The sequence below is a fragment of the Diceros bicornis genome, unplaced genomic scaffold (assembly GCF_020826845.1).
Source record: "Diceros bicornis minor isolate mBicDic1 unplaced genomic scaffold, mDicBic1.mat.cur scaffold_267_ctg1, whole genome shotgun sequence".
NCBI lineage: Eukaryota > Metazoa > Chordata > Mammalia > Perissodactyla > Rhinocerotidae > Diceros > Diceros bicornis.
Genome location: NW_026691143.1, coordinates 40287 through 112375, shown reverse-complemented (window position 1 = coordinate 112375; position 72089 = coordinate 40287). Strand labels below are relative to the sequence as shown.

The following is a 72089-nucleotide window of genomic DNA, read 5'->3' as shown; positions in this document are numbered from 1 at the left end:
CACAGAAGCCAGGTGGGCCACACGGTGCACAGTTGGGTAGGTTGGACATCTGGGGACGTGAGGGTCACTGAATATACACCAACCTCACTGTCCTGGTCCACAGACTCCATCCCAGGGTCCAGCTCCATGCATGGCTGGTCCTGCGGACACGAAGACAGTGGTGGACACAGACCCTGGGCAGGGAGAAGGCCAGGCTGCCCTTTTCCCTCCTCCTCTACACCCCCTCCCTACCACATGAGGTCCAGCCAGTCCCTGCCTGCAGCCCTGGCGGGTGTAGGAGGAGCTGAAGGGAGCCCAGCTGGGCAACTATTGGAGGGAGTTACTGTTATTAGGGAGCCCACTGGGTGCTGAGTGATTGCACCCCATTTTACAGATGACCAGTGGTCCCAGCATTCAAGGTCACTCTGCTCTAAGTGACCAAGTCCAGACGTGAACAGGGGACTAGAAATCCTTGATTTTCACCAGCATTGAGCCCAGCATTGACCATCGAGGCCTTGCCCTGCGTTGGGGCTCCCCCAGCCAGGCGACCTCCTGAGTCCAAGCACTTTGGGCAGCTTCGTCTCCCTGCTTGAATCCCAACACACCCTCCTGAGGTCAGAGTCACTGACCGCATTTTTCATGGAGGAAACTGAGGCTCCGAGAAGACACCACATGACCTTGCCTGTCACAGGGCTGTGAGGTGACCCAGCTGTGGGTTTGACCCCAGGTCAATCTGACCCTAAAGGCTCTGCTAGCACAGGAGCCTGAGGAGGTGGCCTGTGAGCCCAGCACAGAGGTGAGTCCATCCTGGATGGGGGCTCCGGGGAGGGGCACTGCAGACTAGGAGCTCTGAAGGGGGCAGGGGCTTGGCAGGGTCCTTGGGGAGGAAGGCTTTAGGGAGGGTGGGGTGCGCTGAGGGGTGCACTCTGGGGACGGTGTCTGGACCAGATCACACAGGGCCGTGACTCAGGCAAGGAGTCGGGCTTCACTACAGGTTGGTTGGACTTGAACGAGCAGTCTCATCAGAGCCTCAGGCGGTTAGATCCTAGATTTGGAGGGAGCTCGGTGGGCACCTTATCCACCTCCACTCAAGCCCAGATCCCCAAGAACCAACAGGATGAGAAGGCTGCCTCCATTTCCTCCCGTGTACAGTGGGCACTGTGGCGGTCGCCTACCTCCTGCCTGGGCTGGGCCTGCTGCCTGGAGGGCCCAGAGAGGGCTTCTTGTCAAAGTAGCCATTGAGGACAGGTCTGTGCTCAGAGAGCTCTGAGTGACGGGACCAAGGGCACGTCCCACCAGTGGGCTAAACAAGACGCTCCTGTCCACGTTGCTGTTGTTTACTCCAGGTGGACAGGGATGATGCAGCATCGCCCACCGTGTGGATGGAGAGGGCCAGCGAGGAGCTATGGTTGAAGAGCCTGAGACACGACGCTTGTGTGTGACCAAAGCTGCCGTGGGTGTGGTGGAGGCTGAGGAGGAGGAAGTGCTGCTGGAGGCCAAGATGAAACCAGAGACCATCGGGGACCAGGGGGCGGTTGATTTCCATAACTGTGGGGGGGTGGCATGATCAGCAGAGTCTCTGGACCCGGCAGGACACCCCAGGCCGGCATCCAGCTCCTGGGCTTCTTGGCCCCTTTGTAGGTGTCGCTGGGGAACACTGGTCCCGGGCAAGAAGGGACTGGGAGTGGGCTGTCAGGGAGAATGGGGAGGGCAGCCACCTTCTTTTCCTTGCCGTCAGGGGACTCTGGGTCAAAACTCATGTTGCTCTCCTCTACCTTGGAGCTGGAGGAACCAGCCAAGTGCTCGCTGAGCATTGGACAATGTCCCTGCCACTGAGGTCCTGGCCCCACCTGAGGTGTCCCAGCACTGGGAGTGGGAGCTGTGCCTGGTCCTGAAGCCTGTGTTGGGGCCTGTTGGCTTGGAGGCTGGACGGAAGGGCTGCATTTGCAGAGGTCACGCCCCCTGGGTGAGTGGGGACTCTGGGACACCTGAAGTCACAGATGCAAGTGACCCGCACCTGGGAAGGTGTGAGGGAGGTGCACAGAGGGCAGTGCCTCAGTGGCAGGCAGGGCTTCATGCCCATGGGCAGCACTCCTTGGCAAAGGTCAGCTAGTCCTTTGGACCCTAGAGGGCAGAAGGCACCTAAGGGTCCCAGTGGTCCACGGGAGGCCAGGACAGCCTGCTGACTGGCAGGCATCAGGCCTGCAGCACGAGAGGTTCAGGGTGAAACTGCTCCTGGGTAGCCTGGGCCAGCTGGTTGGACAGAAAAGATGGCCACCTGGTTTTTGTCACTCTAGTCTGTACGTGCTCATCTCCCCAGCTAGCCAGACCCTGGGGAGGGTGGCCCTGTGGCTAAACAGCACTAGGGACTGAGGAGAAGGTGCCCTTGGCAATATCGAGTCCCTCTTCTTCATGTGAAGCAGGGTTGAGCTGGCTCCATGCCTGACCTCACCCCCTTGGTGACGGTGGGCTTCCTCAGGTCAAAGTCATACTAGGCATCGGGTTCATGGCACTGAACACATTGGCATCCTCAGGGGTCTTCAGCATGGGGGGGAGGGGCCAAAGGAGGGTTGGCTGTGCTCAGGACAGCCACACCAGGGCCAGGGAAATGCACAGAGACAGGAAGCAGATCAGTGCTTGTCAGGGGGTGGGGGAGTGGATATGGGGGCATGGCTGCTTCATGGGTACAGGGGTTCTGGTGGGGTGAAGCAATGATCTGGAACTAGATAACGGTGACGGTACACAGCATAGAGGATGTAGTTAATGGCCGGCCCTGAATTGTACAACTTGAAGTGATGAAAACATTAAACTTTATTGAATCTAAATTGGAACACATAAAACATAAGAAATCATAAAACATAGAAAAGGGAAAGACATCTCTGGGTGGGGGCTGGAGCCGGCCGGGCCTTAGTTGCTGGCAATGTGGGTGGTGCTGCAGCTGCCCTAGTGCTGGAGCCACTGCTGTGGCTGATGCTGGAGATCCCACCAGCTCTGGCTGTGCAACTGGCTCAGGAGCTGGACCTGAGCTGGGGCTAGAGCTGGGTCTGTCTCAGGCGATGGTGCCTGACCTGCTTCTAGAATTGGCTCCGGTCCTGAGACTGACTCTAGCTCTGCCTTATTGACAGATTTGGTGCGGGAGCTAGTGATGGGAATGGCTGCGGCTCTGGAGCTGGTCAAGTGTGGGAGCTGGAGGAGCTCTCGTTCTGGAGCTGGCTGCAACTGAGCTCTGGAGCTGCTGCCAGAGCTCTCACTAGTCCACAGCTGGAGCAGGATCTGCTTCTATGTGGCTCTAACTTTGTAGGTTGAGGTAACTCTGGCTCTGCTGCTGGTGACCGAGCCTTCTCTAGCTCCACAGCTGGTAAACAACGTGTCCTGACCTTTAGATGGTGTCAGTGACATCACCAACCCGTCATGAGCTGTCCATCAGATGATGGGAGCACTCCAGCAAATAGCATCTATTACATTAGTGTTATTTCATCTCAGTTCCAGTTACATATTTATTTTAAATATACTTAGAAGGAGAATAGGATAACAGAAACCATTTACTCTTTGCTGAGATTTAACAGAGCACACCTTATTGATGTCGTTTTTTAAGAAATATTACACAGTGGAAGACACCCTTCTCCTTCCTCTCTCTTTCCTCCCCAAAGGTAACTACTGTCTTGAAGTTAATATATGTATTCTATACACATTTTCTCTTGCAAAAAACAGTTGTCCCCAATTTGCTGAGATTTTTTTATGTGTCTATCAAAGATAGGCTTCTGAGCAGATGCTGTTAAAAACTCTGTCCTTTCAAAGTAAAGATGACAAGTCAACCATTAGTTGAGAAACTACCTGCTTTTTAGACATCATTTTTAAAAGAGAGGTTTGAAAATATCTCCATCATGTTACCATTGATCCTCCCTATTTGGAAGAGATACATTCTATTAATTTTTAGCAAACACTGCATGAGGCAGACTGAACCAGGGCTCCTAGGGGAAGGACAAGGTTAGGTTTCTGCAGTCTTTGGTCGTGACATGTTTGGGAACCTATCAACGCATAGCCTTGTTTTATGTTTGTCTCTTTTGAAAAGACCTTATTTAGTATAGACTGTAGACACATTATTTGAACTCCCAGCCAATATCACTATCCATAACCCATGCCTGGAGGAAGCTCATCTAACGCAAGTGTTTTCTACATATGGCCCAGCACAGGCTTCCTGTGCTTAGGAACACTACACAACACTTCAGCACTATGTTTGAGGATCATTACAAAGAGGAAAAACAGCAGCAAGAAGCAAAAAAGGTGAAAAACGTACCATTTCATAGACCAGGAAAAGGACACTTGTTGCCCTGAGAGCTGAAACAAGAGTGTCACCTTGTTCTACCTCAGCTGAGAACGTGCGCCTCAGGCAACTCCCACTTTCTGCCACTCTGCACCCGTCCAGGAATTACCAGGGAAAACACAGTGTGTGTTGGGTTTGGATTCACCTGTAAATGTTAGTGACTAGGTGAATTCACGAATATCAAATTACTGAATAAGGAGGATTGACTCTGTTCTGTTGCCAAAAACAATGAGTGTGTGAAACTCATACTTCAGAACTTCAACATGGAAGGCTTTCTCATCTGCTTTAAAATCTACATGAAGAGTTTCATGGTTTTGAGCCATTTGTTAAAAATGTCAAAAACATCTTCTGATTGGTTTAAAAGAACAACTGATTGACCTCAGGAATGGCTGTGTGTACTCACCATCTCTGATTTCTCTCATTCTCTCTTGAACCCATTCCAATGAACCCCCAACACCCCACTACAACTCTTTTTTCCACGGTCACAAGTGACCACCACATTGCTAAATCCTACAGTCATTTGTCAGTCTGTGATTTACTTGATCTACCAGCACTTGACATAACTATTCACTATGTATGTTAATAAAGTCTGGTAATAGCCAATAAATTATTTTGGGACAATCAGATATTCATTTGACAAAATATTAATAAATATTCTATTTGGTCTCACATCACTCCTTAAAAATCAACTCCAAATCTAAATATAATAAACAATAAAAGTTGAATGAATATTAAAAGTATTAGATTGTTTTAAAAAGATTATAGAACATCTTTATATCTTGGATAATAGACAGTCTTGCTAAACGAGACTCAGAAAGCAGAACTCTAGTCGACAAGATTCATAAAACTAACTACAGCAAAATACAACTTTGTAAGACCAAAGGCACCGTAAATTAAGTAAAAAAACAGAAGAAAACACTCCAACATGTAATCAAGGGTTTCTCTGCAGACTATATGAAGAACTCCTGTAAACTAATGAGAGACAAACCATTCAGTGGAAGTGTGGCAAAGGACACGAACAGCCAAACAATTCTCAGTGGAGGAAATATGAAATGCCAGTAACCAAGAAGTGTTCAACCTTCCCAGAGATGACAGAAATACAAAATAAATCAACAAAGAGACATGCCTTAGATATCAGATTGACAAACATTTACAAAGTTTGTTTCAGGTGTTGGTTACATGGAAAAATGAATCCACTCATACAGTACTGAAGCACAACTTTTGGAGAACAAATTGAAAATACCTGTTGAATTTCTCAAATGAGCATTTTCTATGACTCAGCAGTTCTGTTTATTAGTATCTGCCCAGGAGATACCTTCACACAGATGCAAAAAGAAACATGTATAAGAATATTCTTCATAATATTGTAATAGCAAAAAATGGGGACAACCCAAACGTGCACCAAAAGAAGAATGGTTCAACAAGACGTAGTTTATTCATAGTAACATGTCAGAGTGACAAAGAATGGAGTAGATCCAAGCAAATTGTTACAGAAGTATCTCCCATATAGTTTTGGGTGAAAAGAGGAGGCTGCAGAATGAGGTGCGTATTATACCATTTTCTTTAAACACACAAAACAAAAAGAAAAGAATATTTTTTCTACAGCGACAGATATATGTGGGGCTGTGGTTAAAGGAGCCTTTAGCTTGATCCATATATAACTTTTAATTAATTAATGTTTTACAAAGGTACTGCTTCATATATTATTTGTATAATGAAAAATTAAAATACATAAGACTAATTAAGTTCATTCTTTCCTACTAGAGAATTTCAGCTACCCCAAAGTAACTAAGAAATCAGAACGTCCACAGGAAAATGTCAGCATAGGTGGGGGACAATTGAGCTTGGCTAACATGAGCAGACATTTTTCATACATTAGGGGAGCTGATATTTTGCTGTAGGACCATCTTTGCCATGCAAACCTTGGGACAAAATTGCAAGTATTTGCCAGGATACAGCCAAGATATAAAACCAACCAGGTCTTGAAAATAAAACGGAAAAGCCCAGTTGTCACTCTAAATCTACCTCTTCATTGGCCAAAACCAGCTTTGAAGCTGTTTTAGCCTGGTTCTCCACGAACAAGAGCCACAAAATTGACGGGCCAGCATCACCACCTCATGGCTCTGCTTCTCATCACAGGGTCCATCACCATACCCTTCGGCCCCCAAATCTCAAACCAAGAGTTCTGTCTTTTGGATATCCCTTCAAAGTTAAATGTTTTAGAAATACAAGAGACCCAAGTAGGGTTATGGATTTTTTAATTTTGACAAGTCAAGATTTTTTAAGAGACTACTATCTATCATCATTGCCAGTTTGTAAAAGAACAGCTATTTAAAACCAAGAAATCAGAAAGGCCATAAACTCATATCAGAAGACAGTCCTGCTTATCAAAGAACAGTTGAAAGTGGTATACACATTTCATAAATACGTAAATATCCCATAACTATATTAATAATTGTGATCATTAGTTAGGCTGTTAAATAGGTCAACTTGACCAGGTCATGAGGTGCCCAGATCGCTGGCTAAACGTTATTTCTGAGGGTGTCTGTAAAAGTGTTTCTGGAAGAGATGAGCAGTTGAACTAGTGGGCTGAGTAAAGCAGATTGCCCTCCCTGTTGTGTGTGGGCCTCATCCAACCCACTGAGGGCCTGAATAGAACAAAAATGCCGAGGAAAGTTGAATTCTCTGTCTCTCTCTCTCTCTCTCTCTGCCTGAAGGTTTGAGCTGGGACATCAGTCTTCTCCCGCCCTTGAACTGGAACTTATACCATTGTTGTTCCTGATTCTCAGGCCTGTGGACTCAGACTGGAACTACACCGCCAGCCTTCCTGAGTCTCCAGCTTGCAGACGGAAGATCATGGCACTCCTATGTCTCCTAGTGGTTCTGTTTCTCTGGAGAACGCTGATTAACACAATCATATTTACATACTTCTCCTTTATCAATCTGTGTCTCAGCTTTACCAATAAAGGCAGAGCTGGAGACAAGGTCTTGTACATAGATACTTAATTTGGGAGGTACCAGGAGTGAGAGAGCAGGGAGAGGTCATGAGTAATACTGTCCTTCTCATGGAGAGGTAGCCTTCCTTTGATCCTCATTGATCAGACTGGCCAGACGGCTCTGTCAGGTTCCAGGCACCCCCAGGAAACCACTGCTTGTCTGTCCTCACTCCTCCTTGTACATGGCCTGAAAATTGGCTCAGAGAACTTATGCAATTCACCAGAGATAGACTCAAGTTGGCCTGGCAGAAGAGGCATTGAAAAACAGGCTGACACATGTTCTGGTTCCTTTCACATCAGATTTTATTCTTCCCTTTACTCACTTATTCTTTCAATAAAAAATGTATCAATATCTACCATGCCTTAATAATGATAGCAACATTTATTGAGCGCTTACTATATGCCTGGTACTGTTACTGCTTTATAGGTATTATTTCATTTAATCCTCACAACAGTGTTATGAGGTAAGTGCTTTTAGTATCCCCCATTTTACAGATGAAGAACAAAACACAGAGAAGTTAAATAATGTGCTTGAGGCCACACAGTCAAGAAATGGTGGCGCTCAAATATGACTCGGGAGTTTGGGCTCCTTCCTAACTGCCAGATGTCAACTGTGTTTCAGCTGCTCTGCTTCCAGGTTTCAGGCTCGTGATGGGGCATAGAGAGAAAGAGAATGCACAGCGGGAGACAGGTGGGTGCCATCCCAACCCAACACAGTAAGTCGGATGGAAGTGGGCACCCAGGTGCCATCGGAGCATGGAGGGGTACTCTCACCCCAGAAGTTGGGGCCACTGAGCTGACTCTTGAATGACAGAAAGTGGAGATGGGGCGATGTAAGTTGGGGAGGAGTCCAGGCAGCAGAAATAACAGAAGAATACCACTGGGAACACCACAGAAGTGTAATGGTTTCAAATTTCAGTGCACACGCTCAGGTGGCAAACCATGCCATTGCCTTTTTTCTTTGGGACCTTAAAGTCCATTAGGATCCCCCATTCTCTAGGTGTCAGAAATAATCTCCTTCAATTCAGAGGCTGAGTCCACCCTGGCCCTGGGACCGTGTCCTCAACTGGGGGCTTCTGTGGAGCCATGGTATGTATCTGCATGGAGGACAAAGGTGGAGAAACCATCGTTACTCATCATCAGTCCACATGTTTCTGCTGACACTGCCCACAAGGGGTCCTTGACACAGAATACCGACTTGCTTAGTAAGCCTGTCTTATCTCCTGCTTCCTTGACCTTCTGGCCTCCTTCAGTGATGTCTCTCTCTCTGCTCTCCTTCACTGACAAGCTTCTCCAAAGACTCTCATCACCATGTCTACACTTCTTCCCCTCCCAGTCTTCATTCACTATTCAACACACAGTGATGTGTATTCTGTTCCTACAACACACCCAAAATCTTCTGCTAAGATCGCCACTGGGCTCCACGTTGCTAAATCCAATAGATGCTGTTCTCTTCATCTTAGCTGATTTCCTGGCTATATTCAACTTTCATGACCCGACACTTTCCTACTTTTCTTTCTACAACGTTGACCACCTCCAAAAGTCATCCCTGATTTTTCTCTCATCTCCTTGATTTTACCTCTCCCCAAACATTTAATCTATCAACAAGTTCTATCAATTGTATTGTCAAAAATTACACATCAAGTCTATCCACTTCTCTGCAGTTCCGCTGCTAACACAGTGGCATATGCTACAATTCTCTCTCCCCTGGATGAGTGAAACAGCCTCTTCACTCATCTCTCTGCTTCCACACTTGCCTCCAACAATCCAGTCTCTGCACAGTAGACGTGGCATCCTCAGTTCTGTGCAACATCTCATCATGTCTGGCGCCAGGAAAATTCAGTTCTGTTTTTCTTATGAAAATCTTTGGTTTTGTAAGATATCCTTGATGTTTTCTGGCATATAGTTTTATTTATCTTCATTTTTACTGTCAAAAGACACATATAATCACACACACACACAGAAACTCTCATTAAGGGCCTATTACTTGTAAATCATTAGCTTGATATAGTGAGACATAAAAAGTAACCTCATTCTTTTAAAAAGTAACTTGATAACAGGGACTCTGGCTTAAGGAGCTCATGAATTGGTTGGAGAAAAAAATAAAACAATGAAAATGTAAGCAAAGAGAAAAAGGTGTAAACAACAGTCCACCATAAAATATCATCACAAGATGGCACAAGATTAGTTGCCAAATTAAATATGAACAAATTATTTGCTACAGAAATTCACAGGAAGGAAAATACTGGAAGCTGGACTGGAAAGAAAAAACTTCAGGGAAGACAGAAAATAAATTTGAATTGGCCCCTGAAGAATGAGTAGGATTTATAAAAGCACAAAGAATTAAAAAGTCATAAAAGCTCAAGTAAACTAGTTTTGCTAAAGAAGAAAGTATGGTTTACTGAGTCGTCAGAAAGAAGGCTCACAACAGAATGAGGTCAGCTCAGCGAGGACCACGAATGCCAGGGTGAGAAGTCTGACTGATTTTATAGGCAATGAGAGCCACTTAAGCATTCGATGTAGGGCTTCCCATGATCAATGTGGTACTTTAGGAAGATTATTCTGGCATGGTGTGAGACTGAAGGATGAGAGGAAGCTGTCACTAATCCACTCAGCCTCCTATAGGGAGCTCTCATTTTTTTTTACATAAGCTTTGTGAACAGTTATCCTCCAACAACAGTTTCTGGATGAGCATCTCCAGGATGGTCATGGCTGCACATATCTTGTTTAATTGGAAGAGACCACAGATAACTAAATCACAGGCTGACACATTTATGATGAGACTGAAGAAGACAAGTCTTTACTCAGCCTGTGTCCACTGGGAAAGCAGGAGGTGCCCTCCACTCTGCTCCCTCCTCCCTTACATCCAGACAAAACACCAGCATCTCCAGGCCACCTCCCTTTGTTCCAGTCAGGTTCATCTGATGCTGTTCCTTACCTTCTCCTTATATCTGACGTCACTGCTCATGCTATTAGGTCCTAAGACTTTGGGACTTCAGCTCCTTTGGCCTTGCCTTTCTTTGGCTATGACAGCAATGGTCATCTCTTTACAGCTGAGACAAAGACCAATTATTTGCATCTTGGTCTTTCCTCTTTACCTTTTAGGGCTTCATCCTCTGGGGCAGATGCTACAGAAAGAAGAATGCCAAAATGCTTTTGCTATGTGATGACAATAAGTTATTTCTACTCTTCAAAGCCCTGTAGATCTATGGGCAGGTCTGTGCATTCCGTAGAACAATATCTTGAGAATGAAGCTCAAAATGCACTCACTCCCATTCTGTGCCAGGCATAAAATATACCCGCCAGCAGAAAACTAGGGGATTGCAACTCCAACACTTCAGTCTCAGACTTACCTTTAGTTTATTAAACACTTTAAAGGATAGAACAGTTAAAGATGTATCTTCCTGCTCAAATATTATCAATATCTCCTAATATTTCCAAATAAAATCCTTTGGGAGGAAAGAAACTAATACTTTGGGGGATGTCTTAAGTACCAGGCCCTCTTCTAAGCAGTTTTCATACATTATTTATTTCATCTTCTAAACAACACTTTTAGGTGGGTACTATCCCCGTTTTACTGAGGAGGAAACTAGGGTTGAAGAAGGTTAAGTAATTTGGCCAAGGTAACACAGAATGTAAGGAGTGGATTCAACCTAGCCCCATCTTCACTGTACCACCCGGCCCACTCTGCCTTCACATGGCATTCAGGCTCCGAAGAGTGTGGCCCCAAACTGCCTCTCCAATCTAGTACACATTTTCCCATCTTTTATTTTGTTATATATAAATCACAGTTGTTTGTCCAATCTAATTTCATGATTTCAAAAACATAACATCACAGAAAACCAACCAGCAGCAGTTGCTAAGCTGAAATACACATACTTTACAACCTAGCAATTCTACTCCTAGGTAAATACCGAGAGAAACATGCACATATGTTCATCAAAGACAGGTACAGTACTCAGAGCAGCACTACTCACACGAGTCAAAAACAAAAACAGGGGCATAACCCAAATATCTCTACAACAGAAGGGACAGATATTTCTACAAGGAAAATATAAATAGCAATGAGAACAAACCGTAGCCATACACACGTATGAATCTCACAAACATAATGCTGTGTGAAAGAAGCCGGGCACGAAAAAGTATATGCTCTATGATTCCATTTATAGGAAGTTCAGAAACAGGCAAAACTTATCTGTCCCACTGGAAGCTGGGACAGAGGTCATCTGCCCCCAGGTGGAGGGGAGCAGATATGACTGAAGAGAGATGACGCCTCAGCACAAATCAAGGTGGTTGCACCAAACTATATTAGAGTCATCGTAGTCTTCACAGGCATGATCTCACGCTGGAAGAAAAAAAAAAAAGAGCCAGTTTTACTAAAGAACATTCTTTTTTTTGTTGTGAGGAAGATCAGCCCTGGGCTAACATCCATGCCCATCTTCCTCTACTTTATATGGGATGCTGCCACAGCATGGCTCGACAAGCAGTGTGTCGGTGCGTGCCAGGATCCAAACTGGCGAACCCCGGGCCGCCGCAGCGGAGCGCGCTCACTTAACCGCTTGCGCCCGGGGCCGGCCCCTAAAGAACGTTCTTGATGGAGCAGTAATATTATTTTTTTTTTAATTTTATTTATTTTTCCCCCAAAGCCCCAGTAGATAGTTGTATGTCATAGTTGCACATCCTTCTAGTTGCTGTATGTGGGACGCGGCCTCAGCATGGCCGGAGAAGCGGTGCCTCAGTGCGCGCCCGGGATCTGAACCCGGGCCGCCAGCAGTGGAGCATGCGCACTTAACCGCTATGCTACGGGGCCGGCCCGTATGTTATTAACTTTATTAAATCTTGACCTTGAATATACCTCTTTTTAATATTTTGATATAATACGTAGTATGTGATGAAATGGGAAGTAGACGGGAAACACTTCTGTTACGCACTGAAGGACAATGGCTGTCTTGAGGAGAAGCACTTGTGTGACAATCTGAGCTGACCTAGCCACTCTTGATAGAACGTCATTTTTACTTAAAAGAACGACTGGCAAACTGAGGTTATTCAGTTTTGGGTATTTGGCACACATTTTCTCAAAAATTACCTCCAAGAGCCTATCACTTCGAGGAAAACAACTGACAGTATTTGTTGACAACGACAAAATTCAAGCTCTCAGCCAAAATTATGGAAAACTTACACTTGATACAAAGAGCTTGACAGCTTTCCACTATGTAAGACTTTTCTGATAGGTCGGGGGTAGTGTTAAGCACTGTATGGTATTTTGTTTTGTTTTGTTTTCGTATAATGAAATGTGTCAACACTTGGAAGATCTGCAGAACTCAATGAGCAGAGGTCTAGAATAGTAAATCCTTAGAGACGGAACAGTGGTTGCTTGGGGCTGGGTCAAGTGATGGAGCAGGAATGGGGAGAGATGCTAATGTGCTCGGGGTTTCATTTTGCGGTGTTGAAAATGTTCTAAAATTAGACTGTAGTGATGGTTATAAAACTGTAAATATACTAAAAACTACTGCACTGTGTACTTTAAGTGGGTGAATTGTATGGTATGTGACATATATCTCAAAAAAGTTATAAAATAAAAACTCTACCACCGTAATAACATTGTAACATCTGGAGTTTATTTTTAAAAAAACAGGTTGTCAATCCAAAGGCCATGGTTTGCTGACCCCTGTTTTATTGTACAATGTACCATCATCTTTGAGTTTATCATTCTAGAACATCTCTGGTGTCCAGTATTTCAAAGTCTATCTTTAATCTACTATTTTTTTATTCTCCCAACATGCCCTCCTTTTATCTGTGCATCAAAAAAATGTTCTTTAAAGTGAGAATTGCCTCTATTAGTAAAACAAGCTTACTTCTAACCAACACTCCACAATCAACACACACAACAACAACAATAAAAGATATCAGCTGAGGCTACAGTCATCTGAAGACTTGATTGAGGCTGAAGGATCTGCTTCTAAAATCACTCATGTGGCCTCGGTTCTTCACCTCAAGGATTTCTCCATCTGTTGCCTGAGTTTCCTCATGACATGTCAGCTGACTTCCTCCTGAGCAAGAAATCCAAGAGAGAGCAAGGAAGACACCTCAGTGCCTTTTCTGACCCAGTTTCTGAAACGTACAACATCACTTTCACTTTCTCCTATTTGTTAGGAGTGAGTAGTCAAGTTTTGCCCACACTCAAGGAGAGGGGAATTAGGCTCCACCTTTTGAAGGGAAGAATATCAAAGAATTTGTGGACATATCTTAAAACCACCATAGCCACCTTGGCAGTATACAAACAGGCTCTCATCTCCTCTGTGGGAAGGCAGAGAAACTGGGGACCAGGCCCAAGACTCAATGGTCAGAACAGCCAAACTCCAAAGAAGGATAAATTCCCAACAAAGGTAGGTCTGCTGTACCAAGGTCAGGGCCCGGTTGGGAAAAAGATGGATGGAGTTATCTAGATTGATGTCCCTGAAGATCCTGAATCCCCAGATTCCCCTGAACCCTCTGAGCCTCCAAAGGTAGCCCACTCCTTTCCATTATGCACTAACCTCCTGTCTCCCACTTGCTTGGAGATGATGCAGAGGCTGCTTCCCCACAAGACAATGTTCACCCACCCACCTCCATCTCAGTGGGGTGTGGATATTCAGGATCTGCCCTTCCTGGCCACCAGGACTTTAATCCCTACAACTGTGATTTAATCTCAAAATTAGGATTAAGTCACAACATGACCCAGCTGCTGACACATTGAGGCTGACAAGGGAGCAAAGGGACTATGCCCCAGGGAGCTACAAAACCTACCCAGCATGGACCAGCATAAGTCAGGAGAGCGTGTGTGAGACTGGAGTCTAGGGTGCTTGATCAAGAGGACTGGAACATAAGTTGAATAAGGGAGAGTTGATCCATTTGCAAGCTCTTTCCTAGGATCCAGGATTCAACACTTACTCATCAAGAAAATGAATAGGCAAGCTACAGATTGGGGAAAATATTCTCAACGCATGTATCTGACAAAAGACTCGTGTCAAGAATATATAAAGAACTTCTACAACTCAATAATAAACAGACAATCCAACTTTTTTAAAAGGACAAAAAACTTGAGTAGACAGTGAACAAAGAAGAAATGGCCAGTGAACACATGAAAAAGTTCTCAACATCATAAGTCATCAGTAAAATGCAAATTAACCCCATGAGATACTTCCACACACCCATTAGGATGGTTAAAATGAAAAAGACCGACAACACCAAGTGTTGGTGAAGATGAGAAACAACTGGAACTCTCATATTTTGGTGTGTAAAATGGTACAATCACTTTAAAAAACTGTTAGGCAGTTTTTTAACTGAAACCCAGCAATTCCACTCCTAGGTATACATCCAAGAGCAACAAAAATTCAGGTCCACAAAAAGCCTTGTACAAGAATGCTTGTAGGAGTTTCATTCACAATAGTGCCAAAATTGAAAACAGCTCAGGTGTCCATCAATAGAAGAGATAAACTGTGGCATGGTCATATAACAGAAAACTACTTTGCAATAAAATGGATTGAATAATTAATAATCATAATTTGCCTTTTTATTCATATGTCACATAGTGATTAAATCTCAACCTCTTTGAATCCATTCCCTCATCCATAAAATGCAGCACCTTCCTTGCTCACTCTACAAGACTGTCATGAGGACCAAATTGGTTAAAGTTGCTGAAAGCTTTTGAACTATGTGCTTCACCTTGGAAATATGGTACAGTGGTATAGTCCTAGTTCTAGAATGCTTTAGACTTGCAGTCAAGGAGTTGTTATTTGTGCACTTATCTTACAGTCACATGTCATCATGCCTTGAGGGCAGTAACTTTTACAATTGGCTTTCTTTCACTGGTATTTTGCCTTATTTAAAAAAATATCTTCCCAACAATTTATGACAAATGGTCAAGCAGATTGCACACTAAACACCCAAATACCCACCACCCACATTCTACAATTGCTAACATTTTGCTATATTGCTTTCATCACTTATTTATGCAGATATCCTTCCATCAATCACTGCATGATGGGTCAGTTTATTTTTTATGGTATTTCCTTCTCTTCTCCCTTCTTGACCACATCCTTGATTCTTACGTCTTTAAAGCGTTTCTTTGGCAACCCTGCCTGAAAGTAAGATTTCCAATCTCTGGGAAATATAGTCATTTTACACTGATTATGTCTGCCATGTATGGTTACTATTTCATGTACTTACATCTTATTTCTCCACATCAGTGTTTCTGAACCAGGGGTGATTTGTGGCCCCCCAGGGGACATTTGGTAATATCTGGTGATATTTTGGTTTGTCATGATGTCAGGGTGAGGTTCTGGCATCTGGATACCAGTTTGCTGCTAACCATTTTATAATAGACAAGGCAGTCCCCACAACAAAGAATGAAAAGCCCCAAATATCAATATTGCCAAAGTCAAGAAACCATGCACTAGATAAGTTATAAGTACTCCAGCTTAGCAGCTGAGGGTGCCCATTGAAATACAAACCTGGAAAATACCCAAAAAGAATGTTAAATATGTGGTTAGACTGAGAGTGACCAGTCGCAATCTTTCCACCCATGATTTCATTATTCTAGGACACAAGTTACTTTATTCAATAACACTCTGTGGAAACTTCATGACTCCTGGCCTGTGTAGGTTCTGAAAGGGTCTTATTTTCATTGTGGTCCATGAATTTTTTTTGCAGAGACAACCCATTTTGAAACACATTCATCCAAGCAGATGCCTTGTGAGGAAGAGTGACTGCTGTGGGCTTACCCATAAACTGTGTCTCTACCCTCCGTTTCCGCTCTGTGCTTTGTTTCTGAGCTGCACCGTATGCTGCTGATTGAACACTCTGAATACGCAGAGTTACCACCACAGCCGTTTCTTCTTTGTTTCCAGCAGTTCCATAGGCAGTAACGTTGGCGAGGAGATCAAAAGAATTAGCTATTCCCCGCCATAAAATATAGAAAATGTCACTAAGGAAAATGGAAAGAGGTGCCTGAAACTGAATATTCTGTGCCCAAGACCTTTCTCTAGAGGTTTTGGAACTAAAGAAACACCTTCCTTGGGGATGCTTGTCTTCCTACATATTGAGATGATAGGTGCATTGCAACAGAATGCTTGGGAAATCAACGCAATTGTTCAAACCTAGTAGGAAGTAACTGTTCTGTTATCTGGTCGCTTCTCGAAAAACTATGGATGAATACAGCTCTGCCTTCCTGTCGCACATTCTGTCCTTTCTGTCATTATTTTTCATGTATGTGTTGCTTTTCTTGTTCACGTTCTCCCTTTTCTGCTGTCTGCTATTCTCTTACCGTAAATATTCATTGTGAACCAATTGAGTAAAACAACAACTATATTAAAAAATAGTAAAATGAATGGAGTTAATCAATATGGTAAAAGAATCTGGTGAAATATCAGTGACTTCATGTATTGGGCCAGAAAAGAACATCTGTTTTCACCTGTTTACCTACTGAATTAAGCAAAATACATATAAGTCTGTGGGCTTCTAGATTGAGGAACTTTTAGGGGGTGGGTGGAAGGAGAGAGAAGCATAGTATCCTCAGTGCAGACTCACAGGCCCTCTTTTGTAAACAGTTTTAACTATTAAAAACTCTCCGAACCTCCCGTTCTCCTAGTGATTTGGATACTTATTCTGTATGTGCTCCCTTTGCCTTCGAAAATGAACTAGGATTCCAGTGATCTGGCCTGCCAGCCAGATGATTGAGAGGAAACCCTGGGAGCCATTTGTGATGGTTCTCAACCACCCTTGTATATTAGAATCATTTGACAAGTTAAACTATATAGACAATAGGGCTCTAACCTCAGAGATTCTGATTCATCAGAGACCCAGGTATAAGTACATTTTGTACAGCCTTCCAAGTGTTTCTAATGTATGGTCAAGTTTGAGAATCACCAAGCATGAAAAGATATTAAAATATTAGAAAGGATTTCAAACCTTTAAAGAGAGTGTTGCATTCCCATTTCCACACCCATTTGAGAGTCTCACTAAGTCAAAGCAAATCCATTTACTGTTATTCTGATAATTTGTGAAAGTCAGCTAGTAAAACACACACCAGAATGGCGATTTGGACATTTTCTTTATACCACAGAGATCTGGGCTTCATAGAAATATGTGTATTTAACTTGGGCAGCCAAGACTTTGAGTGGCTGATAGTTCATGTGACCATGATGTTGACTTAAAGCTAATTATGCATTTATAGATGGTTAGTACAATTTGCCAGTAGTTTTCTCAGGACAAGTCAATATGTAAAAATCAAAATCGGTTATAAGAGATTTAGTATCTGAATTGACCACTTGAGGGATATTTTCTGGCATTCAACACATTTAGTATTAAAGAAAGGCATGCTCAACTGAGATTCAGAAAAAAAGGAAAATTTTTAATGCCATGACCTATGAGTTATTAAAAGATATAAAGCTGCATTAATTAAAAATGTTGTTCCTGTTAGGGAAATAAGAAAATAGGTGAAAGGAAGAGAGCAGAGAGTGTAAGAACTAAATTCATGTGTGTGGGATGCCCAGCTCCAGGGCTGCAGTAGGGCTAATGGTCACTTCCCCACCCAATTCACAAAAAAATTGCAAAATAGTACACAGAATTTCTATACACACCTCACCATGTTTTAGTTATCACATTGCATTTTGAAAAGGAGCGTTTTAAATTAGCGGGTATCTAACGAATAAATAGAGCTGGTACATTTAGGTTCGTATTTGGAAAAATATCTACCACACAACATATTGAAAAATGTTGCGAGAGTCTTAAGTATATTCTATGTCTGCCCCTTCTCATGCCCAGTCCACAAGATGATGACGGTATGAAACTCACCTGGACTTCACAGTCTCTGGAAAATTTATTTTTGCCAAGTTGAGAAGAATTAGGGTTGATTTCTAAGAATGAAAAAAAGAAGAGAAGCTGGAGAGAGTTACTTCCTCAAGGTCAGGAACTATTTGACCTTACAAGATGAAAACACGTCTCCCCATTTTTCTTCTCAGATTCCTGTAGCATCAAGTATCTAAACGTGAGACAGGATCAAGTTTTCTTAAAAAAAAAAAAAAAAAATGTTTTGGAGACCGAGGGAGACAGAGTAGCATTAATGAAGCATGTTTACCTTCGAAAGTTCCTGAATATTTCTCTCAAACTCCTTATACCATCTCTATAGACTATTCCCTATACTAGCCACGGTCCCTGTTTTATTATATAAAACAGTGTAACCTATCACCAGCATTGGTGGACAATAATTCTTGACATGATTTTTATGGTGTGTCCCCTGCCACCTTTTTTGACTATTGTTGTAGGTTGGGCTAAGGCAGTGGTTCTCAAACTCTGGTGTGCATCAGCACTGCCTGGAGGGCTTGTTCAAACACGCTGCTGGGTCCCATCCCCACAGATTTCAATTCAGTAGGTCTGGGATGGGGCCTGAAAATTTGCATTCCTGACAAATTCCCAAACATTCCACTCTCCTGGCTGACACGGATGCTTCTGCTTCTGAAGCAAAGACAACTCTTACCCAACTTCATTAGTCTCTTCTCCTACCTGAAAGTGAAAATATCCAGTTATCAACTTGCACTCATTTCCTGACAGGACCATTTACAGAAGAAACCCTTGCTTCCTTAGCTTTCCTCAAAGCCACGTGGCATAAGGCCAGACCCTTCAATAAGCCCCTTCTAGCATCTTCTTACTGAGACACTGAAGCTTCCCAATGGGAGGTGCACTTTGCTGCAGCACATTAATAAACCTAACACTTTGGACGTCATATGCATTCCTGGTGGTCCGCAGGCACTGGGCTTTACCAATACTTACCCGTGCGTTCTTCCTCTTCATGTGTGAAGTTTGACGTTCCCTTACTTGGAGCCAAACCAGGTTGAGGGGTACGAAGGTAGCTTCCAATTGGATAGGTCCAATAATTTTGGGGTGGTCAGTCAGTGGCATTCATCCTCATCTGTGGAATGGAGCAAACAGTTCATAATCAAACCAGCTGAATGTATACGCTCCACCTATCCATTGGCAGTGCTGCCCAAGACGTTTCTGTGGACTGACAGCATCAGAAATATTTAGAGATAATTGTTGAAAATATAAATCCCAAAGTAATCTCAGACCCAGTAAAACGAATTTCAGAGAAGTTGGGACTCAGAATCTGATGTTTTCAGAAAAACCCTGGGTGATTTCATTCAGCATGCAGGTTTGGGAGCCACTGATAAGGACAGCTGGACTGAAGAGATAAGAGATTTTCCTAAGATACTAAGAGCTTAAAAATTATCTGAGTGTATGTTCTTTGGGAGAATTCTTAGCAGTAACAGCCTGCTGTGCACAGAGGCAATAATTCTCCAGTATCATAGAGATAATCAAAATGGGAATAGAAGACTAACCTGTTCATACAATGTCCACATCTAGGACAGGGACTGGATAAATGGGAAAAGTCAACTGTTATGCTGTTACAATTCCCATTTGTTTCCTGGGTTTTAATTTGATAATGTGCACAGGCTTCTCTATCTGCTTAGTAACGTTTCCAACTATGGATGGCCTTGGGCTTTGATTGAAAACCCTGGTCTATTAGGCTGTTATTGCAGAATGAGTTAAGACTCTAAGGTGTGGACTACTTTCAACATTCACTGTTATTTTTTTAAAGCAACCAATAAAAGAGAAAAATCAATTGTAGACCTGGTGTCACATTTCGGTTCTATGACCTGTTCTCTTCCTGGCATCTTTGCTCACTTCGGTAGGTTTTCTCTAGAATTTCACGTCATGTTCTAAGGAACTGGTTCAATTTTGCTGCAACTAACTCTGTTCTGATTTTTGAAGGCTGTTACTCTATTTGGACTTACCGTTGCAATCTTCTGTGCCGTTTGTAAAATTCTCCCTTCCAGGACATGATATAAATCCTGTGTCAGTGGTAGATCCATAACCCTTTGTGATGTTATTGCACGTTGCATTTGGGGGACAAGGACTGGAGACATTTTCACAGTCACAACAACCTTTAGAGTGGAGGAGAGGATAGGAACTCTCTTTAGACCCTGGGCTGCATCAAGTCAACATGAGTCTTGGTTACTCGAATCCTTTTATGTGCTGAGTATGACACTCGGCAAGTGGTACTCACTTTGTAAACATTTGTTCAATGGATGATCAATGAACATGATTGGTGTTGCCAGCTTATGTTATTAGAAAAAAAAATTTTTCTTTCAGCAGGGACTCAAACTCTTTTGGAAAACATTGGAGCAATCCTCTTGAACTGTCCTACTCAAGGTGTGGTCTCTGGACCAGCAGCATCAGCATCACCCGGGAGCTTGTTACAAATGCAAATTTCCTGGCTCCACCCAAGCCCTACTGAATCTAAGTCTGGGTCCCGGGCTAGGAATCTGTTTGAACAAGCTCCCCAGGGGATGACGATGATGCTCAGGCTTGAGAACCTCTGCATCTCAGCTGCTTCTAGAATAAAAGAGTTCTCTCATGAAAACCCTAAGAATTTTTAATAAGACTTGATTTAGAATATCTTGACCTTTATTTCATTCTTTTACATCAACTCAGTGAGGTGTCATGAGTCACCCTGTCACTATTTAAAGCTATAGTTTTCCATCAGCCAAAATTCCCAGGTTCATATTGGACTTCTTAAACCTCAGATTGTTTTCAACACCAGTTCTGTTTCTAGTTCTTCCTTCTTTATCACCTCACCAAACCTATGACTCATTTTCTCTCTCCTCATGAAGCTTTCTCTCTAATCCCCTCCATCTCCTCTCCTTTTCCCAAGATCCAAGTCCCTTTTATATCTTCTTATCCATTGTCCTATCTCACACCCTTTCTCCATCATCTCTGGAAGCAGATGGCTATGATTCAGGGGGCAGATTTATTTGTATAAGATTTAATTTTTAAATTACTTTTAATTTCATTAGTTGTGATATTGAAACTTTTGTATTTAATCCAAATGAGATAAAATTATAAAGAAAGAGATTCATCCTCTAACATATGATAAAGTAAATAAAAATTTTTAAAAATGTGTGCCAAAACATGCATCTAAATTGTTCACCTGGGAGATTATGCACTCATTTAAATAAAATCACTCCATATAATATCTTTTAATTCTTTTCTCTTCCTTTTATTTTCCTTTTTATTTTTCTGGTCTTCTTCCTTTTTTCCTCCCTCTTCACACCTATACAATTTGTCCTTGGACTTTATTACTGAGAAAGACAAGAAAATTCACCTCATTTTCACTTTTTCTTCCAAATAGTATTTTTGAAAAGAAATAAAAGACATACCATCTTCAACTGAAGAAGAAACAACACTTTTAATACCATTTTGTATGATTTCTGACATTTCACTTTGACCAACCACCTGGGGAAAGGATGAAATGATCTGAATCCATTGAGCCCCTATGTAAGCCCTGAGTCCTGAACTCACTAATGCATTGCTTCTGCAGGCCTCTGAAGAAGTGTTCTTCATTGCTGGTGTGCAATAGAGAAGTCATCTTATTTCCAACATTATGATCAGTGTTTGAGTCGGAGGAAATAGAAACAACACTTATTGTGCACTTATTCTGGCGAGTACTGAAACAGGCAGTTTACTGGAGTTATCTTACTTAATCATTGAAGCAGGCCTCTTCATACAGTAACTCTTAAAGCCATTTTAGTGACCAGGAAAATGAGGTTCAAAGAAGTGAAGTCACTTGCCCCTGGTCTCCCAGCTGGTAGATTGCAGGACGGATAGAGTCTGGCATACTAGGGAAAAACCTTCATGGAGGCTATTACAGCACCATGTTTCAATGTGCACGCGCATGATTGTGGACACACAACAGCAGTTGTAATGGGGTCTCATTTTAGGTTTTCCCAGGAGAAACTACTGATGGATAATTCTGGTCTTTAGATTCCATGTAATTTTCAAATTATGTACAAATATTTTGCACCCTCTTATCTTCCTCAACAGCTATAAATCCATATCCTTTCTGAATCTAAATCAGCTTCCATTTTAGCGAGTAATGGAATACTCAAATGCAAATACCGTAGATTTACTTTCCAATGAAAACCTATACATGCTCATTTGATTAAGGTGTTATTTTTAGGGAAAAAAAGAAGTATATTCAAGTAGACAAAAGAGCCATATATATTCTGCAAAATATTGCAAAAATGTTACCTATTGTAGCTGCCCCTCTATGGCCGCAGGAAGTGAGGAAACAGTGAGATTCCTCTCTTCTGGTTATAAAGAGTGAGTATCAGAAGCATGTGAAGGGTCATGATTTTTACATAATGGAAACAATGGACAAAATGCCATTTTGCATTATTTTGTAATAAAGTTACTTATTAATAAAGGAGTGAAGCAATGTGCCTTCTCTCATTTTGCCATTAAGAATCTAGTTAAATGAAGCTTTGATTAAAATAACGCCTATCACTACTAAGCGTTTATCACACATAAGGCATCCCACAAAATGACATTCAGGTGTTCTATTTATTTTATTGCATTTCCTCAAAATAGCCATAGCATGTAAATATTATCATTCCCATATCAAGTTGAGGAAGAAGCAACCTAGAGAGGTTCTATATTCTCCCCAGGTCATCTCTTGGTATCTATGGGAGCAGAGGTTCAAACTCACGATTGTCTACCTGTAGATCAAATAGCGTTGGCCTCCATTCTCTGTGTGATATTCTCTTCATTACTTAAGAAGCTCACTTACCATCTCTATGCCACACTTTCTCCATCGGAAACAGGTTGAGGACAATGTTTGTCTTTCTTACCTCCAAATGGTTGTAGGATAATATAAAATCACACACAGGGACTGTGTTGAAAACCCAATGCTGTAGAACTGCAAGAGGTCCTAACCACTTCCTTCACCATCAACAAACCTTGGGTTGAACACTTTTGAATCTCAACGAAAGCAAGAAAGCAGTAGAGTCCTGAGAGAGAACAAAGATAATTTAGGTTAATAGCTGGCATCCACAAATGCATTCTGGGTCTTGGAGTCGGCCTGGGGCTGACCTTTTTTGCCATCCTGCACATTGCAGAGTTCAGTACTGTCTCTTAGTTTCCGCCAAACCAGGTGCAGAAGTTCAATTAGGGAAATACAGTGTGCCACTGGCATAACTCCAACATTTCCACTCTAGCCAACGGCCTTTCACATTTTTGATCGTGGAGAGACCATTATAAGAGTGGATAATTGGCCCTTGGGAATCAGATTCGATGTTTATTAAGGGACTGTTTCCTAGGAGTTTCATTCTTTAGAAAATAAAGTATTGCCAAAAAAAAGGCAAAACACGAAAGTTGGACAGAAACTCAAGAGTGAAACAGAGTCAACAATTAGAGGTGTATTCTTATTTAGTTGGGATTGTCACCAATGTCACATTTTAATGACACAGGATTTTAAGGTGCATGTCAGATTAAGTCTGGTGGCTAGTACTTGTGAAGTCTCAATTTTATGATGCCATCTTTGCCATTATTATTTCCTTGACCTTTTCCCTCCCCTCCCCTTTACCTCGACACAAACACATACACACACACACAACCACCACCACCATCAACAACAGGGGCGCATGGATGACACAGGATGGATAAGGCGATGCTGCAGCTTAGCAGACTAAAAGAAGACGAGATGATAACAGTGATCTGAAGACAACTGTCTTTTAGGTTCAGCAGTTTATCTGCAGGCTTGAACTGCACGTTAGATCATTTTCTGTTTGGAGTGGGAATAAGCTGCTTAAGCCCTTACCCCAGAAAAGCAGCACTCCTCTTGTAGCCAGAGGTTTGAGCGCTGTTTCCTGACAAAAGTCAGAGACACACCTGATCCCTTATTTCTCCGACCTGTTTCATAGAATCTTCAGCGATGATGGTCTAGTCATGTAAAACAATACACAATTTTCCTTATTACCAAAATTGCATGATCATTTTAGCAGAAAATCAGGTAAGCAAAGAGAAAAAAAATGAAAACTGAGTCAACTGTAAGTTCATCTTTCAAAGATATTCCCTATTAATATTTTGGTGCTTTGTCTTCCAGCCAATTTTCCTCTTATGTAGATAAACATAAAAATTTCATTTCACAACGTTGGTATCCTATAATAGCTAAACTTAGTTTTTGCTCAAAAAATAGACTCCGATTTGATTTTTAATGTCTAGAGTACTTAATTTGAATTTATTATAATAGCTTTAACCAGCATCCTATCAACAGACACTTAAGAGTTTGGAAAATTTTCAATATTATAAATCAGCTTACATGGAAGGTCTTCTTTGGTTCATCATGCATTGGACAAGGTCCCATTTTTCTCAGACATCAGTGGGGAAGGGCAAGTCGGACCTGATTCCAATAACCTTGTGACGGCCTTTTCCCCGGTTAAGGACTCTTGAATCACAAATATCTCCAAAATTTCCAGCATAATAGTTAGAGCTCCGCATACCACTATCTCTGTCTCCTCAAACAGCCCAACATCTTCACCAGCTCCTGTGGCCCCAGAAAAACCACAGTGACACCAGGGACCTCTGCTACAGCAACCAGTTTTTCTGGAAACCACTCCAACCTGGAAGGAAGAGAATAAATCCCCCTTTTTCTGCCTCTGTTTTATGTTTCCTGTGTGACACGACCTCTGCCATTTATACTTGTATGACTTTCCAGGGCTGCTGTAACAAAATAGCACAAAGCGGGTGACTTAAAACAAAAGAAATTCAATCTCTCCCAGTTCTGAGGCCTAGAAATCTGATATCAAAGTAGCAGCAGGCCCTTCCTTGACTCCCCCAGCTTGCGGTGGTGGCCGCTAATCATTGGTGTTCATTGGCTGCAGCTGCAACAGTCCAATCTCTGCCTCTGTCATGAAATGCTGTTTCCTCTCCAACCAGTCATATTGGATTAGAGTCCACACTAATGACCTCATCTTAACTTGATCACATCTGCAAAGACCCTCTTTCCAAATAAGGTCACATTCATAGCTTCCAGGGATTAGAACATCAACATATCTTTTGGGAGACACAATTCAACCCATAGCAATAGCCTTGCTCCAAGTCAGGAGAGGTGGGTTTGAGTGTGGGAGACCATAAGTTTATGAGGTGGTTGCAAAACCTAGAAGACTCTGCCTCAGCCAGAGTCTCGTGTGTGTGTGTAGTTGTGCATCTTGCAATTCCCAAGTCAGTAGCCATGTAAGCCTTTCATTTTTTTATCTTAATATATTTTATTTAACCCAACATCTCCCAAGAATTATCATCTCAACATGTAGTTAATATATAATTATCATTGAGGTATTATACATTCATATTTTTATATAAAAGCTTTGAAACCCATTGTGTATTTTACACTTACAGCACATCTCAATTTGGACTAGCCCCATTTTAAATGCTCAATGGTGACATGCAGCTAGAGTCTACCAGATAGGAAAATATGGTTTAAAAAAATAGATTTTATTTCTTATAACGTTTTACAGTTATAGGTTTATCGTTTTAGGTTTACAGAAAAATTAAGTGGAAATTGTAGAGAGTTCCTATATATACCCTAATCCCCCCAACATAGTTTCCCTATTATTAACATCTCATTAGTAATCTATATAATTTATATAACATTATTACTGTAACATTATTAACTACAAAGTATTAACTTTAGTGTGGTACATTTGTTATAATTCCTGAACCAGTCCAGATACCTTATAATTAATGAAAGTCCATAGTTGGAATTAGGGTCACTCTTTGTGTTGTACATTCTATGGGTTTTGACAAATGCATAGTAATATGTATCCGCCATTACAGAATCATATAGAACTATGGTTTCACTGCCCTAAAATCCCCTTTGCTCCAGGGCCATAGAGGTGTGTAAGTGTGACCTTTGTCTTAGTCATAGATGTTTGGGGTGATGGGGAATACAGGGGCTCCTTCCAGCTAGTATCCTCTGCTTTAGGGTGAGGCAAGGGAGGAATTTCTCACAACAGCATTAATAATGGAGGAAACCAATGTTGAGGGTGCAGAAGTGGATCATCACAACATATTGATCCCGGAATTAACATGGTTAAAAGAACTGAGGAAAAGGAAAGGAGGTCAATTTTTAGAAAATCAAAATGCAACTTTATTTCTGCATTGATCTTGAGTTACTGATTTGGAATCTTATAAATTCAGCATGACTATTGATTCCCCAGGCAGGGACTCATGGGTTTGTGGTGTTTCTGCACTCATGATTGGTGTGCAGCCATGCATGGGTCACACACAGAATGTTCTGTGGCTGCCCTGGGCCCTGGGTGTGTGAGTCTGTCCCTCCCTATCTTGCACTTTGGAGGCATTGATGCTGGATTGTTCTTGTCTGAGCCCTGAGTGGCATGGGCCCTGTCTGTCACCTTCACCTTACACCTGACATCGCCTCCTCTGATGCAGTTCATTTGCATCACTGCAGAGGTTGTTCATGCAAATGGCTTGTTGACTCAGGCTTGGGACCCAATCTAGCCAAGAGCAGATGGTCCCTGGAACCTTGTTATCAATGGACATGGATGAAATCATAGAGTTTAGGGATACCAAATAAAGGAAATGTGCATACCTCACTAAGACTCTATACACTCGTCCTTGGAGATTACATCCTGTGAGAGATGCATAAACACAGTCTCCTCCTTTCTTCCTTTTCAGGCACCTGAGAATGGCATCAAAGTAGACATGGTTTCATGTCTCCCCATCCCACACAGCCTTACCTGTGGAAATTTGTACAGTTCCAGCAGTGTTCCAATCTGGGCAGAAATTGCACATGTTGTTCCAGTAAGGGCTGCTAGAGACTTGCTCTCTCTCCTACAGGTGTAATTTGGGATGTCGTTGCCCAGCCCTGAGAGCCAAGTGAGTGAACTCTCCAGTGTCCTCTGTTCATAGTGCAGGACATTATAGAGATCAACTCCCAAAGATATGTTGGGTAAAAAATGGTGGTTTCTGTTGATTTCCTCAATGGCAAAAACCAAGGCCACAACATACTTATAGTTCTTGTACTGAAACCTGCTGAGACGGATGGGGCTCCTTAGGGAAAAGACTCAAACCACAATTATCTTCAAATCCAATGTAATCACTTAATTAAGGAAGAATGCCAAGCCAACTCATTCCATCTGTGGTAACAGCTCTCCTGAAGCCTTAGAATTTATAGCTAAATCAAGTAACATCACCTGGGCTCTGAAACATCCTTAGTGAATTCCACACACGTGGAGAAAAGTGATTAAGTTTATGAGAAAAGTTTAATGAATGGAAAAGCAGATCACATTCAGAGTGCGTTTTGTAAATGGTTCTTTGGTTCAGGATCCAAAATGCTTGTTCATTTGAACACATCATCAAATGCTTCAGAGAACAGCAATAATATCAACATGAGATTGGAGGTAGCCCTGGGGAGGAAGAGTAATAACTGAAGGCTCTGGGACAAGCAGAGAAGCACGGCATCTGTGGGTTGAGAATGGTGCAGCAGAAGGCTGGCAATCAAACTGCCTAACCTTCTGCCCCATGAAACTCGTGTATCTGCCACTGTCAACAACCAGGCAGCTAGGAAGAGCTTCAGAGCTCCCATGAAGAAGGAATCACCGTAAGGCAGGAACATCTGGGAGAAGTTTGAAGGAGTTAAAACTGAAAACACTTAGGAGTCTAAGAGACACAGCCTTGTACAGTTTAAAAATTGAAAATGTGATTACCAAAACTGACTCAAATAGAAAATAAAGAGAGAATATTATACAAATGTGGCCATGTGGTTTCAAGAGAACATTTGAGAAAAAAATTCCAAATATCCACCAGGCCTGGAAGAATTTACATGGGGCATTGCCTGCACACCAACTTGGCCAGGAACAAGGTCTCCTGAGCTGGTGTGAATGGAGAGCAGAGGGCGAAAAGAAAAGCATTGAGCCTCTCATCCTGCAATGTGGAACAAGCTCTCCCTCCAGCATCCAGGTGCCTGAAGCTGCGGGGACACATGAGTTGAGCTTGACTTCTGCCCCCAGGAGACTCACACCAGACCTTCCCTGACAACACACCTGTCATTATAAATAACATGTCAATACATTTGAACATTTAGATGAAATTCACAAATTGCCAGGAAAATGAAAGTTACCAAAACTGTCTCAAGAAGAAATGAGAAATCTGAATAGTCCCATATCTAAAGAAGAAACTGAATCTATAGTTTAAAACATTCCCACATTTCATCGTGGCCAACACCGCTGCTGGCAAATTCCACCAAACATTCAGGAGAGAAATAATACACATTGACTCTAGCTTTTCCACAGAACAGGAAAAATGGGAAAACCTTTTTGATTCATTTTATGAGAATAGCTTAACTTTGCTACAAAAATCTTACAAGGTCATTACAGGAAAGGAAATTTACAAGCCTCTTTTTTTCTGGAACTAAACTCATGTATTCGTAAAAAAAATTAACCTTCCAAATCCAGCTACATATTTGAAGCAGGCCACAACATGACCAAATTTGCTTTAAGCATTGCCATTCAGTGTGCTACTTCCTGAAAAAGGAGAAATCATAATCTGGGTAACTGCGGTTAATATCTATTATATATATCATGTATAATCTACTATAAACAGAACTGGTCATGTTCTGTTTGTTGGCCTGGGTGGTGTTAACACATGTGTACACTTTTTGATAACTTATCAATCTTTACACTTGGGTTTGTGCTCTATTCTGATTGTATGTCATATTTCAACAAATATGTTTATTAAAAAGAGAAAATGAAAGCACAACAACGAATGAAAAACACAACAGTTATCCAATTGAGAAGTGCCCAGAGGACTAACCAGAAAGTTTGGGGAAAACAAACCGAAACAGACCTAACAAGTTAAAATGCAGAGTTATTTAGCGTCAATACAAACCGTAAATTTACCTTATTGAAGGTGAAATTGTAGAGATATACACATATGCATGTGAGTATTCTATCATGTATACATACACGTATATGATATACATAGGTACATGCATTATATATATGTATGAGCGTTTGTGGAGACACACGCACATGTTTCTCTCTATATATAGAACTTATAGGGGTATATATATGTGTGTGTGTGTATCTATACATATACATACGGCTGCTCTGGAGAGGGAGGGAGGGACAGATGTTTACTGACCACCTACAAGGTTTCTCAAACTTAATTTTTCCAACATTTGAAATGTCATTTTTTTAAACTTAATATATGTTTCAATAATACATTTGTATTTTAATGTGTTATACCAGTATAATCCCAGCATTTTTAATTTGTTCACTAATGGCAGAATTCTCCAGCTTGTATGCATTCTCTTGATGCTGTGATGTAATAGGCTGGGCGCTGACAGCCTCCCTTTTGTATTCCACAAACCTCAAGTTTGTGGTCTCTCTCTGGCCTGCAGATTTGGACCAAGTTTCTGCACGTGCTCACTAGCTGTCCTCCAAAATTCACTCTAACCACCACTGTTGGGAGCATACACAGGGAAGAAGCCCTAGGGTGGAGGCGTGTGTATGTGAGGCACGCAGAGCACTGGGGGTGCCTAAGGGCCTGCTGGGGAGATCCATGCGTGAGGCATAGCCCACAAGTCGTGGGAGACTTCTTGATGGAGTGCTCAGTGCAGTTACAGGATCCACATCCTTTAAAGCCCTCTAAGAGTACCTATCTGCCAATGCCCCCAAACTCTTCAGCCCATCCACACTCATATTTTTGTGCTCCAACAGAGGGCTGGGACTTCTCTTCTTGAAACCTGGACTTCCACAAAGGCCCTCTCCTGTGTGTCATGATCTAAGACAGTGTTTTCAGGGGTTTCCATGCAGCAGCTGAAAGGAGCTTGAGCTGGTTCACAGGCCACTGTAGGGTCCGGAGCTGGGACCGAGGTCTGTCTGCCTATTACCAGATGCATGGGTGGGTGAGACTCCCTCTGGGTCCCTTGGCATATGGTGCTGGATCCCACTTCTCCCACAAAGGCACTTTTGTCTATGGATGGATGCCAAAGCATTGTTAGTGCAGGAGTAGAAAAACAGGAGGTGTCTTCTTCCACCATGATGCTGATATCACTCTCCTTCTTTGAATTACAGAGATTCCAATTTGACTCAGTTTTTCAGGAGCCTGTTATTTGCCTACAATTCTCTACAACGTCAGACCCTCCCAGGCCCACTCTATGAAGGACATAGAAAGAATGTTCTCAGATCTACTTACAAGGGCCAGGCAAATAAAAGCCAACAAATTGGTTCTGGTCATTCTGCTGGGAACAGAGGGCAGTGGTAGTCTCATACATTCTGGTTTGGAAGAAGGCTTCTTGTTCTCTGTGGATGAATAAACAACAAGAAAAGAGAGCCTGTGGTAGGTAAATACATGCTTGATTCATCTGAAAAGCTCATCTCCTCCCCTTCAACTTGAAGGTTAGTGTAGGGAGAGAGCACGGGTTGTTTCCAATGTTCACCTTCTCCCTTAATATTCAGAACAGAGAATCAGTTTTATTTTGGGTGGCAATTCAACAAACTAAAAGATAAAATTCCTAAGCCCTCTTGCATATAAGAGTGACCAGACCAAATTCAGGCCAATGATGTGTGACAAGAAGTATGGAGTGGGGGTTTGTGGAGGCTGCACAGATGGAACTGACATAGATGGAAGGGCCAGCATTAGACACATGTGACACCAATCCACAGGTGTTGTAGGTATTATCTCATATACACCTGACGATGTTCCTAGAAAGCTGTTTTTAGCACCACCCCCATTGTGCAGGTTGGGAGACTGGGGAGATCTTGAGAGGCACAGTGGCTTTTCCAGGACACAGAACTGGTAGGATAAAAGAGGTGTGACTTCAGCTCTGTCTCCTCAAAGCTGGCCACTGGTTCCCCTCCCAAGGAGCTGTGGGGAGGGTGGTCATGGATATCTGTGTACAGTGATGGAGATGACATGGGCAAGGAGGGAGAGCAGCCAACAGTCTACCGGGGGCTTTGAGTGGGTCTGATTGAAGGAAGGGGCCAAGTAATAGAACCTTGAAGAAGTGACCTCACTTCCTTGGTGACAGCCCCCAACAGAACTTAGAACTCTGGTTACCAGGCACCCACACTGTAACCACAGCCTCCTGTCCAGTTCATTTGAGTGGAGACACTCGACACAGCAGGATGTTCTCGTGTTGTCCCGTGACTTTCCGAGGTTCTGGCCCCCGGAAAGCCAAGAATGAGAGCATGTTAAGTCGCTTTAGACATTGGCTCAGCCCTCACCTCGAATGCCTGTGGCCTTTTAGCAGGAGGAACCATCAGGTAACAGCGTAGCCCAGGGCAGCCCACTCTAGGTCAGGACACAACTGTGATCCCAAATGGACAGCCCCACACCCTTTGACCCTCATTGTGTGTGTGTGTGTGTATGTGGGAGGTGGAGTTAGAGAAGGTAGTATGAGGAGGAACCACCCTGAGCAGGAGCAGGTAGCTAAATGGTGGAGATCTGGTGGTGTGTCATGTTCATACTGAAGATCTTGGCTTCAGGAGAGGAAGGTGAGTGCTGGGGACCAAGCTCTTCTACCAACATGTGAATCCCAGGCCGTCGAGGTTTCATCACATTCCTTCCTTGATGGAGACTATGCAGATGCCCCTCTGTGTCTGAACTGTGGTGGGGTTTCCCTCTGTGGCGAAGTCTAGGCAGGCCCCTGATGCCTCCTGGCCTGACTTCTGGGCACTGTCGCTGCAGAGCTGCACCCAAGTGATGGTTGAGGAGCTGGTAGATGGTTTCCAGTTCACCATCTCCCTGGAGAGGACACAGGCGCACCAGCCCATCAATGAAGAGGGCCGGTCTGAGGTGAGTGTGGGTGCAGAGGGGTCTTCATACCCAGGACTCTGAGATGACCAAGGCACTACTAGAATGCAGACTCAAATCTGAGTCTCCCCTGGAACCCCCCAGGGTTTTCTCATTAGAGTGCTCCACAGTCCCACTCCCAAAGGAATCTGGACCTCCACTCCTTCCCACCAGCTACACAGGAGGGTAGAAAGTCACCTCAATCCTCCCGCTGGTTCACCATGATGTCATTGAGTGTATGTACCTCCTCCTCTCCCTCAGTGTGAGGATGAGTCCACCGTGAATTTAAATGAGGCCTGCAGGATGCGGGCCCTCCAGACAGGCATGATGAAGAAGCTGACAGAGTCCATCACACCAGCTTTCCTGAGGAGGAACATCTCTAGCTTCACCACCTTCATGGTCAACTACTTGGCCTTAGACACATCCCACCAGGTCCTGGACCAGCTGTTTACTAGGTGAGTGGCCACTCCCTCCTCAGCACAGTGGTGACTCTGCCCCCTGCCAGCTGCGTGTCCTGGGAGTGTCAGCAAATCTCTCTGAGCCTCAGTTTGCTCCTCTGAAAAGTAGGGTGGGAGAGGATAAATTTCATGGGGATATTGTAGGAACTAATGGGATCAGCCATGGCGGGTGCTTACCTGGTGCCTGGCTCTGCAGAGAGGGCTGTGGACGTGCTGTGGTTGTTCATGGTGTTTATTTCTCTCTTCCCCGTGAAAAGTAGTCTGCCTCAGCCATCTCTGAGATGCGGCCTTTCTGAGTTTGGAAAAGCACATGGAAACCACCCTGTCAAGGAGTTGGAGATTCCATCCAGCTGGTCCTGGTCCTTTTCCTTGGGGTAGCCAGTCAAGGATCTCTGGGGCAGCAGAGAGGCCCTAGGCCCACTCAGGTGTCTGGGATGGTTCTGGGTGGACTACATTCAATAAACCATGTAGATTAAGCATCTACTGCATGCAGGACATTTGGAGACAGTAAACCCAGTGAATGAAGGAGACACAATGCGTGGCCTCAATTTCCGTCTGAGAGTCAGACATTGACATTAGACATCATTCGCAGGTCTTGTCATCCACCTTCCATCCCAAGGGATGCCCTCATAGCCTCCTTTACATCTGGAGGCATCTCCCCTTATTCCAGCCAGGAGGGCAGAGCGCAGGACCACCTAAAAAAGTGAGTGGTCTTTGGGTGCAGAAGGACGGCCTCCTGTCTCTAAAGAACAAGCTGTGGGGGGAGAGATGGAGGCTGTGGCTGAGGGGAGCCTGTCAGAAGCCGCATCTCACGCATCTTTTGATTCCCATGGGAAGGCAGAGGCCCGGTGGCTTCCACTCCAGGAGGACAGGAGTCAAAGAGCTATGGATGGGTGCCAGGACCCCTGGGAACCAGAGGGGTGGCTGGGCTGAGTTCTCCCCTAGAAACCCATTCCCACCACAGACCCATTTGAATCTGCCTCCCCTTCTCCACATCTACCTCTTCTGACCACCGCCTCCAGGCCCAGAACAGGAGGCGTGTGAGCAACCTGGTCACAAATCTGTCTCAGTGCTCAATCCAGTTGCACAAGTGCATGGAGTGCTGGGGTGGGCTGTGTCCCAGACCTTCAGGAGAAGAGTGTCAGTGGGAAGAGAGTCACAACAGACTCTGTGTCAACCTGCTGGATAAGCAGGCCTGCCACTGCCAGGACAGCCTCACAGGGGTCAGGGCTGCCCTGTGGCTCTCACCTGGATGGAGAGGGGCAGGCATAGGGCCCAGCCCCAAGCCAGGGTGCCTTGGGTGAGAAGTGTGGAGGGAAAGGCCAGGCCTCTGACTCTGTTGCCCAATTGCCTCCCCCAGTGCCATCTCTTCTCTGGTGGGAACCTGCCTGGACCCAGGGCAGGATTTCTGGGAGCCCCTGCACTATCCCTGCTTCAGCATGAAGCTGGCCTCTCTGCATCTCAGCTTGCCTGGCTCGGGGCTGCAGGGCCACGCCTACCTTCTCCAGGTCCAGCTGGAGCATCCACGGCCCATTGAGGCAGAGCTGGAAGGTGAGGCGACTGCAGTCTGGGATGACAATTTGCAGAGTGTTCAGAGGCTTGGTTCACTTCAAGGCAGTGGGGTCTTTCCTGGCTTTGACAGGCACAGGGGAAGTCAGCTACTTGAGTGAAACTGTTTCTTTCTCCTGCTGCAGTACCATCTCCAGAGTTGCCTCCAGTTCCAGAGCCAGAGCAAGGGCCAGCTCCACGGCTAGATCCAGCTCCAGCTCTAGTTCCACCACCTGTGCTAGAGCTGGAGCCAGTGTCACCTCCATCAGTCCCTCCAGGGCCAGAGACACCACCGACGTCAGCTCCAGCCCCAGTGCCAGCTCCTGAGCTGGAGCCAGCTGGACCATTGGCTCCAGGGAGAATCCTCCCTCCACCTGGAGAGATAACAGCAGAGCCAGATCCAGCCCTGGAGCCCACCTGCCCCTCGGACCTGAGCACCAAGAAGCTGCTGAGAGAGGAGAAGCCTGACTTCTTGGAGTTCCCTCCCCGGCTGGTGGCAGAGCAGTTGACACTGATGGATGTGGTGAGCAGCGGGGCTCTCAGGGCAGGTGGGGCCGGCCTTCCCCTGTGCCATCAGCTGCCCCAGACCTGCCATTTCCTGATCTAGAATCCCATGATCTCGGTCCAACCTCTTGCTTTCCCACTTACCCTCATGTGACCTGAGCAGCCTTCTTAACTCTTGAGCCTTTGCTGTCCTCATGTGGACAGGAGAGATGGACACTGAGAGCATCTGCCATGCAGAGTGGCTGTGCAGATGGATGAGGTGGAGCAGAGAGGAAGTTGGGCAGAGTCTGCTCTTTGCTGGGGGTGGGGAGCTCACTGAAGTGCTATCAGGTCCTCGGGTAGAATACTCATTTGCCCGAGAGGCCTCAAGAGCCTCAGCACTTATTAGGCACCTCATATGTCCATGACTACATGGCAGACAATCAAAGCCTGTGGTTGTTGCTGCCTTGGGGGAATGTGCATCTGAAAGAGGAGTCAGACCCCAGGATAATCAGAATGGTTGGAAGATTCCCCTTGAGATGGTCAAGCAGGAGCCGAGTTCTGGTGCTTGGAGGAAGTGAGACTGGGCTGGGAGCAAATGTCACTATCCTGCACCACAGTATCGGGTCCTGGGTCATCCTGTGCTGGGTGCTCTCAGGGGACACAGGCAACACCCAGGGACTCCCACAAGTCTCAGGCCACATTCTCAGCTTCCTGAGCTCCAGCTCTCACCACTGACCCGGCCTGGGACTGGGGGCTGTGGACACTGAGCTGGGATGTGGCAGGGTTGGGTAACACTCCCTGTCCTCCCCAGGAGCTGTTCATGAAATTGATGCCCCGCCACTTCCTGGACTCCATCTGGTCCCAGTGGGACAACAGGGCCAATGAGTTCCTGGCACCCACCATTCGTGCCACCATGACCCACTTTATCAGAGTGGTCAAATGTGTCATCACCACCTGCCTCGGGGACCCGACCATGACAGCCCAGGACAGGGCCAGGTTGGTGGAGCTCTGGATCCAGGTGGCCAAGGTAAGATGTGGGAGGCCCTCTGAGCCCCTCTCTGGAGTCGTGGGAACTGCCCCTTCTCCTTTTCCAGCTGTCAGGATTGAAGTTTGTGGTCTGAGCCTTTGCACAGTCCTTAGGCCCCTCCTGCCAGTGTCTCAATGACCTGACTCCTGGTCCCAGTGGTGGGATGCTCACCCCTTCCTGGGCTCCTTCCTTGGCTTGAGCTAAAATCCTCCTCCCTGGGAGTGTTCCTCATCAGGGTCTAGCTGTGCTCTTCTCAGGTTTCCAGAGCCTCTGTCTCATCCAGGACAGGGGACGTCCATGAGGTGACCAAAGCCAGAGGAAGCAGGGCTCCAGCTCCCCTCACAGCTCATTCCCTTCCCTTCCCCAGGAGTGCAAAGGCCTGAGGAACCTTTCATCACTCCATGCCATCCTCTGGGCCCTGCAGAGCCCCTCCATTCAGCGTTTAAAAAAGACGTGGGGACGGGTGTCCAGGTGCGTAGGCCTCTCTCCATGCGTCACCACCTGGGTGAACCAGACACCCCCCACAGGGCTGCCACTGCCCTTCAGTAAGCTGGGACATCCTGGGAGACAGTGAACCCTGGGGACAGGGTCTGACCTGGTTGGGAGGCTTGGAGTCTTTCTGGAAACTTAGGCCAGTGGTTCTGCTTTAGGAATCAGTTTCCCTAAGTGCCAGACCCTGGCTCGAACTAAATTGAACATTTTCAAGGGTTTGCTTTGCAGCAACAGAACTCTCTGTCCACCTGAAATCAAGACTGTTTAAAACAGATTTGTTCAGTAGATAAGAGAACGAAGGCCCCAGGTGACAACAGGAGAGCTCCCTCCCCAGTCCCAGAGACCTCAGGGCTCAGAGCACACATTGAAAACGCTCATCCAGGCTGTCTGGATAATTCTGGGTTTTCAAACAAAAGGGATTTACCCTTAAACCACCCCACAGTGTTTCTTTCCTTTTTTCCCTCCTCAGGAGGAACTGCCAAAAATTTAAAACCTTGTGCAAAACGGACCAGCGGGAGAGCAGGAAGCTGCTCATGGAGGTGCGTGGAGGCTGGAGATCTGGAAGGAGGGGAGGGGAGGGGGGAGGAGGGACCAGGCAGAGTGTGCTTTGGCTAGTTTTTCACTGAAAGTTTCTCTGAGACATAACGGTCTGTTTTGTCCAGATTGACAGGAAGCAGGTGGTGTGAGCTGCAAGGGCAGGTGGGGACTGTTTGGGGCAGGAGGCCTTGGTCATGGGATAGAGTGGTGTTTTTTGGACTGTTCCAGGAGGTGAGGAGCTGGCAGAATGAGCAGGTCTCTAGCTTCCATGCGGGCCCATCAGCTGGCCCTCATCTTCCTCCAGGCTGGCGGGTGGATGGAGTGGGTGGGGGTTCCTTTCCTCCTAAAGCAGCCCGGTCTGTCCTCAGGAAGCCAGGTCCCTGCTGCTCCTTCTATCTGCACTGCACCTCTCAGGGAAGGGCACTCTGCCTGCCCCAGGGACGGGCACTGTGTGGTCACACAGGCCAGGTGGACACAGGGGCTGCCCAGCCTTGGAACGAATGGTGGATCTGGCACAGAACTGTGTGCTCTCTGGGACTCTGCACTCTATCCCGATAGTGGTTACTGCTGAAAACTCAGTGAGAGTCTCCCCAGGTGACTTGTTGATAAGGATACACCCCAGATGGCAATGAGAATTATCGGGGAACCTACAGATTCTTAATGGACCTTCCTGGCAGGACATTAGAAGGTTCCAAGTAAAAAAGGATGCAAATGTCACCATCACCCAACGCCCTGGTCACCCCCTACACTGTCACTCAGATGTGGCACAAGGGGGTCCCCTTCCTGAGTGAATGAAGGAGGAGTTCTGTGCAGGGACCATCCTGAGGGGATCCTAGGGAGCTGAGGCCTTTGGCATGGCCTCAGGTCCAGCTGGAGTCAGAAAACCCCAGGGGTTGGGACAGGCAGAAGCCAGTTGGATATGCCCCCTGAGACACCTTGTGCCTCCCGATCCATGGCTCAGGCTGACTGAGGGCCTCAACACACCCCGAGAGTCCAGAGGACAGGGCCTTGGTCAGAGGTGTGTCTGGAGGAGGAGTGAAGGCCGGGGGCCAGGGCCTCTGGCTGGGAGGGGGAGTGGTCTCTCCTCTATGGCCCCTGAGCAAGTCACCACCCCTCTGTGGGCCTCGGTCTCCTCATCTGGGAAATGGAGGGAGATGATCTGTGGTGCAGGCCTCACAGGGGTGATGAGGTACAAGGGGGAGAGGAATGTGCAGCGGCTTTGTGCTCCTCCTCCTCGAGGGGGGAGGGGAGAGCACTGGTGACAGTCAGATGACACAGTCCTCAGGGGACCCTGGGAGGCATGGGAGTCCTCCTCACACTTTCTTGAGGAGGAGAGAGGCTTAGGGGCCTAGGCAGGCCTGAGGGCACAGAGGAGGGAGTGTTGGAGCTGGGAGTGATCTAGAATCAGATCACTCTGGAATGGGAGCCGCCATAGACATCAGATGTCCAGGGTCCAGGATCAGGGGCCTGGGAGACACGGGGAAGGTAGCATGGCCTCCCTGAGCCTGTCCTTGACCCTGCAGGAGGTGAACTCTGTGTGGGCCACCCAAGAGATGGACCCCCAGGGAGCCCAGGAGAGGCAGCAGCAGCAGGTGAGGGGGCCTGAGGGGGAGGGTCCAGGTGTCAGAGGAGGGGGTCTCACCCCTCACGGCTGGAGGCCTCCCCAAGAGAGGGGTCCCTCCTCCTCCAGCCCAGCTCCTGGAGCCCCAGAGCCTGAAATGCCTGCCCTGGAAGTGACCAGGAGGAGGCCTGGAATGGCTGGGCGCAAGATGGATTTGCGGGGGGAGTGGCAGGGACCGCACACCCTGGGATTTGCCAAAAGCCGCCCCTGGTAGCTGACGGGGGACGTTGGGTGGTCCTGGAGGGTGCAACAGGGGGGAGGCTGCTGAGGGTCCTAGGCTGCTCTCTGTGGGAGTCTGCGGTGGGCAGGAGGCTGGGGTGAAGGGATTTGGGGGAGGGTCCATGGGGGCACCTGAGAGCTGGGACTCATCCCCACTCCCACCCTGATTTCACAGGGTGTCGTCCCCTTCCTGGGCACGTTCCTCAATCACCTGAAACTGCTGGACATTGGGATGGAGGATGATCTACAAGTGAGTGAGCCTGGAGGTGGGGCCAGGGAGCAGGATCCTGTGGTTTGGGAGGCGAGAGCCTTGCACTGGGCCCTGAGCTCTCTGTACCTGGCAAACCTCCTCTCATGAGAGCATCATGGCCACCCCTGGGAGCTAGGGAGTCAGAGTCAGGCCCGTCTTAGTGATGCGTGAATGGAGGCTCCGCGTAAGCCCCCTACCAGGCTCTCAGGACTAGTGAAGCTCATAGCTGCCTGCCTGCAAAGCTGCAGGAGGCTGTGTCTGAGCTGGATTCAGCCTCCCCCTTGGGCCCTGCCCCTGGGGGAGTGCCATCAGCCCCTGCAAGTGAGGAAGCACATCTGTGGTCCAGCTGTCCCTTTTTGCCTGAGGCCTCAGTCTTCCCGTCTGTCATCAGAAATGGGTGGGCTGCAAGGTCTCTGGCTTCAGCTCCCCTGTCCCTCCTGCTCTGGAGCCCAGAGCCTGGCCCAGTGTCAAGTTCTCTTTGTGGAAGGTCTGCCCTCTGCTGGGCCCTGACATTCCTGCAGCCTGAGAAGGGGTGGGATGGGGGCTGGTTATGGGCTTAGGGGGCCGTTACTGATGGACATTGGCTGTCTCCCTTCCAGGGAAATCTGGTCAACTTCCAGAAATGGCGTGAGGTCAGCAGCTGTGGGGAGGGTGGGGAAGTGGAAATCACAGACCTCCCGTGGCAAGATGTCACGTGTCCTCATCCCTCGGGTCTTATATTTGTTGGGACAGTTAGATGCTACAAAGCTGGGAATCCCATCACGTTGGCGGGTGCGGGAGGGGCTGGCATCAAGGACACCTTCCTGGATGAGGAACTAATTCAAGCCAACTGTGAGGACAGGCAAGTCCTGAATGGAGTGGGAAGGAAGGAGGGTTCCCGAGTGAGCACAGACCCCAGACCAGATCCTCACTCCGCACAAGTCCCTGGCAGGGTTCCCCACCCGGGACCTGTCTGCATCCTGTCCTTCCTCCCAGAAATACAAAGTCATTAGGAAGATCCAGCTGCTCCAGCAGGCTGCAAGTGAATATGACCTGAATCCCGAGGAGCGATTTGGGGCCTGGTTCCAGGCGATGGAGCCCCTCAGTGTTGATGAGAGGTGAGGGGCACAGGAGTTGGGTGAGGGCAGGCCAGACTCTCTCGGCCGGCCGGCTGCAGAGCGTGGGGCCTGGCTCCCTGATCAGCCCCAGACCTCATTGCGTGGTGACCCATGGGGCACCGGGACTCAGCTGCTGGCAGGCTCTGGGAGGGACACCTGAGGTGCGGCTCCTGGTAGCTCACAGGCCACTCTGTCCTGTAGCTACTGCCTCTCCTGCCGGCTGGAGCCCACACACCAGAAGACGAGCAAAATGCGGCTCTTCAGGAGAAAGAGGAACCGGACATCCTCCAGTTCAGGGCCGAGTGAGTGTCAGGAGCAGCAGCGACTGAATCCAGGGGCTCAGTACAGCTTCGGGCTAAGCATGGGCCTGGATCCCAGCTCCAGTGCTGGCCAGGCCTGGGACAGGCCGCTCCCCTCTCCTCTCTGGGACTCGGTTGCCTCCTCTTAAATGAGTGATGCTAAATGATGCCTCCCCCATCAGGGACAAACGAGGTGCTGTTGATGGACTGAGCACTCGGCACAGGGTTTGGATAAGAGTGTTGTGGGGCAGGGAGGTGTGCCGTGAATCTCAGGAAGGTTCCCCAAAATAGTCTGTTTCTTCTCTTCAGCCACCGTGCCCTTGGCAAGGAGCCATAACCCTCTGGAGACCACAAGTGCAGCTCCTCCTGAGCAGCAGGGCCACTGGGACCCTCGGGGTGCACCGGGTCAGCTCTTACCCCCCCACCCCAAGTGAAGGAGGACATCTGAAGACTTTCCCTGGTTTCCCCTAAAGCCCCAGGCGGAGGGCACGACCCCCCTCCAAATCCCTGACATCTGCACCCCAGGGACTGTTTATCCATTGAGGAGGAGCATTAGTATATGTTTAAGAGTAAATATCAGATTTGAATGTTGCAGTAAGTTCTGTTTCTGTCACAGCCTGGGTGTTGTGGTGTGGTTCTTTCACTGCTTATGCTCATGTAAATGAGACACAGAATCTCACATTCCGCCTTGAATTAAGAACTCATGTATGGTCAGAGCTTATGGTATGTGGGAGAAGGGAGGACGGCCAGTCCCCTCCCTGGCTACTGAATGACACCCTCAAGTCCCCCTTCCTCAGAGGACAGGTGCATTTCAGTGTGGTTCACCTGGGCCAGGAGCAGAGACAGCCCCTCAGATCTCCCTGGATGTAGAGGTTGGAGGGACTTTCCCAGGCAGAGCAACAACCACTGAAATGTAGATGTCTTTCAAATACCACTTGCCAGGACCATGTCCTTCCCCAGGGCAGCGGCTGTCTTTCTACAGCTTTCCAGGAAGAAGGATGTTTTCTGCTTCTCCCATTGAGGTTTCTTTTGACCAACTATTGGAAGTTACCGTTTTCTAATCAGTCTCTAGATTTGCATCAACACTAAATGAGGAAAAAATGTAAAAAGATAAAAGTTTGCATGTGGAAAAGACAAGGCCAGAGGAAGACCATGTGCTGATGGACTAAGGGCCGACAGGACATCCCCATCAGGCCGCCTCTAGGGCTCCCTGTTCACCCTTCGCCTAGATTGGAATCCTCCTGGGATCCTGGCCCATGCCATGGAAGTCCTTTTCCCACTTGTTTCATATCCAGAGGAAAAGATTCATGAGGCAGCTTTTAAACCTACAACAGGACTTTCTTCCATAAACCTCGCCACTCCCTGTGAACTAGGATTTCCAGCATCCCCGCATTTCCTTATATGATTCTTTTTGGGCAGAAATTCCGTAGAAGGCCCCCAGCCTCTCTGTCAGGTACATCGTGGCCATTCCTCCCTGGCTGGGCCTGATGGATCGGGGTGACCTCTGGTTTGCCAAGATAATAGACCTTAATCCTGGCCACTGAATGACCCACACTGTCCATTGCTGCCTAGGGTGACATCTGGGACCTTGGTGTTCTGAGGTCCATGGTCTCAGACAGTCACTAGTTTACACACTCAGTCGTGTTGTTACTGACTTGTCCCAAAGGGGCAGCTGGGCCTGAGCGCATAGAGCACGTAGCCCCTGGGATGACTGTGTTCTTTTCCCCAGTCTGTGCTGTGGTTATGTGGATGTGTGTTACAGGGATGTGAAACTTGCCTGTTGGGAGTTTTGAAAGATGAGGCACGAGAGGGGCAGGTATAGGAGTGGGTCCAGCAGGGGAATGCAACCCATCTTAGACAACACAGACACAACAGACACAAACTTACCAATTAAAATACTGAAACGCTTCCCACATGGGTGGTAAACAGACACTACTCTGAGCTCACACCCAGAATCCACCCTACGACTAGGAGCTAAAGGGTTACCACCCGGCATTTTGAACATCATGCCCTGGAAACACCCTGTAAGACAAGGGCCATTGTCTTGAATTCCTTGGTACTTCTTCCCCCTCCTTTCTGAAGGCTGCAAGTGTCACCCAGGGACGCCTTTTCAGTTCAGCCAGATGCAGAGTAGAAATCCTGGTTCCCACAGCACAGGCCCTTCCTGCCAGGGCACTGCCATCCAGGAAAGAAAGAATTCACAGCTTGGTGTAGACATGTAAACACACACAGGCATATCCCACCCAAACATCAAGATGCATGAACTAGTAAGAGAGTAAAAGCCACTTCAGAAACACATCAAGCAATTGCAAAAAAAGGGTTTTTTAAAGATCCTGACTCCAATAAAATGCAAAACCAGGAAATCATCTTGAGAAAACTGGGGGACTTTGGATACTGACCAGATAGTTGATTATAGGAATGACACTTTTATTTTTGTGTGTGATAACATTAGTGTGTTTGTGTTCAAAAAATCCCTCATCTGTAAGAGAAACTGAAAATATTTATAGCTGAAATGATGCGCTCTCAGTCATCTCAGCTGGTTAACTCTAGCGGGGTGGGTGTGAGGATAAACGAAGCCAGATGGTATACGAGTTGATAATTTTTGAAGCAAGTGACAGGTTCACAGAGGTTGATTTTCCTCTACTCTGAGATTTAGAGATTTTTGAAAACTTTCAGAACACAATTTTGATACAAATAGTATACTCGGTGTTCACGTTACAATGTTACAAATTAAAACATTGATTGAAAATATAAAGGAATGCTTCTCCTTCCTGACCTAAGGAAGCTCTCTCTCAGTCTCGTTCTGTGAATGACCTGATGATGCCACCAACTGTTCACTTACCACATGTTTGTGGAGTAATTCCTATGTGCTCTGTGCTGTGTGCAAGGTGAACACATTTCCACGACTCTGGATCTAGTGTGGGAAGGAAGGCAATGAGTCTGCTGCCAAGGTTCTCTACGGGGAAAATAATGCCCCCAGGGGGTATGCTCATTTTTAAGATTCCAAAATCAAAGCTACACAGGTTTGCCAGGTAACAAACAAGAGATACTTAATTCATGATACAGAAATGACCTATGTCTGAATTAACATGTGACAAAGAAGAGAAAGATTGATGGATTTTATGTTAAAATTAGATGCAAAATCATAGTTCTGGCCCCTGGCCTAGTGGTTAAGTTTGGCAAGCTCTGCTTTGGCAGCCCACGTTCTGTTCACAGGTGTGGACCTACAACACTCAGCAGCTATGCTGTGGCGGTGACCCACATACTAAGTAGAGGAAGATTGGCAACAAATGTTAGCTCAGGGTGAATCTCCCTCAGCTAAAAAAAAAAAAAAATTACATGCAAAATCAGAATAATTTATGGAATCAGATTTAATATATATTAAAAGATAAATCTCATTCAAGTAGGTATCATCTCTTCATTGAGTTAACACTCAATGAAAAAACAGATATAAGTTCAAAACACTAATTCCTCAGCATCGATTATCCTATCAATTTTAATATAAAAAGGAAGAAAAATCATGGTAAATAAAAATTGATGTTATCATGAAAGGTAAAGATCACGACGGACGTTACAAAGAGATGCTGTGAGAGTCAAGCCTGTCTCATGGGGAATTTCTCAACCACATCACTCTCTTTTTCTTCAGCACCCATGTTGCTTTTCTCACTGTGTTTTCAGGATGCCTTTCTTGGCTCCTTGCTCTCTCTGCCTCCCGGGCAATCTCGTCTGCCCTCGAGGCCACAGTCACTCCCTCCCATGCTTTTCTTCACTTTCTGTGTCTGTCTCCTGATATCTCCAAAAGATGCTCGTTGCCTGCAGAGGGGCTATGAGAGACCCAGACCCAAACCAGGACTCATCTCTGCCCAATATGGACACTGGCCAGGGGTGGGCTCAGGGCTGGTGTGCAGACCCCTCAGCTTCAGCCACGGCCCAGGGATTCACCTGGACACCCCAGTGCAACTGTTTTTAAGGTATTTGTGAATCCAAAGGACTTAAGAGTTCTCCTTCACTGCTGCAGGCCTGGAGTCCCTGCAGTCTCCTGTATCCACAGACTTGCTGGGGATTCTCCAAGGTCTCCTCCCATTGACTGCACATGACCTCACTGCCAGGATGGGAAGTGATTCTAGTAACTGACCTCTGGAATATACAGCTGCTCAGCCTTCAGACTGCATAGAACTTCAGTTTTCTACTTGGTTTTAGTTTCATGGTCTCATTGTTTCTACTATGAAGTTAGGACATATTTTTTGAGCTTTCTCTTTAAAAACAGAATAAAATGCAAAATTGGAACAAAGAGGAGCATGAAGACTACCATCCATGGAGAATGTTCGCAGCTCATTTGGATATTGCACCCTCTTTCTCTCCCTGGAGAAATGTGTCTCAAATCATACTGTCCATTACAATCATTGCAGAGTTTTTATAACTCAGATTGCTGGAACTCAACCCAAGTAGGTCTGGGGAGGCAACGGAGAATTTTCATTTCTAAGACGTTCCCAGCTGATGTTGATGCTGCTGATATAGGCATCAGACGTTGAGAACGGGATTCTGGGACACTATCAAGCTGATGTGTCACTATCAGTGCAAATCCAGACCAACTTGCCTCCTCCGTCTTGCTTAAGGATGTTATTCTCTTCCCTTCTCTATCATTGACAACTATACACATGCTGGTACCCTGTAACCTACGTTATTGGGACACAGAGATCCAAGGACTCCATAACTCCTTTGAGTGTCCCATCTCTAATGAAATCACGCACTCTTCCACCCTTAGATACTCACTTCCACACCCAGAGCCTGTTTTCACCCAAAATTCTCCTGCTTGTAAATCAGTAACTCAGAAACACCACATTCTCACCACAAATTTCCACATTTCTAGTTTTTACACAAAGAACTCTACCGTATACAACCATTCTTTAAGAAAATAGATTACTCCAGTTAGAGTATCTTAACAAGGCTCTCTTCCTTCTCTCTTCCTATTCCTCCGTATTAATCTTGGATTCTGTGGTCCATCATTTCAATAACCCACCGACAACGCTCCCTAATTCTTTACTCTCATCATATCTGCCCTGCAAGCCTCTGACTTTGGATGATTCCAAATTCCTGCCATGCCATGTTGACACCTGCACTGAGGATCACCGCTGAAGAGAGAGCACACGAGGAGCCTGGGGGTCCCAACAGAGAATCAGCAGCAACCAATGGGCCTCCATGCATTCTCTAACGCTTCCTGAATGCTCTGTTAATTTCTTTCCATTTCTTGAGTTCCATAAAACTATTTTCTCTTGACCTACTTCATATCTCACAGACAAATTGTTAACCACCACACAAGAACTATTTCACACTCTAGTCATCAGATCTAGAAATTTTCCACATAAGCAATTCATTTATCACACCATTTCTGTTGTTTTATACAGATATATTTCTTTCTTAGCTAAAACCATTCTGATTTTCATCTCATCTTTCCATTTCAATGACCTCATGCTTTCAATATTCGCAGTACTTTCAATCACCTCCCTACTGGGATCATGCCTCATGTTTCAAATATGCACAAATCTCTACCATCTACAAACCAATCCCTCATCCATTGTTCCTAATGCCCCTCACCCTCGATGTCCTCCCTCTCCTCCTCCTGCCAGGGACTCCTTGTGAAAAGTTCACTTACATCCCAATGCCTCTGTTTCCACACTGGCAACCGATCCCATGTCCCCCTTCTGTGGATGCTTCTCTTGCTTAGCTCACAGGTCACGGCTCTTACTATTCCAATGTGGCCTTTTCATTATTTGTCTGCCATGTCCTGCAGTAGCATGTGACTTTGTGGCCTTCAAGTTCCTTTAGAAAGCTCATTTGTCCTTGGGATCCACCAGTGCTACACTGTCCTTCTCCTGCTCCAAACTTCCTGAGTCACTTGTTGGCTTCTCTTTATAACCAACCCACAATGCCTGATGCTTCCCAGAAGTCAGCCCTGCTCTGACATCTGCTGTCCACCTGCACCCTCCTACTAGGCAATCATATCCATTTCACTGGCTTCAAATACCACTAATGAGCTAAAAATGTTCAAAGAATCAGCACAGATCTGACTCTGCCCCCCAGACCCAAATATCAACCTGCCCACTCAGCCCATCAGCGATGACTCGACTCACAGTGTCCAGGTTCCAAATTGAAAAAAACACTTTCCCAAATAATTCACTTCTCTCTCAGCGTTCCCAAATTCACTTGTTTGTGCTAATATCCTGTCTGTCCCTGAGTGTCATTCTGGACACTCTGCCACCCCACATTCATATCAATGACCCATCCATCCACCCTCCTGTATCCTCCTACAGATTCTTCACTTTTGAATCATTTCTAATCACCTTTCCGAAATGACACAAAATACCATTCCCACACAGTGAACTCTCCTGCTCTAGCAACCTAAATTACAAAACTCCATTTTTCCTCTTTGTTGATATTTTTTTCTACTTTACTTATATGTGCATCATCTCTTTCTTTCAATATTCAGTTCTCACTAAATGGGATACTCCATATAGACATGACTAATGTAGATTTTCTAGATGTTTCCCTCAACAGTGTTCTCATATGGCTTGGCACACAAAAAGAGCTCGTATATTATATCTGTCTATCTATCTACCTACCTACCTAACTACCTACCTACCTATCTAATTCAAATACTAGAAGTTCACTTCCTGAAATATTTTAAACCCATCCACTTAACTACATTTATGCAAAGATATCAAGTTTTTCTGGTATACTGCAATAAATTGGCAATTACAGCTTAAGATTTCCAAATCCTCTCTCCCTGTAATCAGCCTACGAGATTCTAGTTACAGTGATCTGTTTAAAATGTAAAACTGATCAGTTCACCTTACCTTTTAAATCCTCAATTTCTGTCTTCAGCAGATATTTTTCCTGTTGTCCTATCATAATTATTAATACTACCCTTTTCATTCCTCAATATGTTCCAGTTTGGAGAGAAAACTATTTGGTCGTTCTATTTATAGAGCACCTACTACATGCAAAACTCTGGTGTAAAACCTGTGATCTACAAAAAAGCTAAACAGACTCACCGCCCCTGTTTGACCTAGTCTTAACGCGAGGAAAGACATAATAAACTGCAAAGAATTTATAACATGCCATGTGGAAATAACCACTGCGATGACCTATAGGGCAGAGAGAGAGAGTTTGAGCTTGAGTACATTTCTAAGGTTAGCTGTGTTTGTGTGTGTGTGTGTGCGCGCGTGCATGTGCTGATGCATGCTGCCAGGATAGGATGAGTTGCTTTCTCCTGTGGGGTGGGGGAGCCTCCTTTGCTTTGCGAAAGTTCCTCTCTGTGCACCTACTATGGACTTTGTCATCCACGTGTATTAGTCACGGTTGTCTAGAGAAATAGAAATAGAATATATATAAACATAGAGATGTGGAGATGTATTACAGGAATATGGAGGCAGAGAAGTCCCACAATCTGCCATCTGCAAGCTGGAGAACCAGAAAAGCTGGTGGTATAACTCAGCTGAAGTCTGAAGGCCTGAGAACCAGCACCTCTAATGTCCAAGGGCAGGAAACTATGGGCGTCCCAGGTCAGGAGGATACAGTGGACTCACCCTTTCTTTTCCTTTGTGCTTAAACTAATTCTTGCTCATATAACAGTATTTTTGATGTTTCATATAGGAATCTAGCTTCCTTTCACATTACTCAACTTATTTACCAGTTGTAAACTTTATAAGTTATGTCCCACTCAAATAATAGATTTTCTCTTCTTCTCTAATATTATTTACCTCTTATTCTTTTGATTCTCATTTTTTCATGACTGCGCTCTCCAGTGCCACACCGAATCACAATAATGTTTGCCAGGAGCATTTTCCTCTTCTTAAGTGTAGCGTAAACATCAGATAAATTCCTTGTCAGGGCAGAGCAGGCATCTAAGAGAGAGAAAGTAAAAACGTGCAGGGGAATCACTTCTACCTAGAAATCAACAGCCTTGCTTCTCTTGGCTGTTTGGAGCTGGAGATGCTATGACAATGTGGCCAGCTGAGAATCAGAGGATCTCTCTCTAGTCCCAGGAATTAGTCCTGGTCAAATCTCTTAACATCTTTAGACCTCATTTTCTTCACCTGTAACATGAAGAGTTGGATGAGTCTTTTTGAGGTCTGAAATCCAGTGATTCCAAGATACCCTTCACCCAGATACACTTAACAAAGATCAGAGAGAATTTTTAGTTGTCTTCTTCTGCATCAACATTATTATCCATATCACCACTTAAAGACATATCAAATGTCTACTTTTGCATGACACTGATAAAACAGGTTCCATACCAAATTGCTGTTCATTGGGATAATAAACCTATAGTTAATTGTTTAGAGGTAAGTATAGAGATGGGCCCTGCTGGAACCAGCAATCAATGGGCCAAAAAGTCTTGCTTTATTTTACAGCAAGGCTGTGGATACATTCCCTAATACACCAGAATTCTTCTGTACTTCGAAAGTATGAAATAAATGGGAGCCTTGAATCCATGGTTACGAGTTAATGAGGACATGATTTTTAAAATTATACTAATGATGCCATTTGCCTAGTATGGGGCTGTTCTCTGGTGAGTCAAGAGCAGATGTATTCAAGGCCACTTTCATTCCTTTAATAAATATTTACTCAGTCCCTACCATTTGCTGCAAGATAGCAGTGATCTACCCTAAGAGCATTTATATTCTAGTAGGGTGACACAGACCATAAACAAAAAGAGAATCTTGAGGTGATCAATAAAGTTACATATACGTCAAGCATTTTTCATTCTGGACTATTTTTCACCCTTTCCCTTCTTTTACTCTTTCCCAGAACTCTAAGTATGGACTTGAAAACCCAGAAAGCATGGGTCCCATGTTTCTTCTCGCAACACCCCTGTTTCAAAGACATAGTGTTTATCATCTGAGAGTATGTCTCTTTAAGACTAAGTTCCTATGAATCAGCATTATTTCATCACTTTCTTGAGAGGACGGATGATATTATGAAGGGAAAACAAAATATCATGTGGGATTTATACTCGAAATGATGTTTCCACTCTAATTGTGTTATTTAATGTGGTGTGATTCGGGGCAAGTCAGTTACTCCTTCAGAGTCAGTGGTAATAATACCCTGAAAAGCATTCTCTAGAGATTAAATGAAACAAAGTATGAGAAACTGCTTTGTAAATTGCAAAGCAATCTATTTCAGCTTATTTTTTCTAATAATATTTTCATTTATCCGATCCTTTTTGACTCTACACAACCTGCCTAGACTGAGTTTTATCATTTATTCAACAATAATAATGGGTCAAAATGGTTGAATATTAGAAATTTCATATTGTTCAACTTAATTAAGAGGCCATCACAATATTTAATTTGGTTATATTTACAGTTAAATTTTTCATGTTGCCTTACCATGTGCCAGGCACATTCTAGGCGTCTGACACGTATTCACTCATTTAATCCTCACAACAATGCTATGGAGACAATACTATTAACCTCTATTGTATGGATGAGGAATATTAGAGGTTATATAATTGTCCAAGGTCACACAGCTGGTACCCAGGAAGTCTACCTCCAAAATCTCTTTTAGGGATCCATTAGAGGTCGTGGCGCTTACATTGTGAAAGGATCACCCTGGTTTCTGGTTGGTGAATGGACCAGAGGGGGCTAAGCAAGAAAGCACATGACTACTGAAATGATCCAGGCAAGCAATTCTGAATACAGGATTTCTTTCCTTTTTAAGGCTGAATAATATTCCATTGTATAGATGCCCCAGATTTTCTTAATCTTTTCACCCACAGATGCACAATTAGGTAGTTTCCATCTCTTGGCTATTCTGAATAATATTGCAGTGCATTTGTCAAACGTTTTCCTGGCACTTAATGAGTTTGAAAAATTTCTTCTTATACACATTAGTTACTGTAATGAACTACCTTTCTAAATGTCTAAAGTTTAAATATTTGTCATTCTACAGAACTACCTTGCCTAATCATGTTTTGTGTTGTTATCAGTTCATGAATGATCTAAGATTTTTGTACAAAAACTTGTTATAATGGCTTTTTTTGCATGTATTCAGGAACCTTGCATAATATGGGTATTCCCTGATTCTTGATTTTTAGTAGAGTTTTCTAGTAAGCCTTTAGGATAGGAAATATCTTCCTAGATGTGAGGCAGAGAGCAGAAAAATAATAAAGTGATTGTTCTATTTAATTATATCAAAAGGAAACTGTCGTTTTGCTAAATTGTTTTTACACGCCCTTTGCTTATTTGTAAGAATGGCATATATCGTTTTATTAATGAAAAGAAAATTCAATAAACAATTTTAACATAAAACAATATCTATTGAGAACTTATATGAAAATTTTAGCAATATGCTGTCACCAATTTCCTCATCTGCAAAATGGAGATAGATAATACCATCTTCCTATGGGTTGCTGTGAAAATACTCAAGAGTAATGTGTGTAAAATGCTTATCACCATGTCGGTTGGAAAGTGATGCCCCATTCATTTTTCACCGGGATGATGAGAGCTTTTTTTTTGGCTTGAAGTCTGTAGTTTTCAAAATATGTTCTACTGTTGTAAAGTGAATCCTTGTAACAAATTATTTGTAGAGTTAGAGGATCCCTTTGGAATACAAATTCAGGCTCCCGTGTGTGTGCGTGTGTGTGTGTCTATACGCACATCTCTCAAATAATACTTCAAGCCTTATAATGAAAAGCTACCTTCCCCACTCTTGACTCTGGTTCCAAAAACAACTTTTTTAATTTTCTGGTTGAAAATCTGTATTTCTATATTAGCTACTCATACACTTTTTCATTTTTCATCTTTTGACTATTTATAGTTTCTTTCTTCTCTGAAAAAATCAGCATGAAGAGTTCTTACATACATTAAAAACATAATTCCCCTTGCCCAATATAACTATTTAATGAATTAGGATAAATCAAAATTCAATGTCTACTGTTTTATAAGTGTTTACCATTTTATAGCATACGAATCTTATCCAGAGATGTGCTACATCAGATATTATGAACACATTTTCTTTCTCACTTTTTCCTTTGACCTTTTAAATGGTAAAATTCCCTTATTTCTTTGTTGTCTTCCTATGGATTCATCACTAGTTCATCTCCTTCCACCAGAAATTTAAATCTCTTTTCAGTAACTTCTGACGCATGAGACAATTCATGGGCTTCAGGTTTTGCTTGGGGACCTCACTCTTGGGCTTGAACATATACACAGGCCCACATATACACAGTATGTCTGGAAGGATAGAGGAGAAAAGGATGTTTATCTCTGTGCAAAAGGACTGGGAGACAGTGATAGAGTGAGAATATTTTACTGACTTTGCACCACTCTTTGAAGTTTTCCTATACGTGCATCTACGACGTAGTGGCCTCCCTCCCCCCAGATTTTTAAATTAAAATTAAAATAGCGTTATGTCCTTATCTACTGTCTTGGGACAGTAAGTTGTAGAGAAATGTGAATATATGACCCAATTTTTTAATGAAATTAAGAACAGCAAACACGCACAAAAAATTTATAATTCTAAATATGGGCACATCATTCTATGAGGCTGTATAAACGTGAGGAAATGAATGAAGAAAAGCTGTTCAACATCCAGCTACCTGTACAGTATGGGGTCCACGGAAAGCCCTGCCTCCAGCCCCGCCCCTGGAGCTGATTTCCTCCCACTGTGAAGTCGGCCAGACTTATTCCAGCCCCACCCCCGCCTCTTCCCGCCCCTGGAACTGGTCTCCGCACAAGGCTCGGGCCTGGCTCCGCCCACAGCCTGGTCCCGCCCCTTGCCCCGCCCGCACCCTTGTCCCCGCCCACAGCCCCGCCCCTAGAACTGATTTCCACCCACAGCCCCGCCCCTAGACCTGCTCCCTGTCCCTGGTGCTGACCCAGCCCGCGGCCCGGCCTCACATTAACTCTAGAAACTAGACACCTCCCCCGAGGCTGGGGTGCGCGGCCCCGCCCTGCCCCGCCCCCTGCCCCCCCCCCCCCCCCCCCCCCGCCGCCTCAACCCAGAGCCCCCAAAGGTTCGTCCTCCCCGAACCTGCGTCCTCCCCGAACGCCCGCCCGAGACCGGAAGCGGAAGCGCAGGGGGCGCCGTGGATGGAGCGGGAGGTCTGCGCGGTGTGTCCAGTCTTCTCGGCGCGGACGGCATTCCCGTGGACCTTCGGCCGAAGGGGCGACGCGCGGTAAGCGGCGGGCGGTCCCGGCTCCGGTCGCGGTCCAGGGAGGGGCCTGGGCCGCGGGCAGCCCCGTCACGGCCCGGCGTCCCTCCGTCCCCCCGGAGCCCCGTTTCCCCCGGGCTGTTCGCTCAGGGCGCCCGAGGCTGCTGTTCCTCCCGGCTCCGGGCGCCGCCGGCCCCTCCTCAGAGTCGCCGTCACCGTCACCGTGTGATTTTGTCCGCAGGTGGCTTATCCGCGTCTGGAGGCGGTGTTTGGGTTGTTACTAATGGGGGCGCTCCTGGCATCTAGAGGGGGAGGCAGGGATGCTGCTCAGCGTCCTCCAGGGCCCAGGACAGCCCGACAGAGAATCATCCGGCCCCACATGTCAGTGGTGCCGAGGTTGGGAAACCTGCTCCACGGCCTGAAAATCTCCCGAGCCTTGAATGAAGTGTGGGAATTGTTTACAAGTCATCGAGCCACTTACAGGGTCCCTAAATGACAAGCTTGTTTAAAGGGCCCAGAGTCACCAAAAAGTCTCTGTCCAGCCAAGTGAGTTGAGTGACTCAAGTGCACACAGCACAAAGCTGCTTCCTCCCATCTTGGGGAGCAGGTGACTGCATAGGAATCGGGAAAATTCAGTCACAGCCAACAGTTACAGTTAAATCAGTAAATACAAAAAAGAAAAGTGAATGGGGTGAACTTTCCATCCAACACCCTATAAAAGGCCTCAAAAGCTTGTTTGCGCTTTTTTTTCCCCCCCTCAGACACGAAAACATCCGTGGAGCTCAAGTTTGAGGTGAAACCAGGCTCAGGGTCCACCTGTCCTCGCTGATCCATGGATTTCTGTGTGACCAGGTGAGTACCCTGTGGACCTGGTACCAACAGGTTCCGGCAGCCTCCGCTGTGCAGAAGACCTGCCAGTGGGCTTTCCTGGGCTCAGGTTGTCACCACATGGACACTGAGAGTGAGGGTATCTTGAGAAAAATTATTGATGTTTGATGGATTATATTCAAGGGAAAGACGGTAAGCTGTGTGTGGTAAATATTTCAGTAAGTACAGTTATATGCAAATAAGAACACATAAAACAAGTGTAAATAACTGCAAATGTGTATTATAGTAGAAAATATAGATTTACTTGCATTGCATAATACTCAAAAGTCAGGATTTATATATAATGTAAATACAGAAATGTTTTGCGTGTGTATGTAGTATTAGAAGACATCCCATTAAATATTAGCAGGGATACTCAGCAACATTCCTTAGACCCATTCAACTTGACTTCTAAAGTCCTATAAATCCTCCACAAAAATTTGAAATATAGGAGCATTCAGGGAAAAAGATGATTGGAACTTCTTTGTATTAATAACAAATTTAACATTGAATTTGCCAGTAGCCAGATTTATTTTGAGCATTTTTTTCTTTATGCCATTTCAAATCATTGGGAGGAGTACTAAGCAACACTGTAGATTGCAGGGCAGGGCACTAGTCTCTAAAAAGACTGTCCTCACCACTTTGTCTTCTAAAGGGAATTAACTTTGTTTCTTGAAACTTTTCTGAAATAACGGTCTGGTGATTCACGTTGCAGAGAATCTTGTTAAGTAATTTTGTATTTAGTTGTTGGCCTCTACTAATTGTGTGTGTATGTGTGTGTGTGCCTTTTTCATTCTAGCTTTCCTGTGATGTTCTTGAGGGGAATGTGTGCTTGTCATGCAATAGATAGTCTTTGAGTTTATAATTTATGGTGACCCACCATCCTTGTTTACTCAGGACAGAGGGGTTTTCCAGGACACAGGACGTTTAGTGTTCAAACCAGGGCAGTCCTAGACAAACCGGGATGGTTCCTCATCTGATGAGCCAGGCCCTGGGCCACATACATGGGGACCTGGAGAACCAGAGAGACCTTGTCCCACCTCCGTGGAATTTATATTGTATTTGGGAATTTGGATTTTAGACAGTTAATGATGAGAGTGATGTGGGAGTTTGGCACAAGGGGACTCAACCTGAGGGGACAGGGAAGCCCTCTTGAGAAGGACTGATATTTAGCTTGAGAGCTAGAGATGGGACTGGATTTAGCTAGTTGGAGGGTTAGACTGGAGTGAGGGTGTGGGAGTGTGTTCAAGAGAGCGTTTCAGGCAGAGGGACCTGCATGAGGACACCCCTGAAGCAGAGAGCCTGGTGTGTCCATGAACTGAGAAGAGGGATGGCTGAGCTGAGTCAACACAGGGGGAGGGGTGTGAGCCACACCGGCGAGGGGGGACAGGCAGGACCAGATCAGGGGTGACTTGGGACTCTGTTCTAAGACCAGTGGGAAGACTCTGGAGAGATGCGAGTAGAAGGAGGATGTGATTAGCGTTTGGTCTAAGCACGTGGGTTCAGATGGACTTCATGGTTAAGAATGTAGACTTAAGAGGCGAGATGGGAGGTGCTGGGAATAAGATGAGGAATAAGGTGACTGTTCCCTAGGCCTGGGTGATGGCTGTGGAGCAGGAAAGAAGTAGAAAGAAAAGACCTTGGAGTGTAGAACCGAGAGAACGTAACGGTACTTTCTTGCTGCATGTGTCAGATGGCACAGGGCACTGACTGTTCTCCTCGCTGCTGTCCGTGCAGACCTGCAGGCGCCCCCTCACCCAGGTCTGTGTGTTCACCCTTCTTTGTCACTCACAGGCCCCCCTCCACATCCTAAAGGAAGTCAGGCCTTACTTGTGAGGGGGTTGTCTCACATGGGAGACACCGAGGAGAGCCTCTCCAGACATCAGAGCAGCCCCTTCAGCCTCTCCCTCAGCCTCTTCCCTTCCCCTCTCTCGCTTTCCACACCCAGAAGGACCCCTGCTCAGTATTCCATGTCCCCAGGTTCTCCCTCCCCCAGGCTTGAGAAGGGTGGGGCAGCCACTGGGGTGGACATCATCTGCACCTTCCACTCTGACCCCCGCTGGTCCCAGGCTGGACGGAGAGCGACTCTACAGGGAGCTGAGCCATGAGACCCAGGGCGTCGCCCACCTGGGCTCCCCTCACCCTGGACGGGGACAGCCTCTACGTCAGTGGTGAGGGGCTGTGCTACAGCCACACTCTCTCTCCCAGTCAGAGTTCTGTGTTGCCTCCATTGCTCTAAAGTGAGCTATGATCCATCTCTCTATGCTCCTGGTCTGGGATCAGTCTTCTCATCACTGTGTGATCACTGGGTCCAGCCACCTTCCATGTCGTTGCCTCCACCCTGAACACCCCTCCCCTCTATCCCTCTGCTTTCCCCACAAAGCTCCCTACATCCCCCCTCTCCCTTAATCCTTTATGTTCACCCCAACTCTTGCTCAGCTCCTCTCGCCTTCTCTCCACAGATTACACCTATGGAGCTGTGGCCCCAACTACCACCAGTGAGTATTCCTGGCCCTGATGTCCTGGGTCCCGTCCGCATTTGGGGTTGGGGAGCACTTGTTCTCCTTCATCCGCTGTCCTTGGTGAGGGAAGCACCTGGAAGGGCCCTAATTCATCCCTTCTCTCCCTCCCGGGTTCTGGTGGAGAGTCCCAGCCCAGGGTGAGAAAGCCTTAGACACAGACGTGTTCTCCACCACTTTCTGACCCCACGTGGTTTTCACTTTAATTCTCCTGAAGCCCCGCCCTTGGTCCTCCTTTTCCAGGTATCCCATCCGTCTGTCCAGTTTTCTGCCCGTCCATCTGTCTCTCCTCCAAGTTCAGTCTCTCTTGTTCACATATCTCTCTCTCTTGGGCTCCTCTCATCCACAGGCTTGCTCATCCCTCTACTCACACAGTCACCCCTCCCCTCACTCTCATGTATGCTTCACCTGTGAATGGTGGTCCTGGGACAGCCACTGCTGGAGCCCGGGTGAGCCTGGGGGCTCCTCCCACTCTGTCCCTCCCTGAGACAGCCCTCGCCACAGCTCCCGAGCCAGCCACCACGTCCCTGCATACTTCATCATCACCTGTGCCACCAGAAGCCACAACAGGTATCTGGGGGCCCCTTTTCCTTCCCAAGAGAAGCTCTCCGGCCCCACTGCTCTACCAGCCGGTTGTGATCCAGGAGCTGGGAAGCCAGGGTGTGAAATTCTGGTTTTAGGGCAATCATGCTGATCACAAAGATTATACCGACGGTTCAGTCTCAGGCCAGCCCTCAGAGAGCCCCTAGCCTTGTGAAATTAACACACCATTATAGTACAATGTGGGAGGTTTCGGGGAGAGGCGCCTGGCATCATTTGGAGGGGAAGAGCTTGCTAGAGAAAGTTTCACCAGAATGGAGTCTTTGAGAATAAGTAGGAGGGACCCTGGCAACTAGAGGATGAAGGGTTTTCCTGGCCCAGAGGATTCCATGATCAAAGGCTCCGGCCAGAAACAACATGCCCTATGGGGAGAATTGAAATGAATTTGGGTTGCGTGAAGCATAAAGTTTAACCCGCAGTACATGGATAAAATGAGACTGAAAGGTCAGCAGGAGCCAGATTGAGTAGAGCCTTGAGTGCCAGGTCAAGAAGGTTGAACTAAACACTGAAGGCCATAGGGAGCCATGGGTGGTACTAGAGCAGTGGTGGCCCTAGTGAGGTATTCATTTCAGAAAGATTCTTCTAGTAGTCATGTAGAACATTCTTTAGACAGAGCATCCAGTGCGCCTGCTGGGGTGTTGGTCCAGGTAAAGGAAGTTAACACCTAAGCTGGGACAGGCATGGAGAGAGGGAGTGTATGTGAGGACCAGTGTGCAAGTGGAATTGGTGTTACTGGGAGGGAGGAGGAGCTGAGCAGATGTGCTGGTTCTGACCTGGGTGACCACACGGGTGGGTGGTGGTGCCACTGGGAGAGAAGACGACAGATGATAATGAGTGCAGGACTCTGGTGTGGTCTCAGGCCAGCTCTCAGTGATGGCCATCGCTCTCCCTCTCGTCTTACAGCTTTGGGGCACAACCTGAAGTCCCTCACAGTCACCTTCCCCATCTCCACCCTCAAGTATTCATCAGACAGGAGCAACGGCTCAGCCACGTTCAACTCCACTGAGAGGGTCCTGCAGAGCCTGGGGAGACCCTGGTCCCAGCAGCTCCTGGTGGGTTAAATCCCACCCAGCCCCTCCCCCAATCCCTGTCCCTCCTGCTCCTCCTCCTCCTCCTTCCTCCCCAGCTGGATCCTTGTTCAAGAAGAGCAGCCTGGGCCTCTTCTCCTTGAATTGCAGACTGGTCTCCCTCAGGTGAGACCCTCCCCTGATTAGTTGCCCCTAATGACCACTTTTGCCACCACCCCTCTCTGTCTCGCCCCTGTCCTCCCATTTCCTCCTTCCTGTTCTGACCCCCACCCCAGAGGTTTCAGGACCTCTCTCTAGAGTCCCCACGTCCCTCTCTCCCCAGGCCTGAAAAGGATGGGGAAGCCAGCAGTGTGGACGCTGTCTGCACCTACCATCCTGACCCCGTGGGCCACCATGCCTGTGTGCTGGGAACGGAGAGTCTCCACCTGTCTGCTCTTCCTCTCGGTGGCTCCAGGCTCTGCAGCACAGAGTTTATCCATCCAGAGAGAGCACCAGCTACATTTCCACATCATCAGCTGGAACCTCAGCAACCCGGAGCCCACATCCTCGGAATACACCGCCCTGCTGAGGGACACCCAGGACCAGGTGGGTTCTCCCCTGTCCCGTCTCTCCTTGCCCTGAGGGCACCGTCATTCCTCCGTCTGACTTACATCTGTTACGTGATTGTTTCAACCCTTCACTTTCCCTGCGTGCCTGGGTTCTCTCAGTGTCCAGAGGTGATGTCCTAGCTGCCTTCCCCATTTCTCACATGGGTAAACTGAAGCTCAGAAAGGGGATTATTGTGCCTAAGGTCACACAGTGAGTTAGGGGCAGAGCCAGGAGTTGAAGTCAGGTCTCCCTTGCCCCAAGGTCTGTGATCTTTCACTGGCTCCAGTGGCCCCCTGCATCTCCAGGAGACCTCCATCTTCTCACCCACTCTCCCTTGTGTTTGTTCTAGGTCACCAAGCTTTAAATGAAATTACATGAGAAATTCAGTTCCTCACTCACACACACTAGCCACATTTTAAGTGCTTGATAACAACATGGGGCTAATAATGAGTGTATTTGGTAGTGCAGGCAAATGTTGACATTATTGCAGAAAGTTCTCTTGGACAGGACCCAGAAGCAGGGAATCTAGAATCAGGGTAGAATTCCAGACACCCTTGTTCATCCCTTGTGTCCTTCCAGGTCGGTCTCCCATGGTAACCACACTGCAGTGGACTCACTGTGTACCCAGCCGCCTTGGCACAGAGACTGGATAGAGTTGCCATCTATGAGGAATTCCTGCGGCTGACCAGAATAGTACCCAGCTGCAGAACTTGACCCTGGACGGGAAGAATGTCCTTGGGGATGGTAAGGCTCCCTGGTCATTGGGGAAGAAAGTGAGGCCTTTCTAGGGACTCTGGAGGCCTGGGGCTGAGAGAACACTGAACTTGCTCAGGCTGGCAGGAGGTGGCATAGTCCCCCAGTCTTTACCCACCATTGAGAGAGAGAAAAGGACACCAGTGTAGTATGGGAGGCCCTCACCTTCTCCTAGACAGCTCAGTGACCTCAAGCTAGTCACCTCCCCTCTACGGACTTTTGTTTCCTTATGTCTGCACTGAGAGCCACTGGGCCCGATGGTCAATGAGGGCCTCCAGCTGTGTGTGAAGCAGACTTACAGGTTTGGGGGTGGATGTGGTTTCTGATCCACAGGCTATAGTTTGCCAAGTCCCGCTCTAGATGAGCACCAATGCACTAGAACATTCTGCAGTGGTGGAATGTTCTATATCTGTGCTGTCCAGTGCATAGCTGCATGTGGCTGTTGAGTGCTCGAAAGATGGTATTGTGACTGGTCTTTATTGTTACTGATTTTTAATGTTACTGAGGTTAGAATTTTTATTTTATTTAACTAAAATTAATTTTAATTCAAAAAGAGACTTGCTGCTGCATATCAGACAGCACACCTCTAAGAGGTTGTCTGGGTAGAGGCACAAGTAGGGGGACCTGCACCCCTCCCCCCATGTCCACTCCCTCCTGGAGTTTATGTTGTAGCTGGCAATAACAAGAATAGAGAATTGAAACTTATCAATTATTTGATCTGAACAAACTCATATTTTTAGGGGGTAACCAGAGAAGACTTCCTGCAGGAAATTACATTGTAGGTTAATCCTAGAAAATGAATATTAAGCAAATAGATAAAGGAGAAGGGGATGATGTGTTTCTAGGCACGGAAGAACAATTTTGAGTGGGAATTTACGAATTTAGAGAGATCACATAGGCTTGCCAACTGTGATGACCCATTCTCCCCCCAGCCGTCATAAGACAGTCCAACCCAAATTCAGTCCTCTGTGTCCAGAGGTATTAATTTGGTTTAATTTATTACACTTTTGTTCTGTGATAATGGCCTTGGATTTTGTAGCAAAGTGTGCTCACTTTTTAGAGATGGAAAGTAAAATGGGGTGAAACATCATGATGTCTACTTGACTTTAATATTTCATTGAAAACATGGGATGAATCAAGGGCGGCAAGTGTTAATAATTTATACATTGATGAAATATTGTTTTAATTGGATGGAATATGCATTGTTAAATCTAGATGATGGATGTTTATGAGACTGTTCCCTTTATTTTTCTGTGTCTAAAAGTTTTATTAAAAAGAGTGAAACACACTCACATGCATTCTCCATTTCATTCACTTCCAGAATATTCTCCCAACAGAGATGACACCTTGACTGAGAAGCATGGTAAAGCTGCATGAAACCCCAGCCCACGGTAGGGGGCGAGTATCTTGATGCTGTGCCTCATTGAAGAGAACCATGCGCACAGGGTCTTGGATGATGAGGAAAGTTGGCCAACCCTTGTCAAGGACGGTTGAGGCACAGTGGGGTCAGCAGGAGCCCTGGGGCGATGACAGGAGGTGGCTCACCCCACCACTTGTCTCCCCAGACCTCCCCTTCTGGGTCCTCATCCTCATCTGCTTGGCAGGCCTCCTGGTGCTCATCACAGGCCTGATCTGCTGTCTCCTGGTAAGCCATGACGTGTTGATTGTCTTCTTACCATTGGGTTGTAAGAGCTCTTTATATATTATAAGTACACGTCCTTTTCTAGGGATATGTTTTGCAGATGTTTTCTCCCAGTCTGTGCGTGGCTTGCCTTCTCCTTCACAACATGAGTCATAGGGGAAATATAAGTGACGGTCATCATGAGATTCTACCACACTTGAGAATGGCTAAAATTAAAAAGACTGACTATAGCAAGTGTTGTTGAAGATGTCAAGTCACTGAAACTCTCATCGAGTGCTGGTGAAAAATAGCTTGGATGCGTCTTTAATAATTACATACGTCTATCCAGCCATTCCTCTCCTAGGTATCCATCCAAGGGAAATAAACTCGTATGTCTATACACAGACTTGTACACACATGTTGATAACAACCTATTTATTCTAGACAAAAACGGAAAACAAGCAAAATGTCCATCTACTGGTTAACAGATACACAAAGTGTGGTATATCCCCACAGTGGAATACTATTCAACCATAAAAAAGAATGAATTATTTTTTTTCTTTTTTAATTATTTTATTGAAATTATAAAGGGTGTTAACATTGTGTAATTTCGGGTGTTCATTATTATTTGTGAATTTCTGTATAGACTGCATGCTCACCACCAGCAGTCTAACTATTATCCATCACCATGCATATGTGCCCCTTTAACTCTTTCACTCAATGCCCAGCCCCCATCCCCTCTGGTAACCACTAATCTGTTCTCTTTATCCCTGTATATGTTTATCTTCTGCGTATGAGTGAAATCATGCATATTTGATTTTGTCTGGCTTATTTCATTTAACATCCTACCCTCAAGGTCCATCCAGGTTGTTGCAAACACGATGATCTTGTCTTTTTTTTTGGCTGAGTAGTATTCCATTGTATATAATACATACCACCTCTTCTTTATCCATTCATCTGTAGCAGGGCGCTTGGATTGCTTCCATGTCTTGGCTATTGTGAATAACGCTGCAGTGAACACAGGGGTGCATAAATCTCTTTGAATTGTTGATTTCAATTTCTTTGGATAAATACCCAGTAGTGGGACAACTGGAAGGTATGCTATTTCTATTTTTAATTTTTTGGGAAATCTCCATAGTGTTGTCTCTAGTGGCTGCACCAGTTTGCATTCCCACCAGCAGTGTGTGAGGGTACCCTTTTCTCCTTATCCTCTCCAACATTTGGTACTTTTTGTCTTGGGAATTATAGTTATTGTGACAGGTGTAAGGTGATCTCTCATTGTAGTTTTGATTTGAATATCCCTAATAATTAGTGATGTTTTACATCTTTTCATGTGTCTGTTGGCCTTCTGTATATCTTCTTTGGAAAAATATTTGTTCATATCCTCTGCCCATTTTTAGATTGGATTATCTGTTTTTTTTTTGTTGTTGGGTTGTGTGAGTTGTTTATATATTTTGGAGATTAACCCCTTGTCAGATATATGATTTGCAAATATTTTCTCCCAGTTGGTGGGTTGTCTTTCCTTTTTTTTTTTGGTGAAGAAGATCAGCCCTGAGCTAACATCCATGGTAATCATCCTCTTTTTTTCTGAGGAAGACTGGCTCTGAGCTAACATCTATTGCCAATCCTCCTCCTTTTTTTTTTCCCCCAAAGTCCCAGTTGATAGTTGTATGTCATAGTTGCACATCCTTCTAGTTGCTGTATGTGGGACGTGGCCGCAGCATGGTCGGAAAAGTGGTGCGTTTGTGTGCGTCTGGGATCTGAACCTGGGCCGCCAGTAGCGGAGCGCGCACGCTTAACCACTAAGGCTCGGGGCCGGCCCTGTCTTTTCGTTTTGTTCATCGTTTCCTTTGCCTTGCAGAAGCCTTTTAGTCTCATGTAGTCCCATTTGTATATTTTTTCTTTTCTTTCCCTTGCCTGAGTAGACGTGGTATTGGAAAAGATGCTGCTAAGACCGATGTCAAAGACTGTACTGCGTATGTTTTCTTCTAGGAGTTTTATGGTTTCAAGTGTTAGATTCAAGTCTTTTATCCATTTCGAGTTAACTTTTGTGTATGGTGGAAGATAATGATCTACTTTCATTCTTTTGCATGTGGCTGTCCAGTTTTCCCAACAGCATTTATTGAAGAGACTTTCCTTTCTCCATTGTATGATCTTGGCTCCTTCGTCAGAGATTAACTGACCACAGATGTGTAGTTTTCTTTCTGGGCTTTCAGTTCTGCTCCATTGATCTATGAGTCTGCTTTTGTGCCAGTACCATGCCATTTTCATTACTATAGCTATGTAATATATTTTCAAGTTAGGATTGTGATGCCTCCAGCTTTGTTCTTTCTTTTCAGGATTGCTTTGGCTGTTCGAGGTCTTTTGTTATTCCATATATATTTTAGGATTCTGTGTTCTATTTCTGTGAAGAATGTCATTGGAATTCTGATTGGCATTGCATTGAATCTGTAGATTACTTTAGGTAATATGGACTTTTTAACTGTGTTTATTCTTCCAATCCGTGTGCATGGAATATCTTCCCATTACTTCAGGTCATCATTGATTTCTTTCAATAATGTCTTATAGTTTTCATTGTATAGGTCTTTAACCTCTTTGGTTAAATTTATCCCTAGAGACTTTTTTCTTTTTGTTGCAATTGTAAATGGGATTGTATTCTTGAGTTCTCTTTCTGTTAATTCATTATTAGAGTAGAAATGCAACTGATTGTGGTAAGTTGATTTTGTACGCTGCAACTTTGTTGTAGTAGTTGATTATTTCTAATAGTTTTCTGATGGATTCTTTATGGTTTTTTCTATTTACAATCATGTCATCTGCAAACAGCAAGAGTTTCATTTCTTCCTTTCCAATTTGGATTCCTTTTATTTCTTTTTCCAGCCTAATTGCTCTGGACAAAACCTCCAGTACTATGTTGAATGGGATATGTCCTCTTGGTGGAAAGTCCCCTTTATCATTATATACTGCCCCTCTTTGTCTCTCATAGTCTTTTTTATCTTGAAGTCTGCTTTGTCTGATCTAAGTATGGCAACACCTACTTTCTTTTATTTGCCATTTTCTTGGAGTATTGTCTCCCATCCATTCATTCTGAGCCTGTTTGTTTTTAGAGCTGATATGTGTTTCCTGGCGGCAGCATATCCTTGGGTCTTCTTTTCTAATCCACCCCACCACTCTGTGTCTGTTGATTGGAGAATTCAGTCGATTTACATTTAGAGTGATTATTGATACATGAGGGCTTAATCCCACCTAATCTATATTTCCATTGTTCCTCTTCCTTTGTGTTTCTGACTACCATTTCATTTTGGGGGTTTTCTAAGGCACTTTTCTCTTTTTTTATGATCTATGGCTCTGCTCTGATTTTTTGTTTGCTGGTTACTCTGAGGTTTGTATGAAGATCTCATAGATGAGACAGTCCATCTTCTGATAGCCTCTTATCTCCATTAGCCTAAGCCGGTTCCATCCCTTTCCTCTTTGCCTTCTGAGTTATTGTTGTCACAAGTTATTCATTTTTGTGTTGTGCAGTTGTGACTAAGTTGAAGTGTTTATAGTTACTTTTGATGCCTTCCTTCCCTTCTTCTTTTAAGTTATAATTAAGTATTTGCTAGCCTGTTGTGAAACAGAGCTGTAGCTTTCTGATTTTGTCTATTTATCCCTTTGATCAAAGCTTTGTAGACATTTTCCTTCTTTTTGTTTCAGGTATGAGGGCGTTTTTGATCATTGCTTGTATGGGAGATCTTGTGGCGATGAATTCCCTCAGCCTTTGTTTATCTGGGAAAACGTTTATTTCTCCATTGTATCATAAGGATCATTTCACTGGATAGAGTATTCTTGGCTGAAAGTTTTTTTCTTTCAGTATTTTAAATATATCATTCCATTCTTTCCTTGCCTGTAAAGTTTCTGCCAAGAAATATGCTGAAAGCCTGATAGGGATTCCTTTGTAGGTGATTTTCTTCTGTCTTGCTTCCCTTCAGATTTTTTCTTTGTCATTGTATTTTGCCAATTTTACTATTATACGCCTTGGAGAAGGTCTTTAAGCATTGATGTAATTAGGCGTTCTGTTGGCTTCATGTATTTGTAAGTCCGGTTCTTGCCCAGGGTTAGGAAGTTCTCAGCTATTATTTCTTTGAACAAGCTCTCTGCTCCTTTCTTCCTCTTTTCTCCCTCTGGAATACGTATAATTCTTAGGTTGCTTTTATAATTGTGTCATATATTTCTCCAAGAATTCCTTCATTTTCTAAAAATCTGAGTCCTTTCTCCTCGTCCACTGGAAGCATTTCTATATTTCTATCCTCTAAATCACTTATTCTTTCAACCATGATATCAGCTCTATTTTGTAAGGATTCTAGATTCTTTTTTATCTCATTAATTATGTTCTTTATATCCAGAATTTCTGCTTGTTTTTTTTTAATAGTTTCAGTCTCTTTGGTGAAGTCTTCCTTTTCCTCATTAATTTTATTCCTGAGTTCAGCGAACTGTCTGAACATTCTTGTAACTTGGTGAGTTTCTTTATGACAGTTATTTTGAATTCTTTGTCATTTAGATTGTAAATTTCTGTGACTTCAAGGTTGGTTTCTGGAGATTTGTCATTTCCTTCTGCTCTGAATTGTTACTGTAGTTTCTTATGGTATTTGATGAACTTATCTTTTGCCTGCGTATTTGTGGTAGTATCAGGTCGCAGACTGGTGAGGGTGGGCCTCTTTACATAGTCTATGGAATTGAATGCTAATCTCTTCCACAAACAGCCGTGTGAACACATCCAGAAATAATGCTTAACTAGCTTTCTGGGCATCCCTTAGCTCTGTCAAGTTGACACCTGAAATTAACCAAAAAGGGTCAAGTTACAGAAGTGAGATGGGGGGATCTTTCACTGGGTCAGGAAGGAAAAGGACTGAGGTGGTTTTGGAAGGATCTGGAATTTTCTGGACTTTCTCGAAGAGCTTTGATAGAGCAGTCTTAGCAGTCATGGGGAAGGAAGCCTATTTCAGAGGGTCAAAGAGTGACTGAGAAACAGAAGGGCAGAGAGGGAGTGGAGGTGGACAGCTGTGCCTTGTGCCTCCTGACAACGGCCTCTGGATTTAACACAGTGATGGCTCCCTCCCGGATCCCACAGCTTTGGTGTGGGGCTGACTCCTCCCTAGGACTAGGGTGTTCTAATTCCTCAGTGTGAGCTACTCTGCATATTCCAAATCCCCAATGTCCTAGCAATGGGGTGTCAAATGGCCCTCTCTGGTCCAGCAGGATCCAGGCACAGGACCCTTTATGGGACAGGAGGAGGAGCCGGGTGTACACGGGCTTCTTACCTGCCAGACCTGGAGTTCTGGGGAGTGGAGCTGAGTGAGGTCACAGCGTAGGAGCCGCTGACAGGGTTTGAGGCCACCTGGGAGGAGAGCAGAGGAGGGGGGGCATGGGGGACGGTCAGGACAAGACCTGCCCCCTCATTTGTATGCTGCATCTCTGTGCCTGGACACAATCTGCTCCTCAAGTCTCGTTACCAAGAGCTGATTTCTTCCCTCATCGACTCTTTTCTTCCTTCTTCTTATATTGTTAAATTATTTTAAGTTAAATTTCGCTGGGTTTTCTCTCCCATACATTTAAAATTATTCCTTACTGATTCTTAGATGGAGACTATTATTTCAGTGAGTTACAATGAGAAATGAAGGAGTTCAGGGGTGATAACTGTGGACCTGAGAAATTTAAATGATGGCATGGGGCATGGTCCATGATCTTCAGGACAGCCATATGATAAGCCACATGATAATCAGAATTTTTAAGACAAGGTACTGTTAGGTTTTATGGTTTGAGTGAGAACAAAGGGAGAGGCCTACAATTGACACACAGTTTACCAACAGCAGAGAACCCTCCCTCACCTCTTCCAGCTCCTGGTGGTTCCTGCTTCCCTGTCTTGCGGCAGCAGATCTCCAATCTCTGCCTACGTCTTTCACATGATCTTCTTCCCTCCATGTCTCTGTGTCCTCATCTCTTCTTACAAGGATGCCAGTCACTGAATTGAGGGCCCACCCTAAATACAGGATGAGTTCATCTTCATATCTTTAATCATATCTGCAAAACAAAAATCATATCTGCATTTAGACCAGTTTCCAAATAAGGTCACTTTCTGAGGTTCAGGGTGGACATAAATTTTTGGGAGACTTTATTCAACCTACTACAGCCTCTACCCTATAGTTGAGGTTGGGAGAAATGCATCTTGGAAGTGACTGTCTTATGCCTGGTGGGACCTAAGGGGTTGCCTCATCATCAGCCATACAAAGTATACAGACGGCGTTCATGGCTCAGGCAGATCTGAATGGTAACAATATTGGAGGAGCAGTTTTCCTCAAAAGTACTTGATTCAATGTAAGAAAGTTAAAAACCATAATATAATTTGATTTTTTAATTGTGATGTTAATTCTTAAATTCATATGGAAATTTTACAAAGTGAAAAAATTTTGAAAACCAACCAAACAAAATAAACATGAGGGAGAATAAGGAAAAGGGTGACATATCAAAACATTTCCCCAGCTACGTTAACACAAATGGCAGAATAATATGCTCACAGAATCAGTCTCTCCACTGAAGCAAAGATTCAGTGGACAAAACTGACAGAATCAACTGTCTCAGAACTCCGGAACATAACAAAAATTATAGCAACCAGAGGAGTGATTAATGAAGGAAAACGTGGCTGGATTGGTGTAAGAAAGCATTGTGGTGTTTTTCTTAACACCTACCCACTGCCATTCCCCAGTACAGCAGAGGTCGTGAGGCTGGGAGCCCACATTCCTTGCATGGCTACCTGGTGCCAGGGGACAAACATTGACCTTGTCCTTGAAACAAGGTGATTGTGTGACCGGGTGGTAGTGACCTGTCTGTTGTGTCCCTGAGGGACCAGTGCAGAAGCTGACATGGATTTCTCCCCCTCAGGCCTGAGGGACTTTCCTGGTGGTGTCATTGTCTGATGAAAGATTTAAAGCTCTATCCTACTGGTAGATGTCTGGGTAAGGGGTGATGAATGGGGTAAGCAGCAGACAGACCAAAAGATCTGGAAAGGAGGCATCTGAGGAGGAAGTTTTTTGGGGAATAAAAGCTTAGAAGGGCCACTGCATCTACATGGAAGGCAGAGTTCAATGTGCACGCCCAGGACTGGACGTATGCTCAGAAAAGACCTGAGAAGACCCAGGCTTGCATCTCTGGCAGATTTGTGGGCTCCATGTAAGTAGGTGGTGAAGTCTAAGGAAGAGTTGAAGGGGGACCAGCTGCAAACACTGGAGAGTTGGTTTTTGTTTGTTTGGTTTTTGGTTTTTTAAAATGTGTTCTTTTTGGATCCTTGCATTTAGAGGAATCTCTTTCAGGTCACTTGCAAACCATCAAGAGAAAAGGGATTTCAGCTATCACATACATCAAGGAATGTAGTCTTGGCAAAGATAATCTGAAAAGTCACTAAACAAAAGGATGATTTCAGCTCATAAAAAGCCACAACAGCAAAACCTGGGGAGGGGGGAGAATCTGATTGGCACAATCACCACATTATAATATGCAAAATGTCCAGTTTTCAACACAAAATTACAAACAATAGGAAGCTATAGGAACATATAGGCCGTTCATATGAAATAAAATGGAAATTGACAGAAACTGTCCCTGAGGAAGCCCAGATGTTGGACTTACAAGACAAGGGCTTTAAAACAACTGTCTCATATCTGCTCAAGGGGCTAACAGAAAGCAGGGACACAGAACCAAAGAAAATAAAGAGAACGATGTCTCAACACACAGAGAATATCAATAAAGAGATGGAAAGTGTAAAAAGAACCAGACAGAAATAACCGAGTATTACCCCTCACTTCCTTCTCCCCCTCTAGCCTTAAGCAACCACGAATCTACTTACTATCTGTACAGATGTGCCCTCATTTGACATTTCATGAAAATGGAATCATATAATAAGCAGTCTTCTTTGACGAGCTTCTTTCACATAGCAGAAGGTCTTCAAGGTCCATCCATGGTGTAGCACGTGTCCCTCACGTCTTTTATGGCTGAATAACATACAATGTATGGATTTACCATATTTTCTTTACCCATTCATCAGCTGATGGCCACTTGGGTTGCTCTGGTCCACCTTTTGCTGGTCCCACTCTCGCTTTCAATGGCCTGGGATCAATGTCTCCCATCACCCTTCTTATTCACTGCCATCCAGCCAGCTCAGACCTCTTTAGACACTAGCCCTTCTCAGTGTAGACACTAGCGGAGCCCTTAGCAAGTCCACCAGAAGTGGAAATTCCCAAGGTTTCTGGTACGTGTGGTCTCCAGTGGTTCCTCTTAAAAGAACTTACAGTACAGGGCCTCCTACTAGACATCTGCCATCCTTCTTGGTTCCTCAGCCTCTATGTTTGAAGGCTTCCCCCATTTTATGATCCTGGGGGGACATAACAACAGCTTCCCAATTTAAAAGCAGAAAATGCCAGATACTTCTATTTGCAGCCTCCCTACCGCAACCAGGGCACAGTTCTGAACCCACGTCGACTCTGAACTCGGAGGTTGGAGCAACGCTCTGATGATGATGGATTTCGACTACAGCTAATAGAAGCGGCCTCGGCAGGGCACCAGCCCGTCTGGGTCCTCCCAGAGGCTCCGTGTTAGTTTGATTGATAACTTAGATATTTAGACATATAGTAAGTGGGCCTTTTTCTCTGGGCCCCACAAATGTTACAAGCCCAGCAGGGGGATAGAGTTGAAGAGTACCAAATAGGCAGATATAACTTACTGTCAATATTCTAGTGTCTGTGGATTTAACAAATATACCATCTTGGAAGAGCCAGATACATAAGAATTATTCATAGTAATGATTGGTGGGATTATAAGTGTTGGGGGGAAATGGCAAGGGATAAGCTGGAGAGGGAAGCAAGGACCAGATCATAAAGAATCTTGGAAGCCATACTGTGGAATTTGGGCTATCCTGAGAGTCATATGGAGATACTGAAGGATTTTTAAGTATGAGGCTGACATAATCAGACTGGAATTTTAGAAAGATTAATCTAGCTTTAAAATGGATTTAGGATAAGGGACAAGACTTTGATAAGAAGAACAAGTCATGAGTCTATTTCAGTAATCTAGGTAAGAGATGAAGATGTTTTGGACCAGATAGAACAGTGGTGATGAGAATGGAGGGAAATATACAGATTGAAGATTTATGTAAGAGCAAGGTCTATGGGACCTAGTTAAAGAGTAATAGGAGTTAACGATGATTCTCAAGTTTTTGGCCTGGGCAGTTGGGTAAACAGTGACGACATTCAATGGGAGAGGGCACTGAGGTGGACATGTGGGCGCCATATGTCGAGAAAGATAATGGATTCAACGTGCACGTGCTGTGCTTGGGAGCCTGCAGGCACGTAGTAAGCTTTTGGCACAACCTTGGCACCTAGAAATTGTATGATATAAAAAAATGAATAAATGAAGGCGTCAAACTTCTTAATCATACTTCAACTATTTTCACCCTGAGGATAGAAAAGATAAGCAGCCCTTCCTCTAAGGTCTAGGGAAGCCTGAAGCAATTGCTGCTCTCATCAGTTTATGCACTTCTATGTAGATTTGTCTGGAAATGAAGCAATGCTAGTATTAGTGAAATTTTATTTGGTTCTAGACTTGCTTGTTGAATTACGGAGGTCATAATAAACAATCCCCAAATGAGAGACTTAGTACGGTAAAAATTTACTCACTTTTTTAACATTTCTAAGTTGGTCTGGTGGCTTCCCTTGACAGATTTTCTACTAGCTCAGAGATTCAGGCTCCTGCAATCTTATAAATCTGCCATCTTAGAGATGTGACTTCTGAGCATGTCACATTAGACAATAGGACTGAAGAATTGCTGGAGATATCTTAAGGGCTAGGCCTAGAAGTGGCTTACATCACCTCAGCCCATATTGCACGAGACCATGAGACAGAGTCATATGGTCTCAACCCAATGCAAAGGGGCTGTTAAATCCAGACCCTACGTGTGACCAGGAATAGGAACTAGGATTGATGTCCATCTAGCTGGTCTCTACAATTGAAAATCAGAGAACTAGTTTTCAGGTAAGTGCTCAGATAACAAATACACAATACTAATAGTCAAAATTTGTGCTCCCATCGCAGACTTATTGTTCAAAGAATGAATCATTTATTTTGTAACTTCAAAATAAGATCATACTATTCTCTTCTACTTATTTAAGACACTTTGTTATTTGGATGCCAAAGGTTTTCTTAATTCTTTTAGAGGAGTTCAAATCCATATGCTGAAGATATTACGTAGTGTTTCCTTTCTCCCACAATCAGCTTTATGAGAATTTGCCATTATAACTATAGAGGAGAATTTGGCAAACTGAAACAGAAACCTCGAAGAGATGTACAACACAGATACTTCAAGTTACAAAATCTCTAATGTCATTATTGAAAAAATAAACAGTCTTTTTAGAGATAGTCTAATTAACATCTAGCATAATAAATAAGAATCCCTTATGTTTGTATAATATCTTACGTACATGTGTTGTCTTACTTGATTATCATGATCACCCTAGTATATTCTCTCTATTTGTCATAAAAGCACCCAGATTTTCTATGGGGAGCTACTACTCCTCACCTACTCTCAAACTCCTACTGCTTGGGTGGAGCTAACTTTACTTTTAATTTATGGGGTAAACATATGGCCTAGATCAAGACAATCAAACTTCACATCCGCCTGACTACAAGGAGTGATTCACAGATAAACACAACATCCAGTTCATGCTAATCAGAGTTATTGCCAATCAATGATTAGACTACTATTATAACAGTTGAGAAACAGACCTTCCAGTTCTGAAGCTAGTTGGATATAAGCTGGCATTGTTGGAGGCCATCTTGCCCCATAGGGAGAGCCTGCCTGAGAGTTTGGCCTCACAGAAGAAAGCGGAGTCAAGGTATTGAGAGTGACTATCTTGGTCCATTCGGGCCGATATAACAAGATACCATGGACTGGGTGGCTCAGAAGCAACAGAAATTTATTTCTCTCAGTTTTGCAGGCTGGGAAGTCCAAGATCAAGGCACCTGGCTGATTCAGTGTCTGGTGAGAGCCCACTTCCTGGTTCATAGATGTTATTTTCTTGCTGTGTCCTCACATGGCAGAAGGGACAAGGGTGCTCCCTGGGGCCTCTGTTATAAGGGCACTAATCCCACTCATGAGGGCTCCACCTTCATGACCTAATCACCTCCCAAAGGCCCCACCTCCAAATACCATCACACTGGGGGTTAGGTTTCAACATGTGAATTTTAGGGGACGCAAAACTTCAGTCTATAGCAGTGACTGAGTCCTAATGTTGTTTGAACCAGAATCCAGCTGCACTGATACAAGGCTGCTCCTGGAGAGTCAACGCCTTCTTTTTCTTTCCTTTTGCCATTTTGAACTGGGTATCTTTTATTTGCAACTGAAAGAGTCCTGTGCTATTTTCCCTATATTTTAGGAAAATAAACTGAGATCTAGAGAGCTTACACAACTTGCTTGCTATAGCTTGGTCCCCACTTGGTAGGACAAAACAGAATGGAAAATTGACTTAAAACTGACTCTAATTATATTTTATTTAATTAAGATTCTTTTCAAGTTTTAAAGCACTTTTTCTTTTCTATCAAGACTCAAGAAAAGTTCTGTCAGGATAGAATCATTATTGCACTGTATCTAGAAAGTTCAGCCTTTCCAATATTTATCGGCACTTGTTGTGTAGCATTTTATTGTTACAAATGTGAACGCTGAGTCATTCTCAAGAAATGAAGAGTAAATTTAAGCACTTGATGAGCCATATGATGGATGTGTCTGCTTCCGTTCTGTTCTGTACTTGCAATGAAATTTTTTCTACAGTTGAGCCCCAGGTCTGATCTAAAATCAACGGAGAAGATTTGAAATACTCAAATGTGTGCCTGTCATGAAATCTAGTGGTTTTAGAAAA

At 44.9% G+C, this 72089-nt stretch overlaps 1 protein-coding gene and 1 long non-coding RNA gene across 4 annotated transcripts; both read left to right on the top strand.

The window, feature by feature from the left end:
• The first annotated feature begins 35936 nt into the window (after window positions 1-35936).
• On the top strand, window positions 35937-40608 carry LOC131402791 (ral guanine nucleotide dissociation stimulator-like). Its single transcript, XM_058537334.1, has 7 exons — window positions 35937-35979; window positions 36470-36539; window positions 38061-38129; window positions 38553-38627; window positions 39603-39724; window positions 39926-40026; window positions 40315-40608. The coding sequence occupies exons 2-7, from the start codon at window positions 36534-36536 to the stop codon at window positions 40455-40457; spliced, it is 516 nt and encodes a 171-aa protein (XP_058393317.1). The 5' UTR covers window positions 35937-35979; window positions 36470-36533; the 3' UTR covers window positions 40458-40608.
• Window positions 40609-52133: 11525 nt separating this feature from the next.
• Window positions 52134-57586, top strand: LOC131402790 (uncharacterized). Of its 3 annotated transcripts, none has more exons than XR_009218969.1 (4): window positions 52134-52204; window positions 52942-53032; window positions 55510-55545; window positions 57517-57586. It is a non-coding gene; the product is annotated as an uncharacterized LOC131402790 (long non-coding RNA). The 3 variants fall into 3 exon arrangements; XR_009218968.1 differs by lacking the exon at window positions 57517-57586 and adding an exon at window positions 56071-56131; XR_009218967.1 differs by lacking the exon at window positions 57517-57586 and adding an exon at window positions 55916-56060.
• The last annotated feature ends 14503 nt before the right edge of the window (window positions 57587-72089 follow it).

Bases quoted from the DNA above. Each gene is read 5' to 3' on its own strand.
- LOC131402791 (XM_058537334.1), top strand. The intron at 39,725-39,925 runs GTGAGGGGCACA...TCTGTCCTGTAG, and splicing joins CCCCTCAGTGTTGATGAGAG to CTACTGCCTCTCCTGCCGGC. The intron at 40,027-40,314 runs GTGAGTGTCAGG...TCCCCAAAATAG, and splicing joins ATCCTCCAGTTCAGGGCCGA to TCTGTTTCTTCTCTTCAGCC.